Source organism: Gopherus flavomarginatus, chromosome 1, assembly GCF_025201925.1.
Source record: "Gopherus flavomarginatus isolate rGopFla2 chromosome 1, rGopFla2.mat.asm, whole genome shotgun sequence".
NCBI lineage: Eukaryota > Metazoa > Chordata > Testudines > Testudinidae > Gopherus > Gopherus flavomarginatus.
Window position 1 is genome coordinate 377,246,642 of NC_066617.1, and position 72,089 is coordinate 377,318,730.

General features: G+C 44.6%; 1 protein-coding gene and 1 pseudogene across 2 annotated transcripts; both read left to right on the forward strand.

Moving 5' to 3' along the window:
• The first annotated feature begins 21,624 nt into the window (after positions 1-21,624).
• Positions 21,625-32,257, forward strand: LOC127044687 (olfactory receptor 52R1-like; annotated as a pseudogene).
• Positions 32,258-50,884: 18,627 nt separating this feature from the next.
• Positions 50,885-57,877, forward strand: LOC127032732 (olfactory receptor 52R1-like). Of its 2 annotated transcripts, XM_050920233.1 has the most exons (2): positions 50,900-51,816; positions 57,859-57,877. In XM_050920233.1, the coding sequence occupies exons 1-2, from the start codon at positions 50,900-50,902 to the stop codon at positions 57,875-57,877; spliced, it is 936 nt and encodes a 311-aa protein (XP_050776190.1). The 2 variants fall into 2 exon arrangements, with proteins under 2 accessions (XP_050776284.1, XP_050776190.1); XM_050920327.1 differs by lacking the exon at positions 57,859-57,877 and having other exon boundaries at positions 50,885-51,847.
• The last annotated feature ends 14,212 nt before the right edge of the window (positions 57,878-72,089 follow it).

Below are 72,089 nucleotides of genomic sequence, written 5' to 3' on the forward strand. Positions count from 1 at the left end.
TGGCAGGCAGACTAATAAGGGGATCGAGAGGCCAGGGTCCCATCCGCAGTGTGAACTGGGGTTGCCTGGGCCAGAGCAGTGCTGGGAGTGGAGCTGCAGCAACCAGAACCAGAGAGGCCAGAGGAGCAGCCCAGGGAGCTGCACTGGAGGCAAAGCAGGAGCAGCAGTGCTGAGGCAGAGTGGAGCTGAAGCTGGAGCAGTTCAGAGCCGGCTGCGATGGGCAGCTGGGTAGAACGAGAGGAGACTCAGGGCCAGGGGCAGCTCTATATATTTTGCCCCCCCAAGCACGGCAGTCAGGCAGCTTTCGGTGGTCTGTCTGCGAGAGGTCCACTGGTAACACAGATTTGGTGGCATCAGATTTGGAGACTGATCATAACCCTGATCAGAGGGCCAGTGCTGGGAAAAAGCTCCTGCCACCTAGAGCCTGAGGCGTGTGGCCACTGCCAGAGCGAGTGTCTGAACTGTGACAAACCTGCAGCACAGCCAGGGCTTGGGCAGGAGGCCTAGGACATGTGAGGGATGGTCTGTGAACTGCCCTGACATTTCAGAGATGGCTGTTTGGTGCTCCCCAACGCTGCAGACCGGGGTAACATGTTTTCATTTACCTTTTCCTATTTTTTCCTTATGTATTTTTATTGATTGCTGTTTAATTAACTCTATTTGCTTGAACTCTTTGCAATGATCTGTGGAGCAGAGAAATGTCCAGAGTGTAGAGAGCACCCGGAGTGGGGACTTCCTAGCTGCTCTCCTGGGTGACCAAGACAAGGTTGGGGGGTCAAACTTCCCAGGAATCCTGGGCCCAGCCGTGTTGGGGTTACAAGGACTCTGCCACAGCGAAGAGTGCAGGGTCGGCTCTAGACATTTCGCCGCCCCAGGCACAGCAGTGTGACTCGGGGGGTGCTCTGCCGGTCGCCTGTCCTGCAGCTTTGGTGGACCTCCCGCAGGCGTCCCTGCGGAGGGTCTGCTGGTCCCGAGGCTCCACCGAAGCTGCGGGACCAGTGGACCCTCTGCAGGCATGCCTTTGGGAGGTCCACTGGATCCACCTGCCGCCCTCCTGGTGACCGGCAGAGCACTCCCAGCGGCATGCCGCCCCAAGCATGTGCTTGGCGTGCTGGGGCCTGGAGCCGCCCCTGGAAGAGTGCAAGGGGAGTCCTCAAGGTCAGGCAGGCCTCTGGGAAAAGGGAGTGGGAGTGAGGACTCGGATCTTTTCACTAGCCCATTCCACCAGGGTAGGGTATAAGCCAGAAAAATTCCCCACAGGAGCAGAACCGTTCCCCTGTTTACATCTGTTAAGGATTCTTGAAAGGACTCGATTTACTTCTCTCTTCTAAGGTGAAACTTTTACCCTTCAAATGGTTTGCTATTTTGTGGTACACAAGGCTCTTCACATTTCTGCAAAACTGTGTAATAAAGTGTCTGCCTGACTGAGGCTATGTCTGCACTGCCAGCTGTGCTGCTGCAAGGTTTCTCATGTAGCCACTTTATGCCAATGGGAGAGAGTTCTCCTGACAGCACAATTAAACCCATCCAATGTCTGTCTCCTGCTGTGCTATCCAAACTGATGCCTTTGTCGGTCATGGGGGTGTTTTTTACACCCCTGACCAACAAAAGTGCTAGTGTAGAGAAAGCCTGAGTTGCAGGCTAGTAAAAACGTCCACCGTCCCAAGTCCTGCTATGTTTAAGATTGCGATTTTCTGCTGGTTTCCTTTCTCAGCAAACCCAGCTGCTTGCATAGATTTATCTCAAAACTTTGCTTAAATCTCTTCCCAGAATCTGCTGAACTATCTGAGATGGGGAGGCCTCTGTCCTCAGGAAAGGCCTCTGGCTGCCATCTATCCACAAGCACATCCTATTGGTGTTGCTTTTACTGAGTCTCTTCCTCCAAAGTGATCTCAATGACTGTGATCCATTGGCAGGTTTCTGAGTGGAACCAGTAGTGGAGTCCCAGGAGCAGGAGCTCGCAAGCTCCAGATAGTTCTGAGAACCCCAGGATGATGAAGGCTCAGGCTCCCTCTTCTAGACTTTCCTCTGCATCCCACTCAATGAACAGTCCCTCCCAGAGCTGGAGTCCATTTCCCTCTTGGCATGACAAAAAGACTGTGGTTATGGCAGGGAAGTCAGGACACCCAAGTTTGTTCTGTCATCCTGCCACTTAATCTCTGTGACACTGTGGCCAAATAATGTCTCCCCGTGTCTCTGTTTAAAAGGGGATATAGTCAGAGTGACTCTCCTTTGATAGGCGTTGTCATAAAAAGATAGTTAAGGGTTAATGTCTCTTTTACCTGTAAAGAGTTACAATCAGTGAACCTGTATCACCTGACCAGAGGACCAATCAGAAGACAAGATACTTTCAAATCTCGGTGGAGGGAAGTCTTTGTTTGTGTGTTTTCTTTGTCTGTTGGTCTCTCTGGATTCTGAGAGTAACCAAACGTACCTACAGGCTCTCTAATTTTATATTCAAATAGTAAGTAACAGTAGAAGGCGGTTTAGTCATTTTGATTGTTTTCTTTATTTGCAAATGTGTATTTTGCTGGAATGATTTTAATATGTATTTGTGCTGGGGGGAAGGCTCCTCTCTAGTGTCTATAAACTAAAAGACCCTGTATATTTACCATCTAAATTACAGAGACAACTTTTACTTTTTTTCTTTCTTTTTATTAAAAGATTTTCTCTTTAAGACCTGTTTGATTTTCTTCCCTTGTTAAGGCTCAGAGAAACTGAGTCTGTACTCACCAGGGAATTGGTGGGAGAAGGGAAGGAGGAGTAGGGGAGGAAAGGTGAATTTCCTCTGTGTTTTAGATTCACGGAGCTGGAATCTGTCTATCTCTGTAGGATAGCCCAGGGAGAGAAAGCCTGGGAGGGGGAGAGAAGGGGGAGAAAAAACCTGATTTCTCTGTGTTGTGATTCAAGGAGTTTGAATCATGGTGATCTCCTAGTGTACCCAGGGCAGGAAAGATCTGGGAGGAAGAAAGGAGGGGGAGGGGAAATGGTTTATTCCCCTTTGTTGTGAGACTCAAGGAATTTGGGTCTTGGGGTCCCCAGGGAAGGTTTTTGGGGGGACCAGAGTGCCCCAAAACACTATATTTTTGGGTGGTGGCAGCCTATCAGATCTAAGCTGGTAATTAAGCTTAGAGGAATTCATGCTGGTACCCCATCTTAAGGTTCAGATTGGGGAATTATATCATGACAGGTGTTTTGAAAATTGTTCAATGAACAGTGCTGCACATTATTATCATAGTTACTGGTGAGAATTACTAACTCTGCTCCCTTAGTAACAGCACCGTGTGCCTGCAGAAAGTGTCTGTGTCTCCCCTCGGGAATCTGTCTCCAGATCTGTCTGTCTATTATCTACCCATCCCACCAGGGACTTACAGTGTATCAGACACTATGGAGTTTTAAGCATTATCCCTAGTTTCCATATTAATAAACTATATTTTTAAATATACACAAATACATAGAGCAGCCAATTCCTCTCTGACTCAGCACAGAGCCCAAGAGTTTTCATCTCCCTTTGGGACGGTCTCTTAACTACTGTTTACTCCTAAACCTGGATAAAGAGCACAGAAGCCCAGACAAGCTTGTTTCCAGCCTGTTTACATTCAGATGCTCACTTATCTGCTAGAGGCTGAGCAAACCCCCCTGGGATCGCACAGAGCTATATTAAAACTGGAGCACAGCCCTGTATCAGCTCTTGGCGTGGGATGTTGCTGCAGATGCTGGAGTGAGAGATGCTTGGGACACGGCTACCTGAGGGGGATTCCTGGGGAAGACACTTCTGTTTAAGGATTCACAGGCACTCACTTTTGCTGAGGAGCTCACTTGCGTGACAATCCCAATGCAGCATTGGCATGATGAGACAGAGTATAGGTCTCTGGTCCTTTTTGCACTGCAAAGCCATTAAACATCCAAGGACCCTTGCCACAGGGGTGAGTTTGTTTCAGTAGCTTGTGTTAAAATGTCCCACTTTGCTGGAGCCTCCCGGGCTGCTGGCCTCCAGCCTGAAGGTGGCTCCATATCAGTGGCACAGTGGATCCTTCATAATGAGAGGTGTTAGTAGATGTACAATACAAGGCCAAATTTGGAGCCCCTTGCCCATAGTTTACACAGGCACCACTGAGGCAAAACTCCCCATGTGTGTTCATGCAGAGACACTGTCACCTCCTCCTCCTGCATTTCCGGGCTCTGGCTGGTAACAGGGGAGCAAGGGCTGTGCCCTGACTTTTATCTCCATGGCTCTTCACTGGAACAATTATAAAAATGTTTCAAGATGAGCATCACATCTTTTCTCTTAACTTCATTTGAAAAATCGGCTCAAATGTTATGACAGAAACTCAAAAAAAAAAAAATCAGCCAGAAGCAGACACCTGACATGTGAAATTTCAGTCCAAATGCTTAAAGTTTGGCAAACTTACCAGAAACTGAAAATGACCTCAGGAGCCAGCTGCGTGTTAATGCAGAGACACTTTCACCTTCTTGTTCTCTTGCATTTCAGGGCTCCGGTTTTTAATGGGGGAGCGGGAGCTGTTCCCTGACTTTTATCTCCATGGAGCTGCTTGGGCTCCTCACTGGAACAATTCTAAGAATGTTTCAGCATGGGCAACACATCTTTTCTCCTAGCTTCATTTGAGAAGTTGGCTCAGATGTTGTTATGCTGGAAACTCAAAAAACAATTCAGCCGGAAGCAGACACCTGGTATGTGTTGCAAACACTTTCTCAAAGTAGGCACCATGGCTTAGCTGGCTAAAGCACCAGCTTGGTGCACAGGAGATCCTGGGTTCCATGCCCCATGGTGCTCAGTTTTCAGCCTTGTCTTGCTTGTTTACCAGGGACCACATGCTATCTGGAACTCTGCATAGAGCATAGAGAGCAATGATGTGCTCTGAGGAACCAATTCAGTGCAGCATGTGACTTGAAGGTCCTGATTAGGACTTTTCAATAGCAATCCATTAGAAATAATAATCTCAGTTTAATGCATGGAGAGGCTGTGCCCAAGGACACCCAGTAAACCCATGGCAGAGCTGGGTCTCTTTGCTTCCCGATCACTGGTCTCTGTGGATGCTTTATCTCTATTTAAATGTCTTCGCCCAAATCCTCATCTTGTGTAAGTGGGTGCAGCCCCACTGAAACCAGGGGAGATCCCCAGCACTAGAGAAACCAGTGGAGAGAGAGCTCCATGCCTCTGTGCTGCTGCATGGACCGTACAAGCCAGGTCTGAGAGCGACTAAGCAAGGGATTGGCAGCTAGGGACCCATGGTGTATCTTCCCTACTCAAGACACTTCCCTTCCTGCTGCCTCAGTTTCTTCATCTGTAAAAGGAGGATATCTCCATGGAGTAGTGAGCAGGAGTCTGTGAATCACCTATCAGCGGTGAACTCTGTCCATGGGTAACCGTGCCTCAGTGGGACACAGCTGAGAATGCAAAATTCAGGACAAGCTGCTGAGAAATGGGAGACTCACCCTAGACTGGTGGTTATTCTGTCATTAGATTACACTAAGCCAGCAAGAAATGTAAATTTCTGTCTCACTGCCCTGGTTAACTAGGAGCCAAAAGTGTAGTCTCCTGAGGCATCCCAGCCCTTGGTTCATCACTCAGACACTGGACTCCATGATGAGCAGTCAGTGAAAACCAATTTCATCACGTATAGGATCCTTCTAATCTCAAGAGCCCAGCCACTTAGCCGGGACAGTGTATAACTCAGATCTTATCCAGTGATCATGCTGCTGCCAATCCTTTAGCAATTAAAAACTAAAGGTTTAATAATAAAATAAAAGAACCAGAGCTATAAATGGTTTATAGGTCAGATACATGCTAGCGATTTTTCTGTGTTCATAGATCAGAATCATAGCAGAGCAGTGATGGAAGAAATTGCTGGCTTGCAAAAGTCTCTCTGGAAATTACCCAAGCGGGTTGTTGGTCATCAGTCTTTGTTCAGAGCTTCCATGTTGGAAACTCAGAACTGAAGACAGGATGGCGATATCTCAGTGGTTCTTCCATGTCCTCTGCCCTGTGCATGGAATTTTACTGTCCCAAACAAAGCCCATACCACACATCACCAAAATTCATAACTTCAGACACAAAGCTGCCACATACCTATAAAGAGGATAGTCATACTCAGGGAAGCAGAATTTCCCAATGACTCCTGACAGCGCATACTTTGCACAAGATTTGCTGCAACTGTATAACAGTGGTAACGACAATGATAAAAATGGTCATATTCAATCATGCAGCATTACACTCTGTTCTTGTTCCATGATGGTACTACAGCTGCTAGCCACCTAAGGAGGGGGCATTGCCCAGGCCCTAGCAGGGCAAGTAGCTGGGACACTAGAGCCTCTGGAGGATGGGAAGAGCAGATAAAAAGAGAAGATGCAGGAAGCCTTGTTCTTGTTCCAAGAGAGGACGAAAGAGTTTTTTAAAAGTGAGAGCTGGACCTCCGTGAACTTGGCTGTTTCCTCCTGGCATCCCAGCCAGCCCCTTGGCTTTGAACAACTTGACCAGAGAGGGGATCTTGTGAGAGTCCCTGTGATGGGATCCCTGTGGCACAACGAGGACTGTTGGACAGCTGTGCCCTCTGTCCTGCCAACCTGGCATATCCCTCTCTCACTGTGATGCTGTGTCAAGCCACAAACCTCTGGCAGGAACTGCACTTACACAGCCATCCACAGGCAGGGACAACCCCAAGTGAGTTACATGAATAATCTCCCAGGCACTCATAACTAATGCTCAAGCCACTTCCCCCCAGCTGCCCAGCCTTGCAAGCCAGAACTGCACTGTCCTGCCCTGGTCTGAAGCCTGGCCAGTGTAAGTTCATTACCCAGTTCACTGCTCCCTCAGTGTGGAGAGGACACACACTAACCTTTGAAACCCGAGCTGAGATTTCCCAAGCACTTGAACCAAAACACGTTTTAGGTAAAATATAAAACAAATTGATGAACTACAGAAGACAGGTTTGAAATTATTATAAGCAGCAGGCATAGAGATCACACTTAGTTACAAAAGAAACAAACATAAAAATAAAATACAAAAAAAAAAAAAGTTGATTTGCACAAAGTGGAACAGCTCCAGATAGAGAAACTGAGAGTCCCACCCAAAGTAGCCATTTGCCTGGTGTTCATGGCACTCACCTGGGATAGGGAGGCCTGTGTTTAAGTCCCTGCTTCAAATCAGGTAGAGTAAAGATTTACGGTCTGGGTCTCTCTCGGGTCTAGAAGTCTAAATAATAAGATGGGGGGAACTAGAGGGCCTCGTATTAAATGAAGCATCCTCGAAACTTGGCGGAATGAGTATAATCAATGGGACACAGTAATACCAGGTTACAAAATATATCGAAAGGACAGAACAAGTCGTGCTGGTTGGGGAGTGGCACTATGTGTGAAAGAAAGAATAGACTCAAATGAAGTAAAAATTTGAAATGAACCAAATGGTACCATAGAATCTCTATGAATAGCAATTCTGTGATGGAGTCACGGGTTCAAAGCTCTGGAATTGCTCTTTATGACTTTAGGTACCACAACTCCATTCAGGGCAGGCTGTCCAGGGCAAAAACCTCCTCGGCTACGGCCTTCCTGGTCTGACCTCGGAGCTTTCAGTGCCCTGTTCACACTCTACATTTCACCTAGGCAGGTCCACCTGGAGGCGAACACTGGCGAAGCCAGAGGGCCCTGCACCCCAACTTCCCAGTCAGCTGTGACTTTCAGCCAGCGTTGTAACACCAAAGGGTTTATTAGTTGACAGGAACACGGCGTAGAACAGAGCTTCTTAGTGCAGAACTCAGCAACTTTCAGCAAAGTTCCTTTACGGGGGATGCCCCTCTGAGTCCCCCACAGCAAACTGCCCAGCTTCCAGTGATCAGACCTCTGACACACCTGTCCTGCAGCCTCTGGTCTTCTTCTCGGTTTCCAGGCAAAGTGTTACCTGGTAATATCCCCCTCCTGGGTCTCAGGTTACAAAGGGCGATGGCTATCGTTTATGGGGAGGCAGCTTGAGCCTCCTAACCTGCCCTCAAGGGACTCAGCAAAAGTCACACACCCTTATTCCCATCACCAAGCACTGATGCAATGCATAGGGAAACTGAGGTACACCCAATATTTACACAAGACATTAAAACTCACATAGTCTCACACACAACATAACAAGGGAAAACTCTCACTTTGTCGCAAACTTCATGCTCGGATAACAATATAGCGGCAGGGATACATTACCAACCGTGTGATCAGGATGGTGAGAGTAACTGTGAAATGTTCAGGGAGAGTAGAGAGGCTATAACAGTGGTCCCCAGCATGGTGCCAGTGGGTGCCATGGCGCCTGCCAGGGCATCTATGTACGCCCGCATACTGTCCAGCAGACGAGCATCCACCAAAATGCCACTGAGAAGCAACGTCATCCAGAGGCTTCGCCACCGAAATGCTGCCGAAAATGAGCAGCATATCGGCGGTGATGCCTCTAGATGATGTTCCATGTCGGCAGCATTTCGGCAGCTACGTCTAACGATGTTACCACTTCTCAGCAGGATTTCGGCAGATGCTCATCCGCCACCACAGTCCTTGGTGGCTTGTTGTGCGGCACCCGCCAGACGAGAAAGGTTGGGGACCACTGCACTATAACAATAAAAAACTGAATAATAATAATAACTATTCCTATATTGACTGGGTACGTCACCTCAGGACGGGATGCAGAAATTAAGTTTCTTGATACCTTAAATAATTGCTTCTTGGAGCTGCTAGTCCTGTAACCCACAATAGTAGACACGATTCTTGATTTAGTCCCAAATGGAGCAGAGGATCTGGTCCAAGAGGTGAATAGAGCTGGGCCGCTTGGTAATAGTGACCATAATATAATTAAATTTAACATCCCTGTGGCAGGGAAAACATAACAGCAGCCCAACACAGTAGCATTTACATTCAGAAAAGGAGACAAGACAAAAATAAGGAAGTTAGTTAAAGAACATTAAAAGTTCCAATGCCAAAAGTGAACTCCCTGCCAGCTCCATGGAAACTTTTTAAAGACACTATAAGAGAGGCTCAATTTATATATATATATACGCCTCCCCAAAAATAGTAAGAAAAAAAGCACCCCAGTGGCTAAACAACCATGTGAAAGAAGCAATGAGAGGCAAAAAGGCATCCTTTAAAAAGTGGAAGTTACATCCTGTTGAGCAAAGAAGAAAGGAGCAAAACTTTGCCAAGTGCAAAAATATAATTAGGAAGGCAAAAATAGTATATGAAGAAAACTAACTAAAGACTCAAAAAGTAATAGCAAAAACTGTGTAAGTACCTCACAAAGAGGAAGCCTGCTAAAGAACCAGTGGGGCCACTGAGCGATTGAGATGCTAAAGAGCACTCAAGGGAAATAAAGCAAATGTGGAGAAACTAAATTCTTTGCATTGGTCTTCTTGGCTGGTGAGTGAGTGAGTGAGATTCCCAAACTTGAGCAATTCATTTTAGGTGACAAATCCGAGAAACGGTCACAGATTGAGGTGTCATTAGAGGAAGTATTGGAACAAATTAATAAAGTAAACAGTAATATGTCACCAGGACCAGATGGCTTCACCCACGAGTTCTGAAAGAACTCAAATGTGGAATTGCAAAATTACTAACTGTAATATGCAACCTATCATTTAAATCAGCTTTTGTACCAAATGACTGGAGGACAGCTGATGTGATGCCAGTGTTTAAAAAAGAGCTCCAGGGGTGACACTGGCAGTTACAGGCCAGAAAGCCTGACTTCAGTACTGGACCAATGGTTTTAACTATAATAAAGAACAAAATTGTCAGACACACACATTAACTGTTGGGACTAGTCAATGTGTTTTGTAAAGGGATATCATGCCTCACCAATCTACTAGAATTCTCAGTTCCCAGACACAGTCTGCTGGAAAAATAACAGTCCAGGGTCCAATCTGAAGGCAATTTTATGGATTTATTGGGACTAAACAAGCAAGTATATTCTGAAGTGCTTCACACCTGTCGGGTTATCTTTATATGCCGACAGAGTTTTCCTCTTCTCTTCCCTCTTCTACTATTCTATAGACCCTCCTTCTTGGTCACAAAAAGTGGGAACGTGCTTATAAAGTTTGGGGATGACACAAAGCTGGGTGGTATTGCCAATATAGAGAGGGACCGGGAGTAATAGTAATAGGATGAAACTTAATAGTGAAAAGTGCAAGGTCATGCATCTAGGGATTAATAACAGGAGCTTTTGTTATAAACTGTGGATGCATTACTTGGAAATAACAGAGGAGGAGAAGGACCTCAGAGTATTGGTTGAACACAGGATGACTATTGTGATATGGCTGTGAAAAAGCTAACAAGGTACTGGTGAGACCTCATCGGGAATATTGTGTGCAGTTCTGTTCTCCCACGTTTAAGATGGATGAATTCAAACTGGAACAGGTTCAGAGATAGGCTACTAGGATGATCCGAGGAATGGAAAACCTGTCTTATGAAAGGAGACTCAAAGAGCTTGGCTTGTTTAGCCTAACCAAAAGGCGGCCAAGGGGAGATATGATTACTCTCTATAAATATATCAGAGGAATAAATACTAGGGAAGAAGAGGAATTATTTAAGCTCAGTACCAATGTGGACATGAGAAGAAATGGATATAAATTGGCTATCAGGAAATCTAGACTTGACACTAGATGAAGGTTTCTAACCATTAGAGGAGTGAAGTTCTGGAACAGCCTTCCAAGGGGAGCAGTGGGGGCAAAAGACATATCTGGCTTCAGGACTAAGCTTGATAAATGTATGGAGAGGATGATATGATGGGATAGCCTAATTTTGGCAATTAATTAATCTTTGCCTATTAGCAGTAAATATTCCCAGTGGTCTGTGATGGTATATTAGATTGGTTGGGATCTGAGTTACTGCAGGGAATTCTTTCCTGGGTGTCTGGCTGGTGAGCCTTGCCCACATGCTCAGGCTGATCACCACATTTGGGGTCGGGAAGGAATTTTCCTCCAGGGCAGATTGGCAGAAGCCCTGGAGGGTTTTCGATTTCCCCTGCAGCGTGGGGCACAGATCACTTGCTAGAGGATTCTCTTCACCTTTAAGTCTTTAAACCATGATCTGAGGACTTCAGTAGCTCAGACATAGGTCAGAGGGTTGCTACAGGAGTGGGTGGGTGAGATTCTCTGGCCTGCATTGTGCAGGAGGTCAGACTAGATTAACATAAAGGTGCCTTCTGACCTTAAAGTCTATGATTCTATGATTCTCCTGACCCTTAGCTCCGCATGCAGATGAAGCTCCCTCTTCTGCCACCTCTTTTTGGCAAACCTAGTCCTTTTGTAGTGCCCCTCCCTGATATGAACCCTTCCAATATATTATTGTATTCCATTCTGGGTGAGTCTTGAGTCTAGGGGCAATGAGACCACCTCTTTTGTACCTGATGGGAGGGATAAGGAGCAGGGATACTTTTGGCCAAGGATGCTTTCTTGGAGACATTGTGTCTCCTCCTCAGACCTTCTAGCTACTCGATTAGCCCCTTATCTTGATACTGAAAGGCAAGGCTACCGGCTGTGGGTTGTGGGCGGAGAAGGGGAGTGTGGCCTGGTGCTTTCATTTACATTCTCTTTCTTGCCTATTCAGCCTGTTTAAACTAAAAGTAAGGCCAGACGCAAGATTATCATTGTTTATCTTTACCCTATTTACTTCACATTCTCCTAACCATATGGACAAGGGTGATCCATGGATATAGCGTTCTTGGATTTTCAGAAAGGTCTCTCACAAACGACTCTTAAACAAAGTAGATAGGAATAAATGGTCGGTTTTCAGGCTGGAGAGAGGCAGTTACAAATGGATCTCACAAAACTGGGTGACTGAGCAACAAAATGGCAGATGAAATACATTATTGATAAATGCAAAGTAATGAACATTGGGAAACATAATCCTGAATATACATATAAAATGATGGGGTCTAAATTAGCTATTGCCACTCAAGAAAGAGATCTTGGAGTCATTGTGGATAGTTCTCTGAAAACATCCACTCAGTGTGCAGCAGAAGTCAAAAAAGCAAACAGAATGTTAGGAATCATTAACAAATGGATAGATAATAAAGCAGATAATATCATATTTCCTCTATATAAACCCATGGTGCGCCCCATATCTTGAACACTGCATGCAGATGTGGTCACCCCATCTCAAAACAGATATACTGGAATTTTAAAAGGAGCATAAAAGAGCAACAAAAATTATTAGGGTATGGAACAGATTCCATATGAGGAGAGATTAATAAAATTAGCGCTTTTCATCTTAGAAAAGAGAAGACTAAGGAGGGATTTGTTAGAGGGCTATAAAATCAAGACTGTTGTGGAGAAAGTAAATAATGAAATGTTATTTACTCCTTCTGATAACAGGTTTAAAGCAAACAGGAGGCATATTTCTTCACAAAACTCACAGTCTACCTGTGGAACTCCTTGACATTGGATGTTGTGAAGAGCAATACTTCAACAGGATTCAAAAAAGAATTAGATAAATTCATGGAGGACAGGTCCATCGATGGCTAATAGCCAGGATGGGCATGCATGGTGTCCCTAGCCTCTGTTTGCCAGAAGCTGGGATTGGGTGAGAGGTGATGGATCACTTGCTGATTACGTGTTCTGTTCATTCCCTCTGGGGCACCTGGCATTGGCCACTGTCGGAAGACAGGATACTGGGCTAGATGGACCTTTTTCTGACCCAGTGTGGTCATTCTGATATATGTTCTTATGTCTCTCTCAAGAAAGTGCTGACCTGTCCTATGCATCTCACGCCAGCAGAGGGCTCACAGCTGACAGTCCCACACGGAAATAGGCACCTCTCTCCAACCCAAGAGCCAGGCCTCTAGATGCTCAAATCACTGGGTTTTAGGTGCTTAAGGACCTTTTTGAACCACTAGAAAAAAACCCATTGGATGATGTTTCCCCATGGACCCTACTAGGTGCTGTTTACCATCCTCCCTCCCATAGTTACCAGTAGACTGAAAAGAAGTTTATGTGATCTGAGTGCATCATCCTGCTTCTTTCCAGAAACAATACAGAAAGGTTTATTGAACATTTTTGCCCTGTGCGTATTACTATTAACAGTGTTACCATCTCCATCTAGTGAAGGCCTGTACTGCTGTTAGGATTTCCTTTGTTTCTAAAATACTGATAAATCTTATTATTATTTTCCACAGCCCTGCTAGCCATGGATTTGTCTCTGGTGTCTTTTGCTTCCCTTATCCATTTTCTATATTTTATAACTTCTAATTTCTATCAGTTGCTAACCACTTCCCCTTCTTTAGAAGCAGTGATGAACAATCTCCTCCTATCAATGGCCAGGGGCAGATATCCATGCTCATCCTCCTGGACCTCTTTGCATTATCTGACACTGTTAAAAATGAGATAATTCTCTCTAACCTAAGAGGCAGCAGGAGTCCAGAGGGATGCACTAAAATGGTCTGAATTCTTCCTGAAGGGATGCAGGTGACACCAATCTCCTTCTGTCCTTCCCGTAAGACCTAACCAGTATCACCAGGGTGGCCTAGTTCTTGGACAGAACAGCTAGCTGAAGCTGAAGCCAAGCAAGACAGAGGTGATGCTGGTGGGCAGAGCAAAGTATTTTGAAGGGTTGACAGCCACTCTGAAGTCTCCTTTGGCTGAAGGTTCACAGACACACCTAGGCAATTCAGTCCATTGTCAAGGAATGTTCTTGGATTCCTTGCTGAGGCTGAGCTTTCTCATACCAGCATCTGTGAGCAGTGCTTTCTACCATGTCCAGTTAACTCGGAAGCTCGGTCTCATGCTGGTGGATGATGAGCTTGCCTCAGTTATATAGGTCTTCATCACCTCCTGTGTGGACTGCAGCCATCTGTAAGGGGACTGTCGTCCCCTTACTAAAACTTGATGGGGGGGTTGGTTGGCCATTTCCCAGTACCAAAAGAAAGGGCTGATGGGAAATCAGTAACCTAAGTTTAACAGTCTTCAGGGGCAATTGGGAAAGGCCAATGATCCTTGCCAGTACCGCTTGGTTAAGTCTAAGTTAGAGATGAACTAGGCACTTCCCAGTTTCTCCAATAGCTCATCTGTGCATGGCATTGGATAGTTGTCTGGGCAAGTTACAGCATTTAGCTTATGGTAGTCCATGCAAAAGCATATCTCCTCACCTGGTTTGGGAACTAGAACCACTGGAGATACCCATGCACTGTTAGAGGGGTAGATTACACCCATCTGTAGCATGGCCTGGATCTCCCATTCTATAGCAGTTTTGGCTTGAGGAGACACCTGGTAAGACTGGGCTCTAATTGGGTAAGCATTGCCTGTGTAAATGGAGTGGTATGCCCCTTCTGTGGGGTGGCTGAGAACATCGGCTTGAAGCTAGTGCACAGCTCCTTGATCTGCTGTCACTGCCGACATCCAAGGGTCGTGGAGAGGTTCACCTCTTCCACACCACTGTCACCTTTTCCTTCATAGTAAACACCTTCAGGTCACTCAGCGCCATCTCCTCCGCGGGCTGTAAATTGGAAAACTTTTAATTCCCTGAAAAAAGGGTTTTGGAGAATTAACATGCTATATTTACAATGTGGTAGGTGTGTCGGGAAAATGTCATGTCTGGTTCCCACTTCAGGACTCTGAACCCTTGACAGTTGTGCTCGAGCATTAGCCCCCATCTTATTCTGGCCTTGTTTTTAAAAGATTCGTAGTTGTTCATATGTTCCTTAGGCATTTCAGCTGCCACCTCTGCTAAGGATCCACTGAGCTGTGTCTCAGCTCCACCATATACTGGTTGATACTCAAGGCAGGCCCTTTCAAAATTTTATAAGGCCTCTGTATCATCACCTGCCTTGTAGGTGGGGAACTTTCTGGGATGGGAAGCGGTATCTGGAGAAGGTTTGCTAGGGTTGTCCGGTATATTCTGCTTAGCCTTTGCCCTCTTTAACTCCAGTTCATGCTTCTGGGCCTCTCTCTGGGCCTCCATAGCCCTCTTGTGGGCAGTTTCTTCCCTAGCTTTTTCTGCCTCCATCTTGGCTTTTTCTGCCTCCATAGCTCTCTTGTGGGCAGCTTCTTCCCTGGTCATCTGTCTATCATGTTCCTTTATTCTTTCCTCAGCTTCAAAGCTGACTAATTCCAATTTTTTTCTGGACGTCACTTTCTGTCATGCTCGCCTTTCTGCTTAACCTAGTCTAACCCAAGAGTTAGAAAGAAAGAAAGAAAAAACTCTTGTGAATTCCCTTGCAGGAAATTAACTACTTTGCTCGCAGGCAGAGAAGAAAAAAAACCTTCAGCTGCTCACAGCTTACAAAACAAACAAACAAGCAAACAAAACCTCTCTGCTTCCTAAGCAGTCAAAAAGGACAAAAAATCCTTTTAAAATCCTACTGGGCTTTTGGTTCAAAATGATCCCACCTCTCTGCCACCATGTCAGGGTTCCTTCCCCACTCTGAACTCTGGGGCACAGATGTGGGGACCCACAGGAAAGACTCGCTGAGTTTATTTTTACCAGCTTGGGTTAAAAGCTTTCCCTAGGCACAAACTCCACCTTGTATCGTATGCTGCCACCACCAAGTGATTTCAACAAACATTCAGAGAGAGCCACAAAGGGAACTTCCCTCCTTCCTTTCGAAACATCTTGTTCCCCCACTGGTCAGGTGTCAGCTAGGCTAGGTGAACTTCTTAACTCTTTACAGGTAAAAGAGGCATTAACCCTTAACTGTCTATTTATGACACCTGCAGACTCCAACCGTTACCTGCTTCACTCACACCCCATCCATAGGCAGTTCAGCCTGTGTAAAGAGCAGTGTCCATTGCACGGCACTCCAGACAGCAAGGCTGCATATGACTCTTGTAGATACACAAATCTGTAATGATTCTGGACCCACCACCACCTCCCTCCACCCTTCCCCCACACTGCTCAGATGTGTCTTCCCATGTGTGTCTCCAACTTCTAAAAATATTGATAAATGCATTGTTGTGTTTGAAAGCCTTCTCTATTGCATTTACTGAAAGCAAGCATAGCGCAGAAAAGCACCAGGCACTGTTAGTCAGTGAATCATATGGAGCGACCACAGATGCCTAATAGCTCTGGGACCACTGCACTTCTATGCATTGCACCAAACATGACTGGTTTTCAACAACGAATTGCTGCCTCAAGGCAATTCTGAGCCTCACGGCCCTGCACTGGGCCCCTCCAATAGCCCTGTGCTCTGGCTGTTCAAATTCAGCTTCCAGGTGCGGAGCCTCAGAAGTCTAGGCCTGAGTGAGCTGCTGTCAAGGCTCCCCACGTATGGCTTCATGAGCCGCGTCATCAAGGGGTAGGCGGAGTCTCCCAGGATCACAATGGGCATTTTGATTTCCCCTCCAGTGATCTTCTTCTCTGGGAAAAAAGGCTCGGCTTGCAGCTTCCTGAACAGGCCTGTGTTCCGAAAGATTTGTGCATCGTGCATCTTTCTGGACCAGCCTGGGTTAATGTCCATGAAACAGCCATGTTGATCCACAAGCACCTGGAGAAACACTGAGAAATACCCCTTTCTATTAATGTACTCGGAGGCTAGGTGGTCTGGTGTCAGAATTGGAATATGTGTTCCATCTATTACCGCTTCACAGTTAGGGAGCCCATCTGTGCAAAGCCAGTCACAATGTCACAAATGTTGCCCAGAGTCAAATTTTGTTTTGTTCTTCCTGAGCAGGATGTGAATAATGTCCCTGCAAACTTCCATCAACATGAGTCCAACGATCGACTTCCACACTCCAAATTGGTTAGCTACTGATCGGTAGCTCTCTGGAGTAGCCACCTTCCACAGTGCGATCACCGTGCATTTCTCCCTCATCAGGGCAGCTCTCATTCTCATGTTCTTGCACCACAGGGTGGGGGCAAGCTCTTCACAGTCCCATGCAAGAGTTTTTTTTCAAACAAATGTTCTTCAACCACTGATCATCATCCCAGACTTGCATGGTGATATAATCTTCATTAATGATCTGGAGGATGGCATGGATTGCACCCTCTGCAAGTTTGCAGATGGCACTAAACTGGGAGGAGTGGTAGATACGCTGGAGGATAGGGATAGGATACAGAGGGACCTAGACAAATTAGAGGACTGGGCCAAAAGAAACCTGATGAGGTTCAACAAGGACAAGTGCAGAGTCCTTCGCTTAGGATGAGAATCCCATGCACTGCTACAAACTAGAGACCAAGTGGCTAGGCAGCAGTTCTGCAGAAAAGGACCTAGGGGATGAGAACCTGGATATGATCCCATAGCGATAGCCTCATATGGCCTTAGAAAGTGCTCATGTCTCCCCTCAGCCATCTTTCTCCAGTTCTTTCTGCTCTTATCTGACAGTCCATCCTGGGCATTTACAGGGTACCAGAGCCTGTGGAGAGCCAGGCATTGTTCCTTATTTTCTTTCTAATCAACTGTATTTTATAAATATACAAAAATACGCAAAAGAGCCAATTCCTCTCTGACTCAGCACAGAGTCTAAGAAATCTCATCTCCCTTTGGGAAGGTTCCTTAATTACTGTTTACTCCTAAAGCTGGATAATTAGCACAGAAGAGGAGACATGCTTGTCTATAGCCAGTTTACATTCAGATGCTCTCTTCTCCTGTAGAGGCTGAGCGAATCCCATTGGGATTACACAGAGCTACATTATAAACTGTGCACACCCCTGTATTGGCTCTCGGCGTGGGAAGCTGCTGCAGATGCTGGGATGAGAGATGTGTGGGATGTGGCAACCTGAGGGGGATTCCCAGAGAAGACGCTTCTGTCTCAGAATTCACAGGTACCATCTCTTGCTGATGAGCTCACGTGCTCGACAAACCCAGTGCCATATAGATATGGAGGGATAGAGAGTAAGTCTGTGGTCCTTTCTGCTCTGCACAATCATGACATATCCCAGGACTCTTGCCATAGTTGATGACTTTGCCAAAGAATCACTGGTCAAAATGTCACTCTTTTCTGTGCACCCCTGCTCATCCCACCTAATGGACTCCAGCCCCAAGGTGGTGCATTTCAGTGGCACAGTGAATCCTTCAAGATAAAAGATGTCAGTAGATGTGAAATACAAGGCCATATTCTGCAGACCTTGTCCTGTACTTTGCTCAGGCCCCAGTGAGGCAAAACTCCTGTTTGAGCAACAACTGAATAGTGACCTCAGGAGCTAGCTGTGTGCTTATAGAATCTCAGGGCTGGAAGGGACCTCAGGAGATCATCTAGTCCATCCCTCTGTTCAAAGCAGGACCAATCCCTGAACAGATTTTTGCCCCCAAATGGCCCCATTAAGGATTGAGTTTACAGCCCTGGATTTAACAGGCTAATGCTTAAACTACTGAGCTATCCCTCCCCCCCAACACAGATAATGTCACCCTCTCCTCTTGCATTTCAGGACTATGTCTGTTAATGGGGAAGGGGGACAGGGGCTGTTACCTGACTTTTATCTATTGGAAAGATTAGAGGTGCTGAAGCTCCTCACTAGAACATGTTTTCAACATGGGTAACACATACTTTCTCCTAGCTTCATTAGAGAAGTTGGCTGAACTGTTACGCCTGAAACTTTCAAAAAACAATTCCGCTTGGTCCTTTTTTGTTTTGTTTTTAGATCATTCAAGATATCCTGGTTAAGTCATTGTCATGTTTTGCCATACATCCTATCTTTCCTATGCAGTGGGATAGTTTGCTCTTGTGCCCTTAATAATGTCTCTGAAAAACTGCCCACTGTCTTCTATTATTTTCCCCATAGATTTGCTTCCCATGAGATCTTACCTACCAAGTTCCTGAGTTAGCTAAAATCTGTCATCTTAAAATCTATTATCTTTAGTTTGCTGTTCTTCCTCCTACCATTCCTTAGAATCATGAACGCCATCATTTCATGGTCACTCTCCTCCAAACTGCCTTTCACTTTGAAATTCTCAACCAGTTCCTCCTTGTTTGTCAAAATCAAGTCTAGAACAGCCTCTCTCCTAGTAGTTTTCTCCAGCTTCTGGAACAAAAAATTGTCCCCAATACATTCCAAGAACTTGTTGGATAATCTGTGCCCTGGTGTAGACACCATGAGATTAATTCCCTCTCAGGAATTACCTGTGCTGAGGGGAGAACCATTCCATCTGTGGAAGTAGTCTCTACATTGAACTGCTATGGCAGTAACGCTGTAACATTGTAAGTGTAAACAAACCCTTCAAGCAGATCTTCCGGAAAACAACATCCAGTCTGGATCTGCCAACATGGGGAATTGGAGAATCCAATACTTCCCTTCTCAGTGTGTCCCAATGGTTGATCACCCTCAGTGCTCAATGTTTGGCAGTAATTTCCAGCTGGAATTTGCCTGGCTTCAACTTCCAGCTCTTTGGTCTCACTCAGCCTTTCTCAGGTAGATTACAGAGCCCATTATTACCCATGGTTTTCTCCCCACAAAAGTCTCCGCTTGATAAACTTTTTGATAAATTAAAGAGATACATACCTTCATGTCTAAAGGCCCGGCTTTTTCTCTATCCACCAATCATTTTTGTGGCTCTCTTCTGTCCCCTCTTTCAACATCTTTTTTCAAATGTGGGCCCCAGAACTGGCTGCAGTTTGTTTCACCAATGCCACATGCAGAGGTAAAATCCTTCCCCTGCTGCAACTCACCATTCCCCTGTTTATCCATCCAAGGATCACATCATCCCTTCATGCTCCAGCATTTCATTGATAACTCACGATGAGTTGGTTATCCACAATGACCCCTAAATCCTTTTCAGTATCCTTGTGTTCCATAATACAGTGCTGTAGTGTGTGAGTCTGGCCTGCATTCCCTGTTCTGAGAGGATAATTTTGCATTTGACTGTATTAAAACAGTTTGTTTGCATGGTCCTCTCTTACCAATGTTCCATATCAATCGGTGTGCCTGCCCTGGGCTCCTCCCTATATCCACTCTGCCAATCTTTGAGTCATCTGCAAATTTTCTCTGCAGTGATTTTCTATTTCCTTCCAGATCATTGATTAAAATATTGAATAACATCGGGCCTAGAACTGATCCCTACACAAGCTCATTACAAACAGCCCCATTTACTGATGAAGGCCTAATGACAACAACTTTCTGAGATCCATCAGTTAGCCAGTTTGCAGTCCATTTTACATGCTCCCAACTGATACTTTAGAGTGTTTATTTTTTAAACTCAATATTTTCCCCTACTGAATCAAATGCCTCTGAGAAATCAAGGTGTGCTACATCTGCGTGCTTCCCTTGATCAACCAAGGTGTACTCTCCTAAAAGGATGAAATCAGGATTATTTGACAAGATCTGTTTTGCATAAAGCTTGTTGGTAACAGGCATAACTTATCTTTCTAGACTGTTTTTGAACTAATCCCATACCAGCTTTCCCATTGTTTCTTAACCTTGTCAATTCTTTTATAAAAACAAATAAAACAAAAAAACCTCTTTTCTTTATTTTTTAATACTTTGCATTTAACACAGGAACTGACATGAAAATTTTCTAGGATTTCTCATGTTGTTAACATACTAAATAACCTCCTTTTTTGGATCCATAGCCCTGCCAAACAGCGAGTTTTCCCTGATGTCTTAATGTCCCTTATCAACTATCATAACTTCCAATTTCTATTCTTGGCTAGCTATTTTCTGCATTCACTTTGCCACTGAAATGTGTTTTTACCCAAAGTTGTTCACTTTGTTAATTATGGAATCATGATTTTTCCACTATCTAATAAATTGTTATCAAAGAATTACCAATTTTCATTCATATTTTTCTGTCTAAATTTTTCCTCTCAATCAGTTTTGCTGACAATTTTCCTCGGCTTTTGGGACCTAGTCCTTTTGGAGCACTAAGTGTCTATATAAAATACTGGTTGGGAACTGGCCTTTTGAATGTATTTCAGTTTCTTTTTCATCATATGCTCCTTTCTTGGTCTCTTGACTAGAGTCCCTGACTTTTCTACATGTTTGCATATGGCAGCCTTCCCCATTCTCAGAGCCTGTCTTTGAAATCCGTTTGATATGTGCTCTATCCTGAATAGATGACCAAAACTGAACACCTATCCCAAACATGTTATGCTCCATCCCATATCTTAGTGATCTGAACATTGTATTGTTTTGTCCACTGCTGTGAATGAGCAGGTGTTTCTCTTCAGCTGTTACCAATGGGGCCCAGATCTTTTCCATGAAGTATGTTCTGGTTGAAATGTTTCTCCCAGCACACATCTTCCTAAAGGTTTTTTCCCACTCTCAGATTTCAAGTGACTGGATAAATGGGAAACGCATCACAGAATTGACTCCCTATCCTGGCTCTCGTTGCATTAAGAAATAATGCTAGATAACCAGTATCCACACATGTGCCTCCTGCTGGAGTCTCTTAAGATTCCCCCACCACAATATGTCGGAATTACTAACACAGGGAGCACCACAAAATATAGAATTGGATTTACTAGGGTCGGTGTCCATAGTTATTGTCTCTGATTTATGAAAATGTCATTTTTCAGTGTGTGAAGAGTGATCAGACTCCTTCTCCCATGAGAACAGCCTCCACTAGTGCATGTAGTGTCTCATATTAACATTATCTCTCCATTCAGGCGTTTGTACTGTGACCATTACCCAAGACCCTGGGAACACACAGAAAGTCAGGGGAACATACAGTATATGCAGGAGAAACCCTTATGCATCAGAGTTGGACACCTTCTCCCCTACTCCATGTCAGATTCCAACAGAACTGACTTTACCAACCCCTCCACCTTCATCCTACTTGGCATTCCTGGCCTAGAGGCAGCTCATATCTGGATCTCCATTTCCTTCTGTGCTATGTACACCATAGCTGTGCTGGGGAACTTCACCATCCTGTTCATTGTGAAGATGGAGCAGAGCCTCCATGGGCTGATGTACTATTTCCTCTGCATGCTGGCCGTCACTGACCTGGTCATGTCCACATCCACAGTGCCCAAAATGCTGAGCATCTTCTGGTTCAATTCCAGGGAGATCGATTTCAGTGCCTACCTCACCCAGATGTACTTCATTCACTGCTTCTCAGAGATGGAATCTGGAATCCTCGTGGCCATGGCTTTTGATTGCTACATGGCCATATGCAATCCTCTGAGACATTCCACCATCCTGACAAAGTCTGTTGTGGCCAAGATAGGCCTAGCCATGGTGTTGTGCAATGGCATACTCTCATGACCCTATCCCTTATTGGCGAGGCGGTGGCCATATTGCAGAACTAACGTCATCCCCCACTCCTACTGTGTGCATACAGCTGTGGTGAAGCTGGCCTGCACTGACATCCACATCAGTAGTTACGATGGCCTTTTTGATCTTTTTTCTGTGATAGGAATTGACATGTGTTTTATTGTTGTGTCCTATACTCTGATCCTCAGGGCCATCTTCCGCCTTCCCACGAAGGATGCCCCTCTGAAAACTTTAGGGACCTGCATCTCTCATCTTTGTGCCATCTTAGCTTTGTACATCCCAGATTTCTTCTCATCTCTCACACAGAGGTTTGAGCACAATGTGCCACTGCATTTACGCATTCTCATTGCCACTGTGTATCTGGTGGTGCTCCCTGTGCTACACGCTATCGTCTATGGGTAGAGAACCAAACAGATCCGGGGCAGGCTGCTCCAGCTCCTTACTCATAAAGGGACCTTAATGTTTTCTCCATGTGCTCTGGCTCTCAGATTGAGCTCTGTGCAGAGCTGGCTGGTGCATGGTGCTGAGACCTCTTCCCTAAATCACTCACTGGACAGACAGAGAGACACTAAACCCTTCCTTGTCCTTACTTTGCTGTGCCAATGTGATGAACTGGGGATCAGTCTGTACAATACACTGGATGGCCACCTTTCTAATTGCTGGTAGCTGGACCCCTGAAATTGTAGCCTTGCCTCATCTCTTCTGTAAAGCCTCAATCCTGCTGTGTGTCTTCTCAAGGCCCTGCCCCTTTCATTTGCTCCTGTCTTCCCCTCCCCTTGTCAACTGTTTCCCAGTCATTTCACATATTCATAGAATCATAGACTATTAGGGTTGGAAGGGACCTCAGGAGGTCATCTAGTCTAACCCCCTGCTCCAAGCAGGACCAATCCCCAGATTTTTACCCCAATTCCCTTAATGGCCCCCTCAGGGATTGAACTCACAACCCTGGGTTTAGTAGGCCAATGCTCAAACCCCTGAGCTATCCCTCCCCCCCTCAGTGGCAAGTCACTGAACGGGCCCTGCTGAATGGCCATACTGGGTAAAACCAATGGTCCATGTAGCTCAGCAGCCTGTCTTCTGACAGTGCCCAGTGCCAGGTGCTTCAGAGGGAATGAACAGAACATGCCAATCCTCATCTGATTCACCTGGAGCAGCTCAGCAGAAGGGGGCAGGAGCCCTGATCCCAGGCTGCCTCCGCTTCACCTGGTTCAAGTTCAAGCCTCCAGCCACTATAGGAATCACCAAGGGAGGGGAAGAGCCCAGGCCACCCCGGCTGGAGCAGCAGCAGACCTTATTTCAGATTGGCCTGAGCCTTGGCCACAGGCACAGAGTGGAGGCAGAGGGGAGGGATGAGAGAAGCCTTACTTATATTTGTCCTCTCCATATTCCATACCACTGCCACCGAAGGGTTGTCTCATTTCACCCGAACCTCAGGGGGTGTTGTTCTAGTCTCCACCCCCTAATGCTTTAGGAGCTGCTCTCTACGTTACAGCTCCCTTACCCTTTCTGGAGATAGAGACAGGTTGTGTGGCACCACTGGTACAGTCACCTCACCAATGGTCTTCTCCTTCTTTGCCCATCTCCGTGGGTTAAACGGTTGTAGCAGGGGCCCAGCCTGAGGATCACCATGGGCCTACTACCCCATCCCCCATTGCAATGCTGGATGAGCCTCATCGATTTCTAGTGGACACCTGTGGTTTCCAGGGCAAGGTGAATTTCCCTCTCCATTGTTGGGGTGACTTCCATCTTGTCCACTTAGCCATGAGGGCTGTTTTGGAGGAATGGAGGGGAACCGGGAGGTAGGACATCGTGGTCTACCAGTGGGCTCATAACTTCTGTGACAAGCCTTTTAGGTTCATCAGCGAATGTGGCAAGGCCAGCTGGGGATCCTTCTGCCTGAAAGGATCCCCCTCAGCCCACAGAATGACGCCAACTATCTTTTCAACATTGAACACCAGATGCTCTACAATGGGTCTCCACATTTGCCAGGTGCTCTCCTTCCTTTGTTACATAGGGTACTGTGTGGTTTGCCTGCAGGAAACCCACATAGATCCTGCTGAAGAGACTAGTTTGTGTCTGGAGTGGAGGGACCAGATATATTGTAGACACCTCAGCACTCATTTGGCTAGGGTGGGCATCCTGTTCTCCCCCAACCTACAATCTGAGTACTGGGAGTTGCCAAGATGGTCCCAGGTCACCTGCTGAACCTCCAGGCCTGTGTGGAGGGGCTGATGTTGAATCTGTTCAATGTCTACCCATCAAAAGCAGACTCAGAGTGGTTGTGTTTCTACCAACAGGTGTCTCCTGTCCTTGGTACCTTGTATCCTCACTAGTGCCTGGTCCTGAGTGGGGATTTTAATACCATCTCTGAGCACCAGAATCACTCAGGGATCGAGAGCAGCCAGGCCGCTGCAGGCATCCTCAGAGAGACTGTCAATCATCACTCCCTGGTGAACGTCGGGTGCAACCAACAACTGGATGACAATTAAATTCAGGAGTCTTAAGAGGGGATCTGGATTGAGTAATGGGTCTTATGTAAATGAAATGAGAAATTTGTTAGAAAAGTGGGTGAGGGGAAAAGTCATTAGAGGCTTGAAAGAAATGTGTAATTTGGTTACACAGAAACAGTTCCCAAATATGTGCAGTGATGATGTAAAACAATATTTGTGGGACAAAAAGGTAAATGCAGGGGGTGAATTAGCTGAGTTTGCAGACTCTTTTGAGCAGTCACAAGCTGCAATTAAACATAAACCACTGGCAGAGGGGTACAAGGTTGGTGGAAAGAAGAATCACTGTTTTACTCCTGGGAAAAAGGAGGCTGGGCATTCACCTTCTCATTCCCTGTTACTCATCCCAAATCTCCTGTACAAGCGGAGGAGCCCAAAAGGTGATACCATTGTAAGTCCACTGAGCATCTGAGGAATAAATATCCTTGGCTGAGTGGAAATAGGCAGCAGATAACACATGAAGCTGCTGTTTCTCAGAACGCAGGGGTATGCCAGGCTAATGTCTCTTTCTACACATGACTTGTAAAGGTTGCTTTTTCACAATCAAACAGTGAGCATATGCACACTATTAAACTAAATGTCAAAGTACAGCAGGGATGGAGAGACACAGGTGCAGAAATTTCTGTGGTCAGGAGGGACCTGATCCACGAGAAGGATTTGTTATCAGGGAAAATGGCAGAATTAGAATTGATGGGAGGTTACCGAGTCCTTGCACGTTTAGCTAAGGTACACGTGGAAACAGGTGATTTGCAGGCTGAACTGACTGTTGCAGCAGTGGCACACAATTTTGTACCATCTCTACTGGGGAATGATTTCTTTGATGTGGCAGAATCTGTCCCAGGATTTGTTAGCCGCGAGAAGACATCTTGGGCTGAAAGTCCCAGAGGGGAGGTTAAAGTCACAAATGCTGCTGGGGGAATAGGAGAGTCTCTCTTTAATTTCTCTGAAGCAGTGAAGAATGCAGGTTTGGGGGCAGGGATGGTTTTAACTAGCTCCTGTAGCCCCAGGGCTCGAGGTTAGTCCCTATGGGAAGGGAGGAAAGAGCCAGCTCCTGTCCTGTGATCATCTCTCTGCGGGAGGGGGATGATCCACCTTGTAACAGGGAGGCTTTCTCTGCTGCTGACTGCCAGGAAGTTTCAGGTCAGCAGGAGGCAGGTCCTGCCCTTGAACGAGGAGACTTTGGCAAACCAGTTAAGTGCCTGAAACCACTATGGCTTATTGTTAAAGGAGGCCTAGTCAGCAAGCTGTAAATTGGCCATTCAGCAACCTCAGCTTGACCAAGGCAGGAGGGGAGGGAGTTTGGGGTGCCACAGAAAGGGTAGCTTGACCCCACGTCCTTCCTGATAAGAATTGTGTTGAAGTTGCTGATACATGCATTTTAGAAAAGCAGGATGTTTCCCAGGAATGTCTATTGGGGTCTCAAGGCCACAAACTCTGGAAAAATCCTCACCTGGTTAATCAATAATCAGAAGGAGCCTCTTGCTTGATCATTGGAACTGTTCACTTAACAAGTTTTCTTTAAGGGACGTGTCATTCTATTACTAGTATATAAATAAGGGGGAAAAGCTTGAGGTAGTGGGACTTGTTTGGACTCTTTTTGGACTCTCCCTCTGGACACATCTTGCACTCTCCCCTGGCAGATGGAAGATTTGGCCACTTGAAGCCTGATGCTGTGTCACTTGAGAGCCACACTCAGTTTTGGTAATTATCAAGGTTTGGGGGTGTTTTACTAACCTATTATGGATGTGTGCAAGTGCTTAAGATTAGTAAAGTTTAGCTTTAAGTGAAAGTACTCTTTGTGATGTCCTGTCTGTGCCAGCCATCTATCCGTCTCCCCTGATTTATTTCCTGACACCACCTTGCACAGAGTACAAGTTACGAAGAGCTTTGGCTTGAAAGAACCGCGGGTAACACCCCGGTGCACAGAGACATGTATCCCAAAGATGGAAGCTGATGATCGCTGTGGTGGGAACAGACCCCAAGAGCTCTGTAACTGGAAGCAAGCCTGACCTGAGTAAAAGGGGCGGGATTTGGCTGATCAGTGAAGAGTCTGTCATGGCTGGTAGCTGTGAGCCCACAGCTGAATCAGGATCACCTTCCCGTTTGGCGACACAGGATTGTCTGCCTCTGAGGGGAACCCAGAGAGGGAAGTCCAGATGGAAGGTGAGGGGTGGTGGAGAGTCTGCCCACCATTTGTAGGGAGGCTATTCCCCAGGAAGAGGGTGAAAAATCTGCATCTGAAATGCCAGACCCCTCTCCTGTGGATCAGGGTATAAGGGAAAACTGGAGGTCAGATCTCCTGAAGTGGAGCGCCCCCCACAGCTGACCTTTTGGGAACAGAGAGTGGGGTGGCCTAGGGAATCTTACCAATCCAAAGCACCCCATTAAAGAATGTTGTTCCTGCTACCCTTGTGGGAGATAACGCTGTCTCTTCAAGGCAGGAAGAAGGAAAACTTTGCATTTGGGAAGCTTCACCAGGATATGGGGCCCAACACAAAAAGATTCCAGAGGGAGGGACTGAAGGCAGGCTTGGTTGTAGTTCACTCTTTCCTTGCCAACCCCCCAAACACATGCCTGAATTGAGAGTCTTCACCAAAGAGGCTGAAGAATCTGTATCTGAGCACCTACCATGGTGCACAAAGGGATTGGGAAATACAGTGAACACTGGGCAAGCCAGGCTGTGTGAATAAAGTCTGTCCATCATAAGTTGGCTGTTAATCCTGTGTCTTTTGGTACTTTATCTAGGGGTCAAGACAAAGAGGTTAATACTTATGATAAATCCTTTCAGGATAGGTAACGTATCTGATTTGTGGGAAAAAAAAATTTCTTCATGCTCGAGATGGTGACAAAACAGTCCCACAAGCATGTTGCTTTTTAGCTTATACCTGTAAACAAGCTGGAAGCTTGGCTGAGCAGCAAAATCATAACAGGCCTACACTGCTGCGTGGGAGGGGAAGCTAAGGCCCAACGCCTCATGGCATTGGTGGTGAAATGCCAGGACACATCCACTTGATCAGATATTGCTATCTGCATTCTTTTAGCAATACTGCACCCCAACCTGTCCTCAGGCACCCAGGGAGCAGGAACCCCACACTTTGCTAGACACCTGTGAATGACGTCATAAGATTTAAAGGTACTGAAAGGGGCCGTGACCAGACACAAACAGGGATTTTACATGCACTTCCTCCACCATGGACAGTGTCCAAGTCTCTGCTAGTAAGCTCAGGAAGAGGGTGTGATGTTGCACTCTATATGTTTATGGAAATATGCGTAGGAGTGTAAATATGACATAACTGGAATAGGCTTTATGCTAGGTAGGCAATGTAACATATCTTTGCAAAGGTTATGATCTACTGAATATATTCATCCGATCTGTATGCATGTATCATTTTATATCTGAAGTTATGAGTGTGGGCTCTGTGCTTGTATTTAAAGTGTTTGCTATAGGAAACACATAAGAAAGGTTTGGCCAACATGTAATGAAGATATTATTCAAGTAATTGAGAGTACTTAACTCACAATGGACTTTGGGAGATGCCAGTCCACATCTAAGCTTTCTGGGGAATGTTCAGACTAACATGTAAACAATGACATCGACCTCCAAAAAGCTGAATCAGTCATGGACCTGTGACTTGCCCAGGTGGCTACAAACTCCATTTTGTTGCTCTGACGTTTCACAGAAGAACAATATGGCTTCCGTCCACAAGAGAGAGAATATAAAAGGCCCTGGAATCCCCTCCATTTTGTCTTCAGCTGGTTCAAGAGATGGCCTCTCCACCTCAAAGAGATGCCTGAAAGAAACTGGAACAAAGGACAGTAACTAGGAGGGTGAGAATGATGGCTGGACCCAGGCCATAAACTACAATATTGGTCTGAAAAGGTTTGGACCCAGACTAGGAAGGAATCTAGTCTGTGAAAGAAGCTTATTGGAACATCTCTGAGGGTCAGATTTCATCTGTACTCACTTTCCTAGTGTATTAGGCTTAGACTTGAGTGTTTTGTTTTATTTTGCTTGGTAAATTACTTTGTTCTGTCTGTTATTACTTGAAATCACTAAAATCCTCAGAGGTAGTCCCAGTACGTCAGGTGACAGTGCCAAGGGGGCCTCTCTGACTGAACCCGTCACAAACACATCTCCTTTTCCTGCAGCATTAACAAGTTCCCTTTCTCCCTCTTGGAATTGGCCCAAAATTTTCTAGAATTTCTTTTCTTCTTAATACACTTACTAACCTCCTTTTTGTGATCCTTAGGCCTGAGAAGCGTATATTTTTTCCCAGACGTCTTCAACTTTCCTTTCCAGTTTTCATATTTTCTGATTTGTATTACTTGTCATTTGTTTCTCCTTTTCCCTCTCAGTTGGGTTTTTAGCCAAAATGATCCACTTTCTTGTCTCTGGAATTATTAAACAAACTCTTCTTAAATAACTACTACTTTTTCCTCCCAATCATTTTGCTGATAATTTGCCTCAACTTTGGGGAATTAGCCATTTTGAAGCACTAGATGTCTATACATATTACTGGTTGGGAACTGTTCTCCAGTTCTTCATGTAAATGTAATCAGTTCATTTGTTTATTTTGTTCTCTTTATTATGAGCCCCCTTCTTTTTCTCTTCTCTAAACTAAACAGTCACACGCTTTTCAGTCTGTCTGCATCTGGCACCATCCCCATTCTCATAATCTGTTTCAGAAACCCCCTCTCTGAGTGCTATATCCATTATAGAGACTGGGTGGCCAAACTCAGTGCATATCCAGAGCAGGTTATTCTCCACCCCATTTCTTATGCAACCAAACATTGTCTTTGCTTGGCCATGCTGTGAATGAGCAGGTGTTTCCATGGAGCTGTTATCAATTATGCCCAGCTCTTTCCCTTAAGGTGTGTTCTACTTGGGATGTTTCCCCCGGCACATGTCCTGGCAAAGCTTTCTTTTTTTTTCCAACTGTCAGATTTTGAGCAACTGGGTGAATGGGGAACTCCTTACAGTATGGACTCTCTAGTCTGGGTTTCATTGTATCAAAAAATAATAAGGGATAAGCAGTATCCACACTTGTGTTTCCTGCTGGTGCCTTTCAAAGTTTTCCATATCATGATATGTAGGAATTATTAATGCATGAAGTACCATAAAATATGGAATTGGCATTAGTAGTGTCAGTTATTCATGATTTGTTTATCTCAATAATTAAAATTTCAATTTTCAGTTTACCCCGGGTTAAGCAATCGGCTTCACCCATGGGAACAGCTTCTAGTAATGCATTCAATGTCTCATATCAACATTGTCTCTCCATTCAGGCATTAATAATGTGACCATCATCCCAGAATCTGTGCACATGCAGTAAGTCAGGGCAACATGTGGTGCTTCATGAGAAAACTTTGTGACTCAGGGTTGGACAATTCTCCCATATTCCATGTCAGTGTCCAACAAAATTAAGTACACCAACCCCTCCACCTTCATCCTGCTGGGCATTCCTGAGCTAGAGGTGGCCCATGTCTGGATCTCCATCCCCTTCGGCACCATGTATATCATAGCCGTCTTGGGGAACCTCACCATCCTTTTCATTGTGAAGAGGGAGCGAGCCTCCATGGGCATGTATGCTATTTCCTCTGCATGCTGGCCGTCACCAACCTGGTCCTGTCCAAATCCATCCTCCCAAAAATGCTGGCAATCTTCTGGTTCAATTCCAGGGAGACCAATTTCAGTGTCTGCCTCACCCAGATGTACTTCATTCCTGCTTCTCAGTGATGGAGTCTGGGATCTTTGTGGCTGTCTTGAACAGATAGTTAAGGGTTAATGCCTCTTTTACCTGTAAAGGGTTAAGAAGTTCACCTAGCCTAGCTGACACCTGACCAGAGGAACCAATGGGGGAACAAGATGTTTCAAAAGGAAGGAGGGAAGTTTTCCTTTGTTTAGAGTTTCTGGTTCAGCTGGAGTGAAAAAGATCAAGGAATCAGCCTCTTATCAGAGTAGTAAGCTTTAGAAAGGGATAAATAGGTTTATGTTTATTTTCTTTGTAACTTGTCTTGGTACCATTAAGGGCATTATCAAAATTGGGTATTTGGGTATTTTTTACGTAACTAAGTTTTTGCCCAGGGGAACATCCTCTGTGTATGGAATCTGTTGTCTGTGAGAGTAGCTGACATGCTAATCTCTTCCAGAGGGTTTTCTTTTACCTTTCTTTTCTTTAATTAAAAGCTTTTTTCTTAATACCTGATTGATTTTTTCCTTGTTTTTAGATCCAAGGGGTTTGGATCTGTGTTCACCAGGAAATTGGTGAAGTCTTTCAAGGCTACCCAGGGAGGAAAAGTAGTGCTTGTGAGTGGTGGCAGCGATACCAGATCTAAGCTGGTAATTAAGCTTAGAAGTGTCCATGCAGGTCCCCACATCTGTACCCTTCAGAGTGGGGAAGGAACCTTGACAGTGGCAATGACTTCTGATCGCTGCGTGGCCCTCTGTGATCCCATGTGTCTGACAAGGTAGGCATTCACCCAAGAAAGCTTTTGCTCCGATACTTCTGTTAATCTATAAGGTGCCACAGGACTCTTTGTCACTTTTTACAGATCCAGACTAACACGGCTACCCCTCTTATAGACTCATAGACTCATAGACTCATAGGTCAGAAGGGACCAATCTGATCATCTAGTCTGACCTCCTGCACAAGGCAGGCCACAGAACCCCACCCATCCAATTTTGTACAACCCCTATCCCAGGACCGAGTTATTGAAATCCTCAAAAATGGTTTGAAGACCTCAAGCTGCAGAGACACCACCAGCAAGTGACCTGTGCCCCACGCTGCAGGGGAAGGCGAAAAACCTCCAGAGCACCTGCCAATCCGCCCTGGAGGAAAATTCCTTCCCGACCCCAAATATGGTGATCAGCTAAACCCTGAGCATGTGGGCAAGAGTCACCAGCCAGCACCCAAGAAGGAGTTCTCCGCAGCAACTCAGTACCCATCGCATGCAACATCACCCCGCAGACCATTGAGCAGACCTGTCTGGTGGTAATTCAAGATCAATTGCCCAAATTAGCGATCCTATCATAACATCCCCTCCATATACTTATCAAGCTTTGTCTTAAAGCCAGGAAAGTCTTTTGCCCCTACTACTTCCCTCGGAAGGCTATTCCAGAATTTCATTCCCCTAATGGTCAGAAACCTTCGTCTAATTTCAAGTCTAAACTTCCTAATATCCAGTTTATACCCATTCGTCCTCGTGGCTACATTAGTACTAAACTTAAATAATTCCTCTCCCTCCCTAACGTTAACCCCCTTGATATATTTATATAGGGCGAGCATAACCCCCCTCAGCCTTCTTTTGGCCAGGCTAAACAAGCCAAGCTCTTTGAGTCTCCTTTCATAAGGCAGTTTACTTGTGATCCCCTGAGACATTCCTCCGCCCTGACAAACCATGTCATAGCCAAGTTCAGCACATCTGTGGTGCTGCACAGAGGAATACCCATAATCTCCAAACCCTTCCTGGCAAGGTGGTGGCCATATTGCAGAACCAACATCATTGCTCACTCGCAATGCGAGCACATGGCTGTGGTGAAAGTGGCCCGCGACAACATCTGCACCAGTAGTTACTGTGGCCTCTCCGTGCTATTCTTCGTGGCTAGTCTGGATTTGTTTTTTATAGCTGTGTCCTAAATTCAGATCCTCAGGGCCATCTTCAGCCTCCCCACAAAGGACACCGGACTCAAGGCTTTTGGGACATGCAGCTCCCACCTTTGTGTCATTTCAGCTTCTTACATCACATCTCTCTTCTCCATCATCACGCACCAGTTTGGCGAGAATGTGGCCCTTCTTTTCCATGTTCTCATGGCCAACGTGTATCTCCTGGTGCCCCCCATGCTGAACCCCACCATCTACGGGGTGAGGACCAAACAGATCCAGGACAGGCTGCTCCAGGTCTTTACTCATAAAGGGGCCTAACGTTTTCTCCTGGTGCTCTGGCTCTCAGACCGAGCTCTGTGCAAAGCTCGCCGGTGACTTGGTGTTGAGCCCTCTTTCCTGAATCACATATTGGATAGTCTGAGAGACACTGAACCCTTTTCTGACCTTACTTTTCAGGATGAGCGTGGGAAACTGGGGAATCCAGTCTATATAGGAGTGATTCCAGGGGCTATCAAGACACTTGAAAAACTCTAAAAGCTGCAAAGATTCCTGTGGCACCTTATAGACCAAAGGTCGGCAACCTTTCAGGAGTGGAGTGCCGAGTCTTCAGCCCCGCTCAAGCTCCTGTGGCTCAATGCCCACCAGAAGGGTGTGTTTGGGTCCCACATACCGGACCCATGTGCTTTTGGGTCAGCGCACCGTTCAGGCCCTGCCTCTAGCTCTGGGATTCTAGGCCCACACTTGGGGTACAACTTCCATTCTAGCGCCTCCCTCTGGGAGTGGGGAGCTGCACACCAAGCGCCAAGACCCTGAAGCTATTTTCCTTTGCTCTGTATCTTGGCAGGCTTTTCTCCTACAGTACAGAGTAGACTGCAGTCTCTTTCAGGACATGGAAGTAAATCTTATATAAAAATAGAAAATTAGATTCAGAAAGGTCTAGTTCTAGAGCTATATTGCTCTGACACTCTGTACCCCCAAAGGAAAACCCTGGCACCCCACTTTCACTGTTATATAGTTACAACAAATCTTGTACAAACTATGTCATGGGAGGTATCTATGGAAAAGCTGTGGTTTGCTGAATGTGATAATCCTGTTTGTGTGTCTGTATCATTTTTGCCTCTGAAATAACAAATACTGACTATCTACCTGTATTTCAGATGCATTCCCTCCTGTGGTGACTCCCACAAAGTAGTTCACATCCAGTTAACATCCAGCACATTACGAATGGATATTCAAATTCATGGCTCATCAGTTAAGATAATGGGCCATGGTAGAAGTTTGTCCCTCTCTGTATCCAAAACATGGGTAATGGCCCCTGTTATAACTCATTGAAGTATGCAAGGATATGTGATCAGCTCATGTGACACTGGACTCCATCTTATGCCTCTTATTTCCCCCAACTATACTGGTATCTCTGTTTGGGACAATGAAGTTCCCTCCACATGGCAGAAGCTGTAAAAGAGAAAAGTGTTACCACCACTTGGTCTCACTCTCCCCACAACTCAACACTTTAAAACACAGCTAGAAAAAAAAAAAGACTTTTCCTGGAGATGTGGTCACAGGTTATAAAAGAGAAGTGCAGGAACCTGTCCAAAAGTCCACAAATAGGAACAGCTGTGTCCTGCATACAAGGAGGCAGGTGATATTGCTGAATATTTCACTATCTTTCAGAGGCTGTATATGATTCATATGATTCCTGATAACCAGAAGATGCCCACTTTAGTTGAAAACTTAACTGGTAAAGCTCTGGCTATATTAAATTAAATGACAATTGATAATCTTTTAGATTATTCTAAATTCCAGGAAATGATTTAGAAATAATTTCAGATTACCTCGGAAATATATAGCGTGAAATTTACAAATTCTAAGAAGTGTGCTGGTACAAGTAATGTGGAATATGTACAGACACCGCCACATCCTTTTCTGGCAATTTAGGGCTTTGATTGTTAGGAGCAGGGTGGGAGGTGGGTGTTACCAGATTTTATCTGCTGAAAAACATGGAGGTGCTAGGGCTCCTCACTAGCAAAATATGACAATTGTTCAATATGGGTGAGACATCTTCTCCCCTAACTTCATTCTAGAAGTTGGCTGAACTGTTATGCCTGAAAGTTTCAAAATTAAATTCAGCCATTAAATAGACACTCAATGTGGGAAATTTCAGTTTAATGTTTGGCAAACTTATACACAACTGAAAATGAAATCTTGTAATTGAAGGTGTCAGACAGACTTAACTATGCCATTAAAAAATGGAGTAACATTGCCACATAGATCAAGAGGCAATTGGTTCAAAGTACAGCATACTGGTAGTAAGAAGAGGAGAACAATGGAACAGACGCCCAGGCAGGTTGTAGAAAGTCATTCATTGGAGGTTTCTATCAGGAGGCTGGACAGCCATCTATCTGGGGTGGTTTTGACACAACAAATCCTGCATCTTGGCAGGGGGCTAGAATAGTTGATCCTTGCAGCCCCCTTCCAACTCTGCCATTCTATGACTCGATCATATAAAAGACTGAATCATCTGGATCCGTACCAGTTTCCCTATATCCTTCCTATATACTGGAGACTCAAACTGGACACAATACTCCAGCTGAGGTCTAACCAGCGCCAAGTACGGCTACTATCCCCTCCCGTGACTGGCATGCTCTGCCTCTGCTAACGCAAATGAAAAATTGTATTTGCTCTTTTTTGCAATGGCAAAAAAAAAATCACACCCCTGAGGGATATAGCTATATCAACCTGACACTGGTATATACAGCATGAGGTCTACTGAAGAATTGTTTATCAACCTAGAGATTATCAGAGAGGTAGATTACATACTCTGACAGGAGAATCCCCACCGAAGTACCCACGGGGCTGTTGGCAGTTGAAATGGGGTCACTGGTGAGGATAGCATCCAACTTCTTATAAAAATGGCAGGTTGTGGCACAGCACCAGAGATACTGTTTGCCTCCCTTGCCTTTTGGTAAACGTGCCTCAGTTCCTTCACCTTTGCTGTGTACTGCAGCGTGTCCCGATCGTAGCTTTTTTCCCACACGCTGCACAAAATCTGCTCTTAGGTATTGACATTCCTATGGCTGGAGGGCATCTGGGACTGCACAGCCTCCTCTCCCCAAATGCTGAGCAGCTCCAGAAGCTTCACGGTGTCCCCAGCATGGAGCCACCACGACCACCTGGGAATGTGTGATGTGAGCACCCCACACCGAGCAAACAGGAAGGGGAATTTCCACATTCCCAGGTCTTTAAAGGGGGATGGGCAGAAAGTGTTTACTTCGATGCAGGGAAGAGGTGTTAAAACTGTTCACCAGAGCACTCAGGAGGGCAATGTGAGACAGCGACAAAAACAAGGACAAGTGTCTACACTGGCACTTTGCCAACAAAACTTTTGCGTAAAACTCTTGTCAAGGTGGTTATATAATGTCATTGAAGCTGAGGAGTTCCATCACCGGAAGTTGCTTTGCCGTGTGTATACTGCCACTATTTCTTTGGCAAAAGCTACTTGTTTGTGAGGTGTAAGAAAATCCTAAGGAACAACGAGGAATAACCAGTATCTGCACTTGTGTTTCCTACTGGTGCCTAATAAGGTTTCCCACACCATGATGTGTAGGAATTATTGAGCAGGGAGAACCATAAAATATGGAATTGGAATTAGTAAGGTCAGTTCTTCATAATTCATTTCCCTGAATAATGATAATGTCATTTTCGGTGTGTGAAGAGCGACCGATCTGCTCCCCCCATGACAACAGCATTCAGTAGTGCATGTCGTGTCTCATATTCACATTATCTCGAAGCTTCATTTAAAATTAAATTAAAACACAGAGTCCCCTGGACTGGTGGCCAGGACCCAGGCATTGTGAGTACCACTTAAAGTCAGCTCATGTGCCACCTTTGGCATTCTTGCCATAGGTTGCCTACCCCTGTTATAGACTAACAAACATATTAGAGTATGAGCTTTTGTGGGTGAATACCCACTTCGTCGGATGCAACAAGGATGCAACAGGTGGTATTCACCCAAAAAAGCTCATGCTCCAATACGTCTGTTAGTCTATAAGGTGCCACAGGATTCTTTGCTTCTTTTACAGGTCCAGACTAACACGGCTGCCCCTCTGATATTTGAAAAGCTCTAGTTTTTTTGACTGACAACTTAGCAATTAGGTGAAGGGGCACTATATCTAATTTATATATAAAAGAAAAAAATATTAGACCCACTCAGTTCCAATACTAAAATGTTCTGATATCTTGTGGTAAGTCACTTAAAGGTTCCTGGTTAGGTTAAAATTTAAATGTATATTCCAACCTTGTTACTAAGTCTGTGGAGATAGAGAGAGAGGGTGTCAGGACCTATGGTTTTTCTCTCAGCTCTGGCAGGCAAGTAGGTCTACTATGTTATAGCAGGGAGAAGATACATCTGGGGTCTACATAAGAACCTCAGAATGGTCACGCTGGGTTAGACCTATGGTCCATCTAGCCCAGTATCCTATCTTCTGACACTGGACAAAGCCACAAGCTTCAGAGGGAATGAACAGAACAGGGCAATCATGAAGTGATTCATGAACTGCCTCCCACTCCCAGCTTCTAGCAAAGAGAAGGGACTTCATCCCTGCCCATCCTGGCTAATAGCCATTGATGGACCTATCCTTCATTAATTTTTCTAGTTCCTGTTATGTGAAGGAGTAAATAACATTTCCGTATTCAATTTCTCCACACCATTCATGATTCTATAGACACCTCACACATCCCCCCTTTTCCAAGCTGAAAAATCCCAGCTTTTTTAATCTTTCCTCATACGGACTATGTTCCATACCCATAATCTTTTCTGTTTCACTTCTCTGTACCTATTCCAAATCCAAAGTATATTTTTGTGATGGTGTGACCACATATGCATGCAGTAGTCAATATGTGGGTGTACCAGGGATTTATGAAGCACTAATGTGATTTTTTCTGTCTTATTATCTATTCCATACCTGGCGGGGTCAAGACTTCCGGTACCTGTTCTCACCTCTGCCATTGACTCTATGTACATGTGTAAATATCAAATTAAGGGCAGGTGTGCTGTTTATCTCCCTCTCTGAGAGCTGCCAAAGCCATCCCTGCTTCCCAGATAATGCCAGGGCTTATCCTTCTGCCTTGGTGGAAGAGGAAGAGCAGGGAGATGGGCCTCAGGAGACATCGGGGATAGGTTTCTGAAAACATCCATACAATGTGAAGCAGCAGTCAGAAAAGTGAACAGAATGTTGGTAATAATTAAGAAAGCGATAGAGTAGGGGTCAGCAACCTTTCAGCAGTGATGTTCTGAGTCTTCGTTTATTCACTGTCATTTAAGGTTTCATGTGCCATTCATACATTTTAATGTTTTTAGAAGGTCTCTTTCTATGTCTATAATATATAATCAAACTATTGTTGTATGTAAAGTAAATAAGGTTTCTAAAATGTTTAAGAAGATTCATTTAAAATTAAATTAAAATTCAGAGTCCCCTGGACTGGTGGCCAGAACCCAGGCAGTGTGAGTGCCACTGAAAATCAGCTCGTGTGTCGCCTTCAGCACTCGTGTCATAGGTTGCCTACCTCTGGGACAGACAATAGGGCAGAAATAATCATATTGACTCTATATAAATCTATGGTACAACCACATCTTGAGTATCATGTGCAGATGTGGTTGCCCCATCTCAAAAAAGATATATTGGAATTGGAAGCGGTTCAGAAAAAGGAAATAAAAATAATTAGGGGTGTGGAACAGCTTCCATATCAGGAGAGATTAATAAAATTTTGACTTTTCAGCTTGTAAAAGCGATGGTTAAGGGGAGATGTGATTGAGGTCTATAAAATCATGACTGGTATAGAGCAAGTAGATAAGGAAATGTTGTTTACTACTTCTCAAAACATAAGAACTATGAGTCATCAAAAAAATTAATAGGAAGCAGGTTTAAAAGAAATAAAAGAAGATATTTCTTCACACAACACACAGTCATCTGTGGAACTCCTTGCCAGAGGATGATGTGAAGGCCAAGACCATAACAGAGTTAAAAAAAGATTTAGTTAAATTCATGGAGAATAGATCCATCAATGGCTATTAGTCAGGGATTGTGTCTCTAGCGTCTGTTTACCAGTATCTGGGAATGAGTGATGGATCACTTAATGATTCTCTGTTCTGATTATTCCCTCTGGGGCACCTGGAACTGGCTACTATCAGAAGACTAGATAATGGGCTAGATGGACCTTTGGACAGACCCAGTATGGCCCTTCTTATATTCTTATGGTTAATATATCAGATATATCCAAGTGATTTTTCAGTTAGCAGTGATGGAATAAACTGCTAGCTTCCAAAAGTTTATCTGGAGTCATCCAAACAGCCTGGGGGTCATCAGTCCTCCTGAGGTCTCCTGTTTGAGAGCTTCCTTGACAGAAATCCAGACCAGAGAAATGAAGCAGGAAAAGAAGACAAGATGGAGATGTCTCTGGGGTCGTTTCATATCCTCTGCCCTGTGCATGGAATTGTACTGTCCCAAACAAAGCCCACAGCCCAGGTCCCTGGTACATCACTGACCCAAGAGAGAGTCCAGGGTCACATGAGCAGTTCACATGTCCTTAGGTGCTTTTTTACAGAGGTGTGTTTCTTCTACATCCCATCATGAGAGCTAAGTTTTCTTCATGGGAAACCGACACAGCTCTCTGGCCTTATCCATTTGAGCAGAGTTACCCAGGAACACAACACATGTGTAAGATGCCACTACCTCTCCAATAACCCTAACTGCAGACACAAACAAAACAATCGTATTATTAATACTGTGATTATATCCCAACCATGAGAATACAATTGTGTGGTACCACAGATATATTTTTTCAAAGAATTAAACTTTAATTTTGTTGGAACAAAATAGAAATAATAAAAAGTAGTGGTGTGTCACACAAAATACAACACAGGACAACACACAGGACAAATCAGACAATCTTACAATGAAAAACAAATTGTGCCGGAATTCAATTTATAACTGTACACAACAAGGCAAACAACAACAAAAAATAAAAAAGGTTAAACATGTAAACAAGTTATTTACTTATGTAAAACTTTTAATAAAAACTGATAAAATCATATTATCATTTGCCAAATTTCTTGTATAAATTTAGTAACAAGGAATTTTGCATGACTTGATATACAGCTTTAATTTAAAACTCTGCTCCATGGAAGTAAGGAAAGCCCATGTTCTAAATATTAGTTAGTGGTTAGGATTAGAAGCAGCGTGTGCATTTCTGTCTCTTGGCAACCATATCTTCAAGAAAGTTAGGAATAATTCCAGCTGTTGCATTCCTGAAGGGTTAAAATAATTAATTTACTGGATTTGTATAAAGTTTTTACTTTGTTTTCCGTTTGTTTCTTCTTTTGTTCTGTTTTCAATGGCTTTCTCTTTTGGAAGTGTCTGTAGAAATTGTAACTTTTAACTTTTAACACAGTGAGGGAGTCGAAGTGCGGACAGGTGGCGAAAAGGCGGAGGGGTTGGGGAGGAGGTGAAGTGCAGCCTAGTGGTAAAGAGCAACCTGGCAAACTGAAAAATTGAAATGAAGAACTTGGGAATTCCTTCCTGCGGGACCCTCAATCCCTTTCACTCCCGCTGGGGAAGAGCTGAGAAAGGAAAAGAAATCAGCTCTTGCTACCAGCTAACTAAGAAACGTGCACAAACATCTTAAGACACAGAAATCCAATCACGTTCTTTAAAAAAGGTAAATTTTATTAAAAAGAAGAAGAAAGAAAATACACGTGGAACTCAGGCTGTTGCTAGATTTTAAAGAGCAACTGCAGGAATTTAGCACCAAGAATAGCTTCGTGGGGTCCAGCTTAAAGGTTACCAAGCAAACTCCAGGTCAGCCGGATTGACAGGGCAGGCATGGCTAATGAGGGGAACAAGAGGCCAGGGCTCCCATCCACAGAGTGAGTGGGGCTGCCTGGGCCAGAGCGATGCTGGGAGCGGAGCTGCAGCAACCAGAACCAGAGAGTCCAGAGGAGCAGCCCAGGGAGCTGCACTGGAGGCAAAAGAGCAGCAGTGCTGAGGCAGAGTGGAGCTGAAGCTGGAGCAGTTCAGAGCCAGGTGAACTGAGCAGCTGGGCAGAAAGAGACAGGACCGTAGGCAGAGGACCCAGCACAGAAAGATGCCCCAGCTCACCAGATTTAGAGGGGGATTTTAACACCAATGAGAGGGTCAACACTGGGAAAAAGAGTCCTGCTACCTAGAACCTGAGGGCGTATGGCCACTGCCAGACCATGTCTGACTTGTGGCATCCCTGCAGCACAACCAGGACTGGGCAGGAGGCCTGGGATGTGTGAGGCAGAAACTGTGAACATTTTCCTGTAACTTTTCCCATTTTGTCCTTTTATTTAAAATTGCTTGCTTTTTAATAAATTCTGTTTGCTTGAACTCTATGCGAGGATCAGTGTCTCAGAGCGGAGAGAGCACCCCAGAGCAGGGACACCCTAGCGCCTGACCTCAGTGACCACGACAAGATTGGGGATTGAGCCCTCCAGGAATCCTGGGCCCAGCTGTGTTGGGGTTATGAGGACTCTGCCACACAGGAGAGTGGAAGGGGAGCCCTGGAGGTCAGGCAGGCCTCTGGGAAAAGGGAGAAGGAGCTAGGACTCAGATCCTTTCGCTAGCCCATTCCACCAGGGTAGTGTATAAACCAGGAAAATTCCCCACCGGAGAAGGAGTGGTTCCCCGATTACATCACTTAGAAATTCTTCAAAAGACTCGCCTTACTTTTCTCTAATAAAGTGAAAATTTTACCCTTCAAATGTTTTGCTACTTTGCGGTATGCAAAGCTCTTCAAACTTTTGCAAAACTGTGTGATAAACAGGTAACTGAGGCTATGTCCGCTCTACCGGCTGTGCTGCTGAAATGTCTTCCATGTAGTCGCTCTACACCGATGGGAGAGAGCTCTCCTGCTGCCATAACTAAAACACCCCCCATGAGTGTGTCCCGCTGACATACCGCTGTCCTCACTTGCAATTTCGTCAGTCATGGGGAGGGGGGAGGTGTTACACCCCGACTGACAAAAGTACTAGTGTAGACAAAACCTGAGTTGCATGCAAATAAAGATGTCCACTGTCCCAAGTCCTGAAATGTATAAAATGCTTGCAATTATCTGCTGGCCTTTCTCACCAAACCCAGCTGCTTGCATGACTTGCCCTTGGTGAATCCACGTTGACTGTTCCTGTTGAATAAGAGTGATCCGGGTAATTATAGGCCTGTTAGCTTGACGTATGTAGTATGTAAGGTCTTGGAAAAAATTTTAAGGGAAAAAGTAGTTAAGGACATAGAGGTCAATGGTAATTGTGACGAATTGCAACACGGATTTACTAAAGGTAGATCGTGCCAAACCAATCTGATCTCCTTCTTTGAGAAGGTGACGGATTACTTAGATAAAGGAAATGCGGTAGATATAATTTACCTAGATTTCAGTAAGGCGTTCGACACGGTTCCGCACAGGGAGCTGTTAGTTAAATTGGAAAAGATGGGAGTGAATATGAAAGTTGTAAGGTGGATAAGGAACTGGTTAAAGGGGAGACTCCAGAGGGTCGTATTGAAAGGTGAACTGTCGGGCTGGAAGGAGGTCACCAGTGGAGTCCCTCAAGGATCGGTTTTGGGACCTATCTTATTTAACCTTTTTATTACTGACCTTGGCACAAAGAGCGGGAATGTGCTAATAAAGTTTGCGGATGACACAAAGCTGGGGGGTATTGCTAACACGGAGAAGGACAGGGATACTATTCAGGAAGATCTGAACCACCTTGTAAACTGGAGTAATAGAAATAGGATGAAATACAATAGTGAAAAGTGCAAGGTCATGCATTTAGGAATTAATAATAAGAATTTTGGATATACGTTGGGGGCGCATCAGTTGGAAGCGACGGAGGAGGAGAAGGACCTTGGGGTACTGGTTGATAGCAGGATGACTATGAGTCGCCAATGTGATACGGCTGTTAAAAAAGCAAATGCGATTTTGGGATGCATCAGGCGGGGTATTTCCTGCAAGGATAAGGATGTGTTAGTACCGTTATATAAGGCGTTGGTGAGACCCCATCTGGAATACTGTGTGCAGTTCTGGTGTCCCATGTTCAAGAAGGATGAATTCAAACTGGAACAGGTTCAGAGACGGGCTACAAGGATGATCCGAGGAATGGAAAAACTGCCTTATGAAAGGAGACTCAAAGAGCTTGGCTTGTTTAGCCTGGCCAAAAGAAGGCTGAGGGGGGATATGCTCGCTCTATATAAATATATCAAGGGGGTTAACGTTAGGGAGGGAGAGGAATTATTTAAGTTTAGTGCTAATGTAGACACGAGGATGAATGGGTATAAACTGGATATTAGGAAGTTTAGACTTGAAATTAGACGAAGGTTTCTGACCATTAGGGGAATGAAATTCTGGAATAGCCTTCCGAGGGAAGTAGTAGGGGCAAAAGACTTTCCTGGCTTTAAGACAAAGCTTGATAAGTATATGGAGGGGATGTTATGATAGGATCGTTAATTTGGGCAATTGATCTTGAATTACCACCAGACAGGTCTGCTCAATGGTCTGCGGGTAGATGTTGGATGCGATGGGTACTGAGTTACTGCTGAGAATTCCTTCTTGGGTGCTAGCTGGTGACTCTTGCCCACATGCTCAGGGTTTAGCTGATCGCCATATTTGGGGTCGGGAAGGAATTTTCCTCCAGGGCGGATTGGCAGGTGCCCTGGAGGTTTTTCGCCTTCCCCTGCAGCGTGAGGCACGGGTCGCTTGCTGGTGGTTTCTCTGCAGCTTGAGGTTTTCAAACCATTTTTGAGGATTTCAATAACTCGGTCCTGGGATAGGGGTTGTTATAAAATTGGATGGGTGGGGTTCTGTGGCCTGCCTTGTGCAGGAGGTCAGACTAGATGATCAGATTGGTCCCTTCTGACCTATGAGTCTATGAGTCTATGATCACCTTCCTCTCCTCCAAGTGTTTCAGAATGGTTTCCTTGAGGACTTGCTCCATGATCTTTCCAGGGACAATACAGTAGGAAAAAATATATATATACAGAGGACATGAAAAAATGGGTGCTGATAATAGCCCATCTTAACTGATCACTCTCGTTCTAGTGGGTATGGCAACACTCATTGTTTCATGTTCTTTGTGTGTGTGTGTGTATATATATATATATATATATATATATATCTTCCTACTGTATTTTCCACTCCATGCATCTGATGAAGTGGATTTTAGCCCACAAAAACTTATATGCAAATAAATGTGTTAGTCTCTCAGGTGCCACAAGGACTCTTTCTTTGTGCTGATACAGACTAACACGGCTGCTACTCTGAAACCGGACACTTGAGAGTGTCATCACCTTACAGTGTCACAGACATCCCACATCACAAACTTTGCAATCAGATAAGGATGAATATGAGTGTACAGGGTGTCCCCACAAGGTACAATGTGTCACACATGTGTTGGCAGGTTTCTGAGTGGAAACGAAAGTGGAGTCCCGGGGTTCACACCTCAAAGGAGCGGGGAGCTCACAAATCCCAGCTAGTTCTGAAAACCTCAGATTCACCTTAAGAGGATGGCGAAGGCTCAGGATCCCTCTTCCAGATTTTCCTCTGCATCCCACCCAATGAGCAGCCCCTGCCAGAGCTGGAGTCCATTTCCCTCTTGGTGATAAAGAGAGATCATGCTTATGGCAGGGAAGCCAGGATGCCTGGGTGGGGTCTGTCATCTTACCACCCAATCTCTGTAAGATCTTGACTAAATAAAGTCTCCCTGTGCCTCAATGTACCTATTTATTTAATGGGGCTGTGGTCATAATGACTTTTCTTTGCTAGGTGTTTTGAACATCCTTCAATGAGAGGTGATGCACAGTATGATCTCTGATCCCTTAGCAACAGCACCATGTGCCTGCAGAACGTACCTGTGTCTTCCCTCAGACATCTTTCTATAGATCTGTCTGTCTAGTTTCTTCCCATCCTGTCTAGGAGTTTACAGGGTATCAGATTCTATGGACTTTTAAGCATTAGCCCTAGTTTTGCTATATATCAACTATAATTTGTAAATATACACAAATGCACAGAGCAACCAATTCCTCTCTGACTCAGCACAGAGCCCCAGAGTTCTCATCTCCCTTTGGGAAAGAACCGTAATAACTGTTTACTCCTAAAGCTGGATAAAGAGCGCAGATATCCAACCTGTTTACATTGAGATGCTCTCTTATCCACTAGAGGCTGAGCAACCCCTCCCTGGGATTGCACAAAGCTATATTATAAATGGCTCTTAGTGTAGGATGCTGCTGCAGATGCTGGGGTGAGAGAAGTGAGGGACACGGCTACCTGAGGAGGATTCCCAGGGAAGATGCTTCCATCTCAGAATTAACAGGTACCCTTCTCTTGCTGTGGAGTTCAGCTGCTCAACAAACTCAGTACATTGTGGGCATGATGGGACAGAGAATGATTCTGTGGTCCTTTTTCCTCTGCACAGACATTAAACATACAAGGGCCCTGGCCACAGGGGACGAGTTTGCTTCAGTATCATGGGTTAAAATGTCCCTCTTTTCTGGGCCCTCTCAGGCTGATGGCCTCCAGCCCCAAGGTCGCTGGATTTCAGTGTTACAGTGGGGCCGTGGCCCGTAGTTTTTCCAGGCCACAATGAAACAAGTCTCCCCTTGGAGTAGGAACTGACTTTAAATCTCAGGAGCCAGCTGGGTGTTAATGCACAGAGACTGTCATCTCCTCCTCTTGCAATTCAGGGCTCTGGCTGTTAACAGGGGAGCGGGGCCTATTACCTGACTTTTATCTCCATGGAGCTGCTTGGGATCCTCACTCAAACAATTGTTTAAGAAGGATGAATTCAAACTGGAACAGGTACAGAGAAGGGCTGCTAGGATGATCCGAGGAATTCAAAACCTGTCTTATGAAAGGAGACTCAAAAAGCTTGGCTTGTTTAGCCTAACCAAAAGAAGGCTGAGGGGGGATATGATCACTCTTTATAAATATATCGGGGGATAAATATTAGGAGGGAGAGGAATTATTTAAGCTTAGTATCAATGTGGGCACAGTAACAAATGGATATAAACTGGACACTAGGAAGTTTAGACTTGAAATTAGATGAAGGTTTCTAACCATTAGAGTCAAGTATCAGAGGGGTAGCCGTGTTAGTCTGGATCTGTAAAAGCAGCAAAGAATCCTGTGGCATCTTATAGACTAACAGACGTTTTGGAGCATGAGCTTTCATGGGTGAATACCCACTTCATTAGATGCATGTAGTGGAAATTTCCAGGGGCAGGTATATATATGTAAGCAAGCTAGAGATAATGAGGTTAGTTCAATCAGGGAGGATGAGGCCCTGTTCTAGCAATTGAGGTGTGAAAATCAAGGGAGGAGAATCTGTTTTTGTAGTTGACAAGCCATTCATAGTCTTTGTTTAATCCTGAGCTGATGGTGTCAAATTTAAAGATAAACTGAAGCTCAGCAGTTTCTCTTTGAAGTCTGGTCCTGAAGTTTTTTTGCAGCAGGATGGCCACCTTAAGGTCTGCTATAGTGTGGCCAGGGAGGTTGAAGTGCTCTCCTACAGGTTTTTGTTTATTGTCATTCCTAATATCTGCTTTGTGTCCATTGATTCTTTTCCGTAGAGACTGTCGAGTTTGGCCGATGTACATAGCAGAGGGGCATTGCTGGCATATGATGGCGTATATTACATTGGTGGATGTGCAGGTGAATGAATCAGTGATGGTGTGGCTGATCTGGTTAGGTCCTGTGATGGTGTCGCTGGTGTAGATATGTGGGCAGAGTTGGCATCGAGGTTTGTTGCATGGATTGGTTCCTGAACGCAAATTACTATGGTGCAGTGTGCAGTTACCTGTGAGAATATGTTTCAGGTTGGCAGGATGTCTGTGGGCGAGGACTGGCCTGCCACCCAAGGCCTGTGAAAGTGTGGGATCATTGTCCAGGATGGGTTGTAGAACCCTGATGATGTGTTGGAGGGGTTTTAGCTGGGAACTGTATATGATGGCCAGTGGAGTCCTGTTGGTTTCTTTCTTGGGTTTGTCTTGCAGTAGGAGGCTTCTAGGTACACGTCTGGCTCTGTTGATCTCTTTCCTTATTTCCACTACATGCATCTGACGAAGTGGGTATCATGCTCCAAAATGTCTGTTAGTCTGTAAGGTGCCACAGGATTCTTTGCTGCTTTAACCATTAGAGGAGTGAAGTTCTGGAACAGCCTTCCAAGGAGAGTAATGGGGGAAAAAGACATAACTGGTTTTAAGACTAATCTTGATAAGTTTATGGAGGGGATGGTATGATGGAATAACCTAATTTTGGCATGCATCTGACAAAATGGGTATTCACCCACGAAAGCTCATGCTCCAAAACATCTGTTAGTCTATAAGGTGCCACAGGACTCTTTGCTGCTTTTACAGATCTAGACTAACACGGCTACCCCTCTGATACTAATTTTGGCAATTCATTTGGCAATTGATATGTGATTATCAGCAGGTAAGTATGTCCAGTGGTCTGTGATGGGATGTTAGATGGGATGGGATCTGAGTTACTACAGAGAATTCTTTCCTGGGTGCTGGTTGGTGAGTCTTGCCCACATGCTCAGGGTTTAGCTGATCGCCATATTTGGGGTCAGGAAGGAATTTTCCTCCAGGGCAGATTGGCAGAGGCCCTGGAGGTTTTTCGCCTTCCTCTGCAGCATGGGGCATAGGTCACTTGCTGGAGGATTCTCTGCATCATGAAGTCTTCAAACCATGATTCGAGGACTTCAATAACTCAGACATAGGCTAATGGTTTGCTACAGGAGTGGATGAGTGAGATTGTGTGGCCTGCATTGTGCAGGAGGTCAGACTAGATGATCATAATGGTGCCTTCTGACCTTAAAGTCTATGAGTATATAATTGTAAGAATTTTTCAACAATGGCACCTCATCTTTTCTCCTAGCTTCCTTTGAGAAGTCGGCTCAAATGTTATGCCAGAAACACACACAAAAAACCCAATTCAGCTGGAAGCAGACACCCAGCATGTGAAATTTGAATCCAAATGCTTAAAGTCTGGCAAACTTATAAGCAACTGAAAATGATGTCTCCTAAGTTAAGGGGTCAGACAGCCTTAATTAATGGTGGTGCCACCAGCAACACCATCTATGGCCAAAAGATTTGTGATTCTCCTTCAGCTAAATGCTTTGTTCCAGTAACATCTGTGGTAAGAAGTTCCACAGGCCAATCATATAAACAATTTTTACTTTCAATGTTATCTGTTCAGACTTTCAATGGAATTCAATGTTCCCTTCCTCGCGTGCTATAAGACAGAGTAAATATAAATGCCTGACCCACTTTCTTTATCGATAGTTTCATAGGATATAAGGCCAGAAGGCACTGTTAGGTCATCCAGTCTGAATTCCTGTATAACGTGGGGCATTAAATTTCACCCAGTTACCCCTGTGTTGAGCCTAATAACTTGTGTTTGACTAAAGCCTAACAGGGGCGGGGTAGCTCAGTGGTTTGAGCATTGGACTGCTAACCCCAGGGTTGTGAATTTAATCCTTGAGGGGGCCACTTAGAGATCAGAGGCAAAAATTAGTACTTGGTTCTGCTAGTGAAGGCAGGGGGCTGGACTCAACAAACTTTTAAGGTCCCTTCCAGTTCTAGGAGATTGGTATATCTCCTATTATTATATACTTGGATTTTATATCGCAGAATCCTAGAGCCACAGGGGGAGAAGGAACCACAAGGGTTAGCGAATCTACCCCCCTGCCAAGATGCAGGATTTGTTGTGTCTAAGCCATCCAGGACAGATGACTGTCCAGCTTCCTTTAGAAAACCTGCAGTAAAGGAGTCTCCATGATTTCCCAAGGCATCTGTTGCATTTGCTTTCTGTTCTAACAAGAAGTTTATCCTGAGATTTTATCTAAATCTGTTTTGCTGTAGTTTGAACCCATGGCCTCTTCTCCTGCCCTATGTGACAAGGGTGACCAACTGTTCTCCATCTTTTTTATGGCAGCCTTTCAAGTATCCAAAGACCACTGCCATATTCTCCTCAATCTCTTCTTTTCCAGGCTAAACATATCCGGTTCCTTCAGCATTCGCTCATATGACCTCTGGTCATTTTCCGATTCTCTATGTCCTTCCTGTACTTTGGCAACTAAAATTAGACTCAGTACTGTTTTGACTTGCATCCTATACCTCCATAAATTACATTTCCTTTTTTTTTTTGCAACACAAACTGCAAAAAAATGCACACCTCTGAGAGAGTTAGCTATATCAACCTCACCCCGATATAGCTGGCGTTGGGATCAATGGATGAAGTTTTCTATCCACTTAGCTACCACCTCTTGGAGAGGTGGATTACCTACACTGACACGAGAACCCCTGCCATTGCTGTAAGCAGTGTCTACACCGGAGCGCTAAGGCAGAACCACTGCAGCATTTTAAATGTAGACAAGTCCTCAAGCAGATCTTCCAGAAAAACATCCAGTCTGGCTCTACAGACATGCAGAGTTGGAGAATTCACCTCTTCCCTCTGCAGTTTGTTCCAAATGTTAAACACCCTCATGGCTAAAAATCTGGCCTTATTTCCAGCTGTTATTTATCTGGATTCATCTTCCAGCCATTAGGCTTTGTTCTCCCTTTCTCCGCTAGATTTTAGAGCCAGTTATATGTGTTTGTGTCTAGATATTTATATCCTCCTCCAACTGCTGCCTTCACTTTGCCACTGAACAGAGTATTTAGCCAAAGCTGTTCACACTCTTTACTGCAGAGTTTCTGCTTCTTAGCTATCTAATAAATTCTCCCAACAAAGAACACCCAGTTCTCACTTTTCTCTCAGATGTTTTCCTCCCAATCAGTTTTGCTGATAATTTGCTTCAGCTTTGAGGAATTAGCCCTTATAATACACAAAGTTTCCATAGATGTTACTGGTTGGGAACTGTTCTATGTTTGTCCATTTGAATGTAATCAGTTCCATTCTTTATTTTCCTCTCCACTATCATAATCCCCGTTCTTTGACTCTTTTCTAAACTAAACAGTCCCAGACTTTTCAGTCTGCAGATGGCAGCCTCCCCCATTCTCCTTGCCTGTCGCTGAAATCCCCTTTCTATCGGCTATATCCTTTATAGAGACTGAGTGACCAAAACTGAGTGCATGTCCATACTAGGGTATTCTCCATCCCATTCTGAGGCATCTGAACATTGTCTTTGTTTTGGTCACTGCTGAGAATGAGCTGATGTTTCTGTTAAGTTGCTCACAATTACTTCCAGGTCTTTCCCTGAGTTTCTACCTCTGGTACATGTTTTCTCAAATATTTTTTTTTTTCCCCAGTCTTAGATTTTAAGCAACCGAGTGAACGGGGAACTCCCTATAGAATGGACTCTCTAGCCTGGCTTTCATTGCATTAAGGAACAGTGATGGATAACCGGCATCCACTCTCGTGTTTCCTGCTGCTGCCTATTAAGGTTTCTCACAACACAACATGTAGGAATTATTCTTGCATGAAGCACCATAAAATATAGAATTGGCCTTATTGGTGTCAATTGTTCATAATTCATTTATCTGAAGAGTGAAAATGTCATTTTTCAGTGTGTGAAGAGTGAACAATCTGCTTCACTCATTACCACAGCCTCCAGCAGTACATTTAGTGTCTCTGTCATAAACAGATAGCTAAGGGTTAATGTCTCTTTCACCTGGAAAGAAGTAACCTGAAACACCTGACCAGAGGACCAATCAGGAAACAAGACTTTTTCAAATCTGGGTAGAGGGAAGTTTGTGTCTGAGTCCTTTGTCTTGTATCTGTCCCTCTCGGCTATGGGAAGGATTTCTCTATTTCCTGCTTTCTAATCTTCTGTTTCCCATTTGTAAGTACAAAAAGATAGGTCTGTTTTTTTTGTAGTTACATGTGTGTAGTTGCTGGAGTGCTTTGAATTGTATTCTTTTTGGATAAGGCTGTTTATTCATATTTCTTTTAAGCCATTGACCCTGTATTTGTCATCTTAATACAAAGAGACCATTTTTATGTATTTTTCTTTCTTTTTACATAAAGCTTTCTTTTTAAGACCTGTTGGAGTTTTTCTTTAGTGGGGAACTCCAGGGAATTGAGTCTGTGCTCACCAGTGAATTGGTGGGAGGAAGAAGTCAGGGGGAAATCTGTGTATGTTAGATTTACTAGCCTGACTTTGCATTACCTCTGCGTGAGGGGGGAAGAGAGATTAGCTCTCGGTACTTCTGTTTTCCAAGGCTGGAAACGGGGAGGGTGGAATCCCTCTGTTTAGATTCACGGAGCTTGCTTCTGTGTATCTCTACAGGGACACCTGGAGAGGGGAAGGGAAAAGGTTTATTTCCCTTTGTTGTGAGACTCAAGGAATTTGGGTCTTTGGGGTCACCAGGGAAGGTTTTTGGGGGGACCAGAGTGCCCCAAAACACTCTAATTTTTTGGGTGGTGGCAGCTTTACCAGGTCCAAGCTGGTAACTAAGCTTGGAGGTTTTCATGCTAACCCCCATATTTTGGACGCTAAGGTCCAAATCTGGGAATAGGTTATGACAGTCTCCAATTAACATTATCTCTCCTTCCAGGCATTTTCACTGTGACCATCACCCTAGACCCTGCTCATATACAGGAAGTCAGGGGAACATACAGTGCATAAAGGAGACACCGTTCTACCTCAGAGTTGAACACCTTCTCCCCTACTCCATGTCAGATTCCAACACAACCGACTTCACCAACCCCTCCACCTTCATCCTGCTGGGCATTCCTGGCCTGGAGGCGGCCCACATCTGGATCTCCATCCCCTTCTGCACCATGTATGTCACAGCCATCTTGGGGAACTTCACCATCCTGTTCATTATTAAGAGAGAGCCAAGTCTCCATGGGCCCATGTACTATTTCCTCTGCATGCTGGCCGTCACCGACCTGGTCATGTCCACATCCATCCTGCCCAAAACACTGAGCATCTTCTGGTTCAATTCCAGGGAGATCGATTTCAGTGCCTGCCTCACCCAGATGTACTTCATTCACTGCTTCTCAGGGATGGAGTCTGGGATCTTCGTGGCCATGGCTTTTGATCGTTACATGGCCATCTGTGATCCCTTGAGACATTCCACCACCCTGACAAACCCTGTGGTGGCCAAGATCGGCCTGGCTGTGGTGCTGCGCAGTGGCATGCTCGTGCTGCCCTATCCTTTTCTAGCGAGAAGTTGGTCATATTGTACAACTAATATTATCCCACAATCATATTGTGAGCACATAGCCGTGGTGAAGCTGTCCTGCACCGACATCCATGTCAGTAGTTACTACGGGCTCTTTCTGACATTCTCTGTTATTGGATTGGATGTGTCTTTTATTGCTGTGTCCTACACCCATATCCTTTGGGCCATCTTCCACCTCCCCACAAAGGACGCCAGGCTAAAGACATTTGGGACCTGTGGCTCCCACATCTGTGTCATCTTAGCCTTTTACATCCCAGCTCTATTCTCCTTCCTCACACACCGGTTTGGCCACAATGTGCCCCTGCATTTCCACATTCTCATGGCCAACATGTACCTCCTGGTTCCCCCCATGTTAAACCCCATCATCTACGGGGTAAGGACCAAAGGGATCCGGGACAGGGTGCTCCAGCTCTTTACTCATAAAGGGACTTGAAGTTTTCTTCTTGTGCTCTGGATCTCAGAGCGAGCTCCATGCAGAGCTGCCTGGTGATGTTTTGCTATGCTCTCTTCCTTGAATCGCTTACTGACCAGTCAAAAAGACATCAAGTCATTTTCTGATCTTACTGCGCTGTGTCAGCATGACAAACTGAGGAATCAATTTATGTACAATTCATTGGGCGGCCACCTTTCTAATTGCTGGTAACTGGACCTCCGAGACCTGACTCCTTATTCTACCTCTTCGGCCAAGGCTGTGCCCCTGGTCTGCCCCTATCACTTGCCCCTCTCTGCCCCTCCCCCTGTCACTCACTGGATCATTTCCACCTCCCTCCTCCCATCCTTAGCTACAAGGGAGACATTTCAGATTTTGTTAGGGTGGGTGAAATTTGAACATGATTCCAGGGGCTTCTTGTGCTCTTGAAATCTCTTGGATTTTGGCAGATAACTTAGCAATTAGCATTGTATCTAATTCCTATATAAAAGAAAGAAAGAGAAATAAGTATTAGACCCACTCACCTCTAAAATAACATGTTCTGACATCTTGTGGCAAGTCACTTAAAGGACACTGGTTAGGTTTAAAATTTTAATGTATATTCTTACTTTGCAACTAACTGTGAGTAAATAACAATTCCTTTTTTGATTTTTCAACACCAGTCGTGGTTTTATATACCTATAGCATATCACCCCTTAGTCGACTGTTTTCATAGCTGAAAAGTCCAAGTCTTATGTTGCCCTTCTACGAACCCTTTCTAATTCCATTATATCTTTTTCGAGATGGGGTGACCAAATCTGCACACAGTATTCAAGATATGGGCATACTATGGATCTATATAGAGGCAATATGATATGTTAATATCTTATTGTCTTATTATCTAACCCTCTCCTAGTGATTGCAACATTCTGTTCGCTTTTTTGACTGCTGTTCCACTTTGAGTAGATGTTTTCAGAGAACTCTGAACAATGACTTCAAGATCTCTTTCTTGATGGGTAACACTAATTTTGACTCCATCATTTTGTATGAATAGTTGCGATTATATTTTCCCATATGCATTACTTTGCGTTTATCAGTACTGAATTTCATCTGTCATTGTGTTGTCCAGTCACGAATTCTTGTGAAATCCCTTTGCAACTTTGGACTTAACTATCTTGAATAAATTTGTATCATCTGCACATTTTCCTACCTCACTGTTTACCCCTTTTGCCAGATCATTTATGACTATGTTGAATAGGACTGGTCCCCATACAAACTCCTGGGGGACACCACTCTTTACCTCTCTCCATTATCACCATTTATTCAACCCTTTGTTTCCAATCTTTTAACTGGAGTGCCTGGCAATGCTTTCTGCCCATCAAATGATGGTTAATTCAATTTAGAACAATCCTTTTGTTATCTGAATCACCCTGTCTCTGTTTATAAACAAAGGCAGAGGCTGGGAGTCTCACAGAACTCATCACATTCCACAGTCAAGCTGTGCTGCAGTTAAGAGCTCCATGTGGGGCTAGGGAGTGAGGAGCAGACCTCAGGTATGAAACTCAGGGCAGGCTAGAGCCCACCTGATTTCTCTACATGGTGCTTCTGGCCAGTTGGGCTCCCTCTGCTCTGGGGCTGGGTTGGAAGCTGCTGCAGCATGTCATGGAGCATTCCTGCAGAAAGGAGAAGGCTTCAGATCAGCAGGGGCTAGCATGGGTTAATGACCTGGGGCCTCATCCAGCCCTGCAGGAACTGGACACTGCCATATCCCCTTTTCGTCCTGACTTCCCGGCTGAGAACTGGGTACCGGGCCACCCTAAATGTCACCCAGACACAGAAGCCAAAAACCAGATTGTTGGGGTAAAAGGGTGATGAGCGGAAACCCTATTAACTCACCTTTGATTTTATGGGCTATCTGTATCCTTATGTCTTTGGGCTTTTACTGTACCCATTGCTCCCATGGTTTGTGCTCAGAGGCAAGTGGCTGAGGAGGAGGCATCTCTGTATAAATAGGTTGGTCATTAAAGGCTACCAGTACCTAACGAGATCTCACAGGGAGAGAAGAAGGGAGTTACTGCATTTATATAAAATCCAGATTTCTCCAGCTTCTCTACAGCGGGGTGGGCATGGAAGGAATGGAAGCTCCCAAGAAGAGGGAACAGAGAGAGGAGTTTTGGTCCAGCCCTTTAAAAACACAGAGACTAGATGAGCTAGAAATAAGCTGCCACGGGATAAAAGAGAATGTGCTGTCATGGATTGGTAACTGGCTAAAAGATACGGAACAAAGGGCAGGTATAAATGGTCAGGTTTCAGAAAGCTGAGAGGTTAATAGTGGTGTTCCCCATGGGTTTGTTCTGGGACCAGTCCTAGTCAACATATAAATGGTCTGGAAAAAGGGGCAAACAGTGAGGTGGCAAAATGTGGACGTGATACAAAATTACTAAATCTAGCGAAGACCCAGACAGACTGCAAGGAGCTACAAGAGGATCTCTCAAATCTGTGCGAGTTCAGCGGCAGTCAGAAAAGTGAACAGAATGCTGGAGATAAATAAGAAAGGGATAGATAAAAAAACAGAAAATATAATGTTACCTCTATATAAATGTATGGTACACTCACATCTTGAATACTGCATGCAGATGTGGTTGCCCCATCTCAAAAAAGATATACTAGAATTGGAAAAGTTTCAGAAAGGGCAACAAAAATGATTAGGGTGTGAAAAGGCTTCTGTATGTGGAAAGGTTAATATGATGGAGACTTTTCAGCTTGGAAAAGAGATGACTAAGGGGAGATATGACTGAGGTCTAGGAAATCATGACTGATGTAGAGAAAGGAGACAAGGACGTGTTGTTTACTATTTCTCATAACAAAAGAGCTAGGGGTCACCAAATCAAATTAATAGGCAGCAGGTTTAAAACAAAGCAAGTATTTCTTCACACAATGCACAGTCAACCTTTAGAACTCCTTGCCAGAGGATGTTGTGAAGACCAAGACCATAACAGCGTTTAAAAAAAGAACTAAATAAATTCATAGAAGATAGATCCATCAATGGCTATTACCCAGGATGGGCAGGTATGCTGGTTCTAATCTCTGTTTGCCAGTCGCCAGAAATGGGTGATAGGGGTTGGATCACTTGCTGATTCCCTGTTCTATCTATTCCCTCAGGAGCAACTGGCACTGGTCACTGTTGGAAACAAGATACTGGGCTAGATGGATCTTTGGTCTGACCCAGTAGGGCTGTTCTTATGTTCAGACTGGAGAGAGGTAGTGTGAAAGTAGAATGAATTATATAGTAAGAATAGAAAGGATTAAAGAAATGTTGTCTGTACCTTTAAGCAAAGTTGTTGGAATGTTGCAACCAGGTGTCAGGAATACAGACATTAACATAGAACAATTGCACCTTTTAAGGGCAATTGGTGAAGCATTAGCCTTAGATCGATAACAGTTAGTAAGGAAATAGGATATGCATGCTGTGCCCCAGGTGAATTTTCCTGTTTTGCTTTCTTTGTCCCTTTGTCTAATTCCCGCTCTTTTATATGTATAAATAAGACTGTTTGGGCCTTGCATGGCCACTCACACATTCCGAATGTTATTGGCGGAGCGCTGCGCTAATAAAACAGAGTAGTCTGACAAATTGTGAGTCCTGATTCTAACTTTGACAATTTGGAGGTTACACAGAGATGGCAACCATCTTCACTGGGGCTGTGTGATTCCTGACTGTTTTTGTAGGATGACCGTGGCAGCCGGCACCTGGGCATTTGGCCCAAGCGGTCCCCCACTAGAGCGGAAAGGCGCACAGCCACAGTGAGGTCTACGCCATCGAACCTGTTGGTTCCCACTCTGTTCTGGTAGGGATCCCGGGATCTGACATCAGGAATCTGGTCAGGTAATTATTTCTGTGTTTTGTCCGGACTGAGGACTGTCCTGTCTCTGTGTCTATCTGTCCTCTTGTGGAGTGTTTGAGTCTGGATGCCATCTCTGTCTGGGGATCGGCTGACCGAGGGGTTCCTGTCCCCGCGGTCTGAGTGAGTGGAATCTGCACAATCGCAGCCGCACCGCACTTTGGGTAAAACCCCTGATGTGAAAGCAAAGGCGATTGAGGCAGTAGTCTGTGGGCTCCTTTTGGGTGTTGCACTGGGCATCGCTCTGACGAACCCGAATTTCCTTCTTGTGTGATTGGTGTGTGAAATCCTCCTGTATGGGTAACCAGACGTCTAAGTCGGGACAGTTCCCTAAATGAATGCCGGCTCATTTTATGTATTTAGGATGGGTCCAGACTCCTGTAAAAAGGGTCCAGACTCCTGTAAATTTCTAGGAAAATGGTCTAGGCTAACTCAGGGGGATCCCAAAACTCAGTGGCCACTGTTAAAATCTTGGAACAAAGACTGAGTGGACGTCTTAAAGGACAAACTCGGCCAACCTAAAACTAAATTGGCTAAAGAAGAGGTTAATTGTTTCATGCAGTGGTGGGAAGAGGCAAATCGTAGGTGGACAAAATCAAAACTGGCCTCTCTCAATTATTCAAATAATAAGTTAAAAGCTTTATTAAAAGCCTCCTCTCTCACCACCAGACCGAGCGCTCCCCTTTACCCCGTTCTCTGAACCCCGGATCGATCCAACCCCCTTCATACTCCCATCTCATTGTAAAAATGACCAAAAAGCCCCTTGTTCTGTTCTCCTTTGTTGTCTGCCTCAAAAACTGATTCTTTAGTGTTCCACTACCAATTCAGCAAGGAGGGTGGGCTCCTCAACTAGCTCCTACCCTTCCTGGTCCCTTTCCTTGAACATTTCTTTCAAAATTGTGAAATGACCACAATATCACTCACAAACGGTTCATTGGAAAAAAAAAAAGCAGGATCGGGCCCAGACAAGCAGGCAAGCAACAGATAAAGAAACAGGTTGAAAACCCTAAGGAAATAGCATCAGGAGTGAAAAAAACAGTAAGTGCAGGCATGAACCCCTGGAACAATACTTAAAATGGTGAAATCGGAGGTGATAAAGGTGTCATTTTGGGACATAAACAAGTGATTTAAGGGAAGAGAGTGAAAAGTTAACTCTACAAAGGCTGGAGAGAATTAAGCAGTTAAACTTTGTGGAAAATGTTAAAAAGGACCATGTTAAAGAGAGAGAATTCTTGGTTTCTTTGCAGCCATTCTGAAGGGAAAATGGGCCCTTTTCCAGAAGAGAGCCTGTAAATAATCTATATCTATATACAGCTATGCAAAAACAAAGCAGTGTAAAAAAAATGTTAAGGAAAAGAAAATGTGTGTGTATCTATTTGTCTGTGAAAATATGTAAAGTTCCAAGAATCTAAACCAACACATCTGGTTTGTAAAACTCCTGTTTTGTAGGGGTAAGATAAATTGATTTTGTTTTTGTTTTTAATGCCACTACAAATTCATTTGACTCTAATTCAAAGTTGCAAAACTGACAGACCTCTTTGCAAGACACAGGCAATTAGTGTTGTTTGGCTTTGGGATTTAGCATTTAACCCTTAAGGGGTAACTTCATTCTTTACAAAAATTAAAATGTTTTTAAATAAAGACCAAGTCATGGCTGCAATAGGGCAATCAAAATCAGGAGAATAGGTAGAGATTCTGGAGTCTGTTTGTTTGTTTGGTTTGGTTTTTTTTGTAACAATAGCAGATAAGAGCAGAAAGAATAAGAAATTAACAGTGACCCTCTGAAGCAACCGCAGAGATGAGGTGCACAAAACAAAAAGAAGCAATGTTAAAAACACAGAGCCTTAAAATGGCTCTGTGGAATCAGACTGTCACTTTGATAAGGATACATGAAAACTCTGTAAGAACAAAAGAAACAGTTACACCTTATGTAAAAATTGATATGGCTAATGTTTTTAAAAAGTTATAGTATACAAGGAATGTGCATTTTCCCTTGGACATGTGCAGTGTATATTGTAAAAAGGGGTAAAAGAAATGCAAATGAAACATGCTACTGAATTAAAATCCTATTAGGGCTCCAAAAAGAGCCACAATAGGCTGTTTTTTTCTTTTTCAGATCCCTGTGTGTTAAGACAGAGTCTCTGAGCTCTGCTGATGGCTTTGAATCCAAAAGTCAAGTCTGTGTTGATGCAAATTACCTAACTGATAAAGAAAGGTGAGAACTGCCAGCACAAAAGGAGCTGCAAATAAATAACATACCTGGTCAGCAAACAAATTGCCTACATAAAAGGCATGGTATAACAAGCTACCTTTAATAGATTTGATGCTAATATTATTGTTAATATTAAACATTGAAATAAATTTAATGTTAGTAAGTACCCCTGTAACTAGTTAGAGTGTATGATTCTTGGAAAAATCCTTTAAAGTAATATGGTAATGATGCTTCTCAGCTATTATCTGTGAATAAACTTAAAGCTTAACACAGCAGGAAAAACATTACAAACTTGGGCCATGGCTACACGTACAGTTCTGCAGCGCTGGTAGTTACAGTTGTGTTCGTACAGCTGTGTAGGGCCAGCGCTGCAGTGTGGCCACACTGACGGCTACCAGCGCTGCAGTGTGGCCACATTTGCAGCATTTGCAGCGCTGTTGGGAGTGGTGCATTGTGGGCAGCTATCCCAGCATTCAAGTGGCTGCAACGTGCTTTTCAAAAGAGGGGGTTGGGGTGGAATGTGACAGGGAGCGTGGAGGAGACAGAGAGTGGATTTTTGGAGCTGACACTGTTCTCAGCTCCCTGCCTTGCAAGTTGTAAGGACTGGAAGATACACAGTGCCTACCTTCAATCATTTTAAAAGTTTTGACCTTTCCCCCACCTGTCTCTTATTCACTAAATGCTAATTATGCACTTCTAAATAGCCATCAGACCACATAAACAGTTGCTCAACGTTACCCCTCCCCCCTCTCTCCTCAAGCAAACAGCTTTGAACATTCCAAAGCAATTCTCCTGCCTTCGCTGGCTTGCAGCTGTGTTTGTTTTTTAGCAAGTAGCTACGGGGAGATCAGAGTTCAGCCATTCTTCTCGTTTGTTGTGGACAGGAATTCTGGGATACCTCCTTATACCCCGGAGGCCAATAAAAGTGCTGGTGGTGTCCACACTTGCTGACCAGCGCTGCATCACCAGCGCTGGAATTGCTACACCCGAGGCAGACCAGGTGTACAGCCAATGCTGCAACCAGGGAGTTGCAGCGCTGGCTGTGCTTTGCAAGTGTGGCCACATCCTGAGTTGCAGCGCTGTAACCCCCTCACCAGCGCTGCAACTCTCCAGTGTAGCCAAACCCTGAGTCTGCTATATAAGAGGAAAAACTTGAGGTACACCACCTCATGAATTTAATAACTAAACAGTGCAATAATTTCTGCATAACCCTTAAAATGTAAAAGTCATTAAAACCTGGCCTGCCTATAGAAAAAAAAACACACACAGGAAAATATGGGGTAATTCCTCTGTTTTGCCTGCAATCAGCAAGGGTATTTGTGAAAGAAAGGAATCTTTTAAGTAATAATCAATGCCACCCCAAAAGGGACAGAAAAATGTTATTTTTGTCTTTCAGATAATCCAAAGTACTGTATAATGGGCTATGTGTATGTGTTAATTCTTGGGGAAAAGTGTTTAAAAAGTGTTAGCAACCTACTGGACCATTCATATTATACACACAAATGGGGACATGTTAAGAATTGCCACTACAGAAAAACATCATAGCTTACCATTGGTATAACATATTTTCTGAATGGTTTCCCACAACTACTGGCATACTAATGTTACTACCCCTTATTGTGTTTTTGGTTTTAAATTGTATGTGTGTAATTGAAATGTTTACAATGTGCTGGTGGATAAAACAAATGTGTGCAAAGCTAAAGCCACAGGCCCAAATCATCTCCCAGTATTTTCTATTACATGGACTAAATAAGAAGTGACACTGGCGATTAATAATCTTAGTGTCAAAAGGGGGATATGTAGGAGCAGGATTTTATAATGTCCCATAAGAATTAAAGTATAATTTGATTTCATCCTGCTAGTCACCTTTTTTAAATAGCAGAAAGAAATGACCCCCTGGGACTATAAGATTCTGTTTTCCCATATGCATTACAAATTGGGCCCTCTCTAACTCTTTGTTTTAAGATTTAGGTAGTAAGAGACAGGATTCTCTATTGTGGCTATGTTAAATAAATTAGAGAAACATTGAAGGCCTGGGTCTCAATGTAAATTGTCTTAGTTATCAATTGTAAAACTTAGCAAGGTTTAATTTGCAATGCATTTTTGTTCAATATAAAATACTACTGTTTGTATTCTCAATCTATTTGTTTGAATGAGGAATGTATGCATCAGGACAAGATAAGGTGTGAAGGCCATTGTTATAGCCAGAGTCAAGGGAAGGCTGTTAAACTGTCTGGCATCTCAGAGTGGATACATGCTTCGCAGTGTAAGAATGTACTACCCTCAGTGAACCAACCACCTCAGGACCATGCAGAGTCAATTTTTTTGACTCCAGAAGAAGACGTAGAGGAACAGCCTGCAATACCTTACAATCTACGCTCTCGTAAGGGTTGCCAGAAGCAGATGACTACATAAAGCAAGGCTCAAGAAGAAGCAGTAGTGAGCCTAGCGCCAGCTGCCTGGTGGACATAAAACTGTAACTGCAGTTCCCTCAGTTGAGGTTGTCAGAACCAGAAGGGCCCTGCCTCCAACATGCGCCTCTGGTGGTGCCTGTTCTTCGGCTGCTGGTGTCTTAAGGTCTGGGGAGTCCACAATGACAATTCTTTTATCCAGCAGCAAGTGTGGATAGCTCAGACCCTTATTATTTCTAAATGCTGGGTCTGCAGCCACATCCCAGCCCACTCTCAAACTGGTGTTCCTGTCCTGGCTATCCCACTCAATTCCCCAGACCTCACTGGAGGACCTTGTCCATTTAACACAATATGGAACAGTAATGACACCTGGGAAGAGGCTATTGACAGTTCCTTTATCCCACTTGGGGGAGCAATACACCATGCAAAAAGACTCGTAAGGTTACAAGCAGTGGTTGAAATAATGGCAAATGAAATCGGAGAAAGTTTAAAAACCCTGGCCAAAGAAACAGGGGTGATCAGACAGGTTGCCCTTCAAAACCATCAAGCATTAGACATAGTGCTGGCGGCCAAAGGAGGGACCTGTGCTCTCATTGGAAAAGAATGTTGTGTGTTTATACCTGACAATACCAATGAGGTAATAGATGGCGCTAGCCACTTAGAACAAATCTCATATCTTCCCCATGAAGAGCCAAGTTCTTTATGGAAGTGGCTAAGTAACCTGTTCAATTTCTCTGGCATAGGAAACTGGTTGTTTCAGGGAGCCCTAACTATCCTGTTTGGAATCTTAGTGATTTTTGTATGCTTTCAGTTAATCTCCTGTTTTATCCAGAATTGTGTCACCCAGATGGCTGCCCCAAAACAGAGTGCTAATATGATGATTTTGAATATCGCTGATGAACTAAGAGATAAGGAACGGTTAATTTGTGGAACTCAGTAAGGGTTGGTCATGGCGTACGCCTGACCAAAAGGAGGGATTGTGAAAGTAGAATGAATTATATAGTAAGAATAGAAAGGATTAAAGAAATGTTGTCTGTACCTTTAAGCAAAGTTGTTGGAATGTTGCAACCAGGTGTCAGGAATACAGACATTAACACAGAACAATTGCACCGTTTAAGGGCAATTGGTGAAGCATTAGCCTTAGATCGATAACAGTTAGTAAGGAAATAGGATATGCATGCTGTGCCCCAAGTGAATTTTACTGTTTTGATTTCTTTGTCCCTTTGTCTAATTCCCGCTCTTTTATCTGTATAAATAAGACTGTTTGGGCCTTGCATGGCCACTCACATATTCTGAATGTTATTGGCGGAGCGCTGCGCTAATAAAACAGAGTGGTCTGACAAATTGTGAGTCCTGATTCTAACTTTGACAGTAGTTACAAATGGATCTCACAATACTGGGTTACTGGGCTACAAAATGGCAGATGAAATACATTATTAATAATAGAAAATAATGCACATTGGAAAACATACTCCCAATTATATATATAAATTGATGGGGTCTAAATTAGCTGTTGCCACTCAAGAAAATGATCTTGGAGTCACTGTGGATAGTTCTCTGAAAACATCTACACAATGTACAGCAGCAATCAAAAAAGTGAACAGAATGTTGGGAATCATTAGCAAAGGGATAGATAATAAAACAGAAAGTATCATATTACCTCTATATAAAACTATGGTATGTCCACATCATGAGTACTGCATGCAGATGTTGTCACTCCATCTGAAAGAGATCGGTAGATAGATAGATAGAGAGATAGACAGAGAGATAGATAGATAGATGGGGCAAATGGGAATAGATAGATAGATAGATAGACTCATAGACTCTAGGACTGGAAGGGACCTCGAGAGGTCATCGAGTCCAGTCCCCTGCCCTCATGGCAGGACCAAATACTGTCTAGACCATCCCTGATAGACATTTATCTAACCTATTCTTAAATAGCTCTAGAGATGGAGATTCCACAACTTCCCTAGGCAATCTATTCCAGTGTTTAACTACCCTGACAGTTAGGAACTTTTTCCTAATGTCCAACCTAAATCTCCCTTGCTGCAGTTTAAGCCCATTGCTTCTTGTTCTATCATTGGAGGCTAAGGTGAACAAGTTTTCTCCCTCCTCCTGATGACACTCTTTTAGATTCCTGAAAACTGCTATCATGTCCCCTCTCAGTCTTCTCTTTTCCAAACTAAACAAACCCAATTCCTTCAGCCTTCCTTCATAGGTCATGTTCTCAAGACCTTTAATCATTCTTGTTGCTCTTCTCTGGACCCTCTCCAATTTCTCCACATCTTTCTTGAAATGCGGTGCCCAGACCTGGACACAATACTCCAGTTGAGGCCTAACCAGCGCAGAGTAAAGCGGAAGAATGACTTCTCATGTCTTGTTTACAACACACCTGTTAATGCATCCCAGAATCACATTTGCTTTTTTTGCAACAGTATCACACTGTTGACTCATATTAAGCTTGTGGTCCACTATGACCCCTAGATCTCTTTCTGCCATACTCCTTCCTAGACAGTCTCTTCCCATTCTGTATGTGTGAAACTGATTGTTCCTTCCTAAGTGGAGCACTTTGCATTTATCTTTATTGAACTTCATCCTGCTTACCTTAGACCATTTCTCCAATTTGTTCAGATCATTTTGAATTTTGACCCTGTCCTCCAAAGCAGTTGCAATCCCTCCCAGTTTGGTATCGTCCGCAAACTTAATAAGCGTACTTTCTATACCAACATCTAAATTGTTGATGAAGATATTGAACATAGCCGGTCCCAAAACAGACCCCTGCGGAATCCCGCTTCTTATACCTTTCCAGCAGGATTGGGAGCCATTAATAACTACTCTCTGAATACAGTTATCCAGTCAGTTATGCACACATCTTATAGTAGCCTCATCTAAATTGTACTTTCCTAGTTTATCTATAAGAATATCATGCAAAACCGTATCAAATGCCTTACTAAAGTCTAGGTATATCACATCCACCGCTTCTCCCTTATCCACAAGGCTCGTTATCCTATCAAAGAACGCTATCAGATTAGTTTGACAAGATTTGTTCTTTACAAATCCATGCTGGCTATTCCCTATCACCTTACTACCTTCCCAGTGTTTGCAGATGATTTCCTTAATTACCTGCTCCATTATCTTCCCTGGCACAGAAGTTAAACTAACTGGTCTGTAGTTTCCTGGGTTGTTTTTATTTCCCTTTTTATAGATGGTCAGCAATCTAGATCTAGATATTGGAATTGGAATAGGGGCAGAACAGGGCAACAAAAATTGTTCAGTTATGAAACAGCTTCCGTATGAGGAGAGTTTAATGAAATTGGGACTTTTCAGCTTAGAAAAGAGAATACTTAACAGAGATATGATAGAAGTCTATAAAATCTTGACTATTGTGGAGAAAGTAAATAAAGAGGTGTTATGTACTCCATCTGAGAACGCAAGAACTAGGGAGTCGCCAAATGAAATTATTAGGCCAAAACTTTAAAACAAAAAAAGGACATATTTCTTCACATAACTCTCAGTCTACCTGTGGAACTTCTTGCAGTGGATGTTGTGAAGGCCCAGAGCATAACAGGATTCAAAAAAGAACTAGATAAATTCATGGAGGACAGGTCCATCGATGGCTAATAGTCAGGATGGGCAGGCATGGTTTTCCTAGCCTCTGTTTGCCAGAAGCTGGGGATGGGTGAAAGGTGACGGATCACTTGCTGATTACGTGTTCTGTTCATTCCCTCTGGGGCACCTGGCATTGGCCAGTGTCGGAAAACAAGATACTGGGCTAGATGGACCTTTGCATGTACTCAGTCCACCTCTGGGGCAACCTGCTTTTTTTTTTTTATCCCTAACCGAAAAAGTGCTGAAATTAATAGGCAGCAGGTTTCAAACAAACAAAAGGAGGTTTCTATTCACACAGCTCACAGTCACCTGTAGAACTCCTTGACAGTGCATGTTGAGAAGGCCATGATCAAAACAGGATTCAAAAAAGAACTAAATAAATTCGTGGGGGTAGGTCCTTTGATAGCTAGTCACCAGGATGGGCAGGGATGGTGTCCCTAGCCTCTGTTTGCCAGAAGCTGGGTGTAATAACCTTAGTCCCAGATTTGGACCTTAGCGTCCAAAATATGGGGGTTAGCATGAAAACCTCCAAGCTTAGTTACCAGCTTGGACCTGGTACCTGCTGCCACCACCCAAAAAATTAGAGTGTTTTGGGGCACTCTGGTCCCTCTGAAAAACCTTCCCTGGGGACCCCAAGACCCAAATCCCTTGAGTCTTACAACCAAGGGAAATAATCCTTTTTCCCTTCCCCCCTCCAGGTGCTCCTGGAGAGATACACAGACACAAGCTCTGTGAAACTACACAGAGGGACTCCCCCTCTCCGTTCCCAATCCTGGAAACAAAAAGTACTTTCCTATTCCCCCAGAGGGAATGCAAAATCAGGCTAGCGATCCAACACACAAATCTCCCCTTGATTTCTTCCTCCCACCAATTCCCTGGTGAGTACAGACTCAATTTCCCTGAAGTAAAGAAAAACTCCAACAGGTCTTAAAAGAAAGCTTTATATAAAAAGAAAGAAAAATAAGTACAAATGTTCTCTCTGTATTAAGATGATACAACACAGGGTCAATTGCTTAAAAGAATATTGAATAAACAGCCTTATTCAAAAAGAATACAAATCAAAGCACTCCAGCACTTATATTCATGCAAATACCAAAGAAAAGAAACCATATAACTTACTATCTGATCTCTTTGTCCTTACACTTGGAAACAGAAGACTAGAAAATAGAAACTACTTCTCCAAAGCTCAGAGAAAGCAGGCAGCCAGAAAACAAAGACAAAAGACACAATTCCCTCCACCCAAAGTTGAAAAAATCCGGTTTCCTGATTGGTCCTCTGGTCAGGTGCTTCAGGTGAAAGAGACATTAACCCTTAGCTATCTGTTTATGACACGCCCCCCAAATTGCAGACAGTGGGGAAGCTCACTGGCGGCGATTTCCTTCTAGAACTTGAAAATAAACAGATTAATACAACACATACACCTTTACATATACTCCTAAGTATATAACTAACAGACTTCTACATTTTAAGAACACTTTTTAACTACTGAATTCTGGGAAACTCTCACGGGAGAGTGCATCAGCAACTTTATTAGAAGCTCCTGTGATGTGTTGAATTTCAAAATCAAAATCTTGGAGAGCTAAACTCCAACGAAGAAGTTTCTTGTTGTTCCCCTTGGCAGTATGAAGCCACTTTAGTGCAGCATGGTCAGTTTGTAGTTGGAACCGCCGTCCCCAAACATATGGGCGTAGCTTTTCCAGGGCGTACACAATGGCATAGCATTCCTTTTCACTGACTGACCAGTGACTTTCCCTCTCAGACAGTTTCTTGCTGAGAAACACGACAGGATGGAAGTTGTGATCTGTTGCTTTCTGCATGAGCACTGCTCCTATACCACGCTCAGATGCATCTGTGGTTACTAGGAATGGCTTGTCAAAATCCGGGGCCCTGAGCACAGGGTCCGACATGAGCGTTGCCTTAAGTTGGGTAAAGGCCTTTTGACACTCATCAGTCCACTTAACTGCATTTGGCTGGGTCTTTTTGGTCAGGTCGGTCAATGGGGCAGCGATTTGGCTGTAGTGTGGTACAAATCGCCTGTAGTATCCGGCCAAGCCTAAGAAGGATTGGACCTGCTTTTTGGACCGTGGGACAGGCCACTTTTGGATAGCATCCACCTTGGCCTGTAGGGGGTTAATGGTTCCTCGACCCACCTGGTGCCCCAGGTAAGTCACTCTGTTTTGGCCTATTTGACACTTTTTGGCCTTAACAGTTAGTCCTGCCTGCCTGATGCGCTCAAAGACCTTTTCCAGGTGTAGTAGGTGTTCGGGCCAGGAGTCAGAAAAAATGGCCACATCATCCAGGTAGGCAACTGCAAATTCTCCCAGTCCAGCTAGTAGACCATCTACCAGCCTCTGGAAGGTGGCGGGTGCATTTCGAAGGCCGAAAGGAAGGACATTGAATTCATACACCCCCGCATGGGTGACGAATGCTGACCTCTCCTTGGCAGGTTCATCTAGTGGTACTTGCCAGTACCCCTTGGTTAAGTCTATTGTAGAGATGAACTGGGCACGTCCCAACTTTTCCAATAGCTCATCGGTACGTGGCATTGGATAATTGTCCGGACGAGTTACAGCATTTAGCTTACGGTAGTCCACGCAAAAGCGTATTTCCCCATCTGGTTTGGGTACCAGAACCACTGGAGATGCCCGTGCACTGGTAGATGAGCGGATTATACCCATCTGTAGCATGTTTTGGATCTCCCGTTTTATAGCAGCTTGGGCATGAGGAGACACTCGGTAGGGTGGGGTTCTGATTGGGTGAGCATTACCTGTATCAATGGAGTGGTATGCCCGTTCAGTCCGTCCTGGGGTGGCTGAGAACAATGGGGCGAAGCTAGTGCACAGCTCCTTGATTTGCTGCCGCTGCAGACGTTCCAGAGTGGTTGAGAGGTTGACCTCTTCCACGCCACCGTCTTTTTTCCTGTCGTAGTAGACACCGTCAGGCCACTCAGCATCATCTCCCTGGACTGTAAACTGACAAACCTGTAAGTCTCTGGAATAGAAAGGCTTGAGAGAATTAACATGGTACACTTTAGGCTTTAGTGAGGAATTGGGAAATGCTATGAGGTAGTTTACAGCTCCCAGGCGCTCTTGGACCGTGAAGGGCCCTTCCCATGATGCTTCCATCTTATGGGCCTGTTGCGCCTTCAAGACCATAACCTGGTCTCCTACCTTGAAGGACCGATCTCTGGCATGTCTGTCATACCAGGCCTTTTGCTCTTCTTGAGCATCCTTTAGGTTCTCTTTAGCAAGGGCTAAAGAGTGTCGGAGGGTGCTTTGTAGGTTGCTTACAAAGTCCAGAATGTTAGTTCCTGGAGAAGGCGTAAACCCCTCCCATTGCTGCTTCACCAACTGTAATGGCCCCTTAACCTCGTGACCATACACAAGTTCAAATGGTGAAAACCCTAAACTGGGATGTGGTACAGCCCTGTAGGCAAACAGCAACTGCTGCAACACTAGGTCCCAATTATTGGAGAATTCGTTGATGAATTTTCGTATCATGGCCCCCAAAGTTCCATTGAACCTTTCCACCAGGCCATTGGTTTGATGGTGGTATGGGGTGGCAACCAAGTGATTCACCCCATGAGTTTCCCACAGTTTTTCCATGGTCCCTGCCAGGAAATTAGACCCTGAATCTGTAAGGATGTCGCAGGGCCAACCTACCCTGGCAAAGATGTCTGTTAGGGCCAGGCACACAGTGTTAGCCCTGGTGTTGCCTAGAGCGACTGCTTCTGGCCATCGGGTAGCAAAGTCCATTAAAGTCAGTACGTACTGCTTTCCTCTGGGCGTCTTTTTTGGGAAAGGGCCCAGAATATCCACAGCTACTCGCTGAAATGGGACCTCAATTATGGGGAGTGGCTGGAGAGGGGCCTTGACCTGGTCTTGAGGCTTACCCACAAGACCGGACATAATTGGCAACGTCCTTGCCCATCCCCTCCCAGTGGAAGGACTTCCCCAACCGGTCCTTGGTTCGGTTTACCCCAGCATGGCCACTGGGATGATCATGGGCTAAGCTTAAGAGCTTCCCCCGGTACTTAGTTGGAACCACCAACTGTTTTTGCGGCTGCCATTCTTCCCAGTGTCCACCAGAAAGAATTTCCTTGTATAAAAGTCCTTGGTCTATAACAAACCGGGATCGATTAGAAGAGCTGAGAGGCGGTGGGGTGCTCCGTGCCGCCGCCCAAGCTTTCTGAAGGCTGTCATCCGCTTCCTGCTCAGTCTGGAACTGTTCCCTTGAGTCTGGGGTCACCAGTTCTTCCTCAGACTGTGGACTTGGGCTTGGTCCCTCTGGAAGCGATGTAGGTAATGGGGTTGTTTCCGTTGCTGGTGAACCGCTCTCCGCTGGTGCACCTGAGGGTATTTCAGGCTCTGGCTGAGCCTTTTGGGTATGGCTGTCTGTTGCTTCTGCCAGTTTTGGCTCGCTGGCGCCCTCTGGCGTTGAGTTTGAAGATGTAGTTGCACTTGCTGGTGCTGGTTGCTGTTTCAGTTCCGGGCCTGGGACTGGAGATGCTGTGGCTGTTTCAGTGGTAGGCATGGAATCCGGGTCCACTACCTCTGTCTGGGTCTCTGGTAACACAGACGGGGCCTCTGTGGATGGCTCAGGAACAGGAATGGGTCTGGAAGCTTGCCTGGTTTGGCTACGTGTAACCATTCCCACTCTCTTGGCCCGCCTCACCTGGTTGGCCAAGTCTTCCCCCAGTAGCATGGGGATAGGATAATTGTCATAGACTGCAAAAGTCCACATTCCTGACCAGCCTTTGTACTGGACAGGCAGTTGAGCTGTAGGCAAGTCTACAGCTTGTGACATGAAGGGGTAAATTGTAACTTTGGCCTTTGGGTTGATGAATTTGGGGTCAACGAAGGATTGGTGGATAGCTGACACTTGTGCCCCCGTGTCTCTCCACGCAGTAACCTTCTTTCCGCCCACTCTCAAATTTTCCCTTCGCTCCAAGGGTATTTGAGAGGCATCCGGGCCTGGGGATCTTTGGTGTGATGGTGGTGTAATGAATTGCACTCGCATGGTGTTCTTGGGACACTTGGCCTTGATATGTCCCAGTTCATTACACTTAAAGCATCTTCCATCTGATGGGTCACTGGGCCGAGGTGAGTTACTGGAGACTGGTGAGGTTGAAGGGTAGGGTATCTGTGGCTTTACTTGGGTGGTATGTGGGGTCTTTGGCTGTCCTCGGTTGTAGGGTTTATGGTCTGTGTGCCCCCTGGGGTAATCGTTCCCCTTGACAGTAGCTTTCTTGCTTTCTGCCAGTTCCATCCATTTGGCTTCAATCTCCCCCGCCTCAGCGATATTCTTGGGGTTTCCATCTTGTATGTACCGTGTGATGTCTTCAGGAACACCATCCAAGAACTGCTCCATTTGTATGAGGAGGTTCAGTTCTTCCAAGGTTTGAATGTTGTTTCCTGTTAGCCAGGCCTCATAGTTTTTTGCAATGTAGTAGGCGTGTTTGGGAAATGACACCTCTGGTTTCCACTTTTGGGTTCTGAAGCGCCGACGGGCATGATCTGGGGTTATCCCCATCCTGTATCTGGCCTTGGTTTGAAAAAGTTTATAGTCATTCATTTGCTGCCTAGGCATTTCAGCTGCCACCTCTGCTAAAGGTCCACTGAGGTGTGGCCTTAATTCTACCATGTACTGGTCTTCGGGGATGCTGTACCCAAGACAGGCTCTTTCAAAGTTTTCCAAGAAGGCCTCGGTGTCATCACCTGCCTTGTAGGTGGGAAATTTCCTGTGTTGTGGAGCAATATTTGGCGCCGGGTTGTTAGGGTTGGCTGGCACAGGCAGCCCAGCTTTTGCCATCTCCAGTTCATGTTTTCTCTGTTTTTCCTTCTCTTCATTCTCTTTTTGTTGTTTTTCCATTTCTTTTTGTTGTTTTTCCATTTCTTTTTGGTGTTTTTCCATGTCTCGGCGGTGGGCCGCCTCCTCTTCTTCTTGCTTCCTTCTGTGGGCCAACTCATCTTCTGCTTGTTTCCTTCGGTAGGCCACCTCTTCTTCTTCTAGTTTTCTTTTGTGTGCTGCCTCTTTGGCTGCCTCTTTGGCTGCCTGTTCTCTTTGGTAGGCTGCCTCTTTGATCTGTTCTTCTCTTTCTTTCATCTCCATCTCTTTTTGTTTTATTTCCAGTTGTCGCCTGTGTTCAGCTTCTTTGATTTGTTCTTCGGCGTCGATTTTTGCCTTAGAAGTCATGGTTCCTGTTTTCTTGTGTTGGGGTGCCCTCCGGTGTTTATCTTCTGAACTGCAGGTTCTCTGTTGCCTCCTGAAGTCTGCCTAGCAACAGTGCCTTTAGCTAATTTTCCTTTTCTCTCTCTAGCTAATGTTCAATGAAGGGAAACCAGAAAAACCACTTTATTTGCATGCCTATAAGTGCTGGTACTTGCCTCCTAATGGGAGGGCTATTGCATGACAAAAGACCCTTAACATGCAAGCCACAAACTGCGAGAGAGAGCAGAAAAAAAAATTCTCTCTGGTTCCCTTTTAAAACCAACTGCTTCTCTCTGCTAAAAAGCCCTTAGCAGAGAAAAGAAAAATATAATATTTCTACTGGCTTCTGGATTCTGTCTATCTCCCACCAGCTGCCACCATGTAATAACCTTAGTCCCAGATTTGGACCTTAGCGTGCAAAATATGGGGGTTAGCATGAAAACCTCCAAGCTTAGTTACCAGCTTGGACCTGGTACCTGCTGCCACCACCCAAAAAATTAGAGTGTTTTGGGGCACTCTGGTCCCTCTGAAAAACCTTCCCTGGGGACCCCAAGACCCAAATCCCTTGAGTCTTACAACCAAGGGAAATAATCCTTTTTCCCTTCCCCCCTCCAGGTGCTCCTGGAGAGATACACAGACACAAGCTCTGTGAAACTACACAGAGGGACTCCCCCTCTCCGTTCCCAATCCTGGAAACAAAAAGTACTTTCCTATTCCCCCAGAGGGAATGCAAAATCAGGCTAGCGATCCAACACACAAATCTCCCCTTGATTTCTTCCTCCCACCAATTCCCTGGTGAGTACAGACTCAATTTCCCTGAAGTAAAGAAAAACTCCAACAGGTCTTAAAAGAAAGCTTTATATAAAAAGAAAGAAAAATAAGTACAAATGTTCTCTCTGTATTAAGATGATACAACACAGGGTCAATTGCTTAAAAGAATATTGAATAAACAGCCTTATTCAAAAAGAATACAAATCAAAGCACTCCAGCACTTATATTCATGCAAATACCAAAGAAAAGAAACCATATAACTTACTATCTGATCTCTTTGTCCTTACACTTGGAAACAGAAGACTAGAAAATAGAAACTACTTCTCCAAAGCTCAGAGAAAGCAGGCAGCCAGAAAACAAAGACAAAAGACACAATTCCCTCCACCCAAAGTTGAAAAAATCCGGTTTCCTGATTGGTCCTCTGGTCAGGTGCTTCAGGTGAAAGAGACATTAACCCTTAGCTATCTGTTTATGACACTGGGAATAGGTGACAAGGGATGGATCACTTGCTGATTACCTGTTCTGTTCATTCTCTCTGGGGCACCTGGCCTTGGCCACTGGAAGAAGACAGGAGACTGGAGTACATGCAGCTTTAGTCTGAACCGGTGTGGTCATTCTTACGTATCTCACGAGAAACCACTGACCTGTCCTGTGCACCTTGCTCCAGCAGAGAGCTCACAACTGCCATTCCCAGGTGGAAATAGGCACCTGTCTCCAGCCCATGAGCCAGGCTCACAGAGGCCCAAATCAGTGGCATTTAGGTGCTTAAGGACAGTTATGAAAAACTAGAAAAAACCCATTAGATGATGATTCCGTATGGACCCTACTGGGTGCCGTTTACCATCCCCCATAGTTACCAGTGGACTAGAAAGAAGTTCATGTGACCTGAGTGCATCATCCTGCTTCTTTCCAAATACAGCACAGAAAGGTTTGCTGAACGTTTCTGCCTTGTCTGCACCACTGTTCAGAGTGTTACCACCTTCATCTAGTAAAGGCCTGCACTGTTATTAGAATTTCCTTTGCTTCTAATATACTAAAAAATCTTGTTATTATTTTCCTCAGCCCTGCTAGCCACAGATTTGTCTTTGGTGCCATTTCCGTCTCTTATCCATTTTCTATCTTTTATAACTAATCATTTCTATCCATTGCTATCC

Excerpts from the sequence above, each read along its gene's own strand:
- LOC127032732 (XM_050920327.1), top strand. The coding sequence starts at position 50,900 with ATGTCAGATTCCAACACAACCGACTTCACCAACCCCTCCACCTTCATC.